This window comes from Staurois parvus, unplaced genomic scaffold (assembly GCF_062004578.1).
Source record: "Staurois parvus isolate SC_StPar_1 unplaced genomic scaffold, SC_StPar_1.0 ptg001238l, whole genome shotgun sequence".
NCBI lineage: Eukaryota > Metazoa > Chordata > Amphibia > Anura > Ranidae > Staurois > Staurois parvus.
Genome location: NW_028319034.1, coordinates 1 through 72,089, shown reverse-complemented (window position 1 = coordinate 72,089; position 72,089 = coordinate 1). Strand labels below are relative to the sequence as shown.

At 47.0% G+C, this 72,089-nt stretch overlaps 1 protein-coding gene across 1 annotated transcript; it reads right to left on the bottom strand.

Annotated features, from left to right (window-relative positions):
* Window positions 1-38,528: 38,528 nt before the first annotated feature.
* LOC149437957 (C-type lectin domain family 10 member A-like) lies at window positions 38,529-71,946 on the bottom strand. The gene is made up of 10 exons (XM_089660399.1): window positions 71,890-71,946; window positions 66,838-66,931; window positions 65,482-65,595; window positions 54,960-55,055; window positions 54,825-54,881; window positions 54,537-54,608; window positions 43,111-43,185; window positions 39,631-39,782; window positions 39,327-39,433; window positions 38,529-39,107 (listed from the first exon to the last, which is right to left on the bottom strand). The coding sequence occupies exons 2-10, from the start codon at window positions 66,914-66,916 to the stop codon at window positions 38,960-38,962; spliced, it is 900 nt and encodes a 299-aa protein (XP_089516525.1). The 5' UTR covers window positions 66,917-66,931; window positions 71,890-71,946; the 3' UTR covers window positions 38,529-38,959.
* Window positions 71,947-72,089: the final 143 nt, after the last annotated feature.

The following is a 72,089-nucleotide window of genomic DNA, read 5'->3' as shown; positions in this document are numbered from 1 at the left end:
AGTGTTTATTATTCCCTTTATGTTATATTAGTGGCAGTGTTTATTATCCCCTTTATCCTGCATTAGTGGCAGTGTTTATTATCCCCTTTATGTTACATTAGTGGCAGTGTTTATTATCCCCTTTATGTTACATTAGTGGCAGTGTTTATTATCCCCCTTATGTTACATTAGTGGCAGTGTTTATTATCCCCTTTATGTTACATTAGTGGCAGTGTTTATTATCCACTTTATCTTTTATTAGTGGCAGTGTTTATTATCCCCTTTATGTTACATTAGTGGCAGTGTTTATTATCCCCTTTATGTTACATTACTGGCAGTGTTTATTATCCCCTTTATCCTGCATTAGTGGCAGTGTTTTTTATCCCCTTTATGTTACATTAGTGGCAGTGTTTATTATCCCCCTTTTGTTACATTAGTAGCAGTGTTTATTATCCCCTTTATGTTGCATTAGTGGCAGTGTTTATTATCCCCTTTATCCTGCATTAGTGGCAGTGTTTATTATCCCCTTTATGCTGCATTAGTGGCAGTGTTTATTATCCCTTTATGTTACATTAGTGGCAGTGTTTATTATCCCCTTTATGTTACATTAGTGGCAGTGTTTATTATCCCCTTTATGTTACATTAGTGGCAGTGTTTATTATCCCCTTTATCCTGCATTAGTGGCAGTGTTTATTATCCCCTTTATGTTACATTAGTGGCAGTGTTTATTACCCCCTTTATGTTACATTAGTGGCAGTGTTAATTATCCCCTTTATGATACATTAGTGGCAGTGTTTATTATCCCCTTTATGTTGCATTAGTGGCAGTGTTTATTATCCCCTTTATGTTACATTAGTGGCAGTGTTTATTACCCCCTTTATGTTACATTAGTGGCAGTGTTAATTATCCCCTTTATGATACATTAGTGGCAGTGTTTATTATCCCCTTTATGTTGCATTAGTGGCAGTGTTTATTATCCCCTTTATGTTACATTAGTGGCATTGTTTATTATCCCCTTTATGCTGCATTGGTGGCAGTGTTTATTATCCTCTTTATGTTACATTAGTGGCAGTGTTTATTATCCTCTTTATGTTACATTAGTGGCATTGTTTATTATCCCCTTTATGTTACATTAGTGGCAGTGTTTATTATCCCCTTTATGTTACATTAGTGGCAGTGTTTATTATCCCCTTTATGTTACATTAGTGGCAGTGTTTATTATCCCCTTTATGTTACATTAGTGGCAGTGTTTATTATCCACTTTATCTTTTATTAGTGGCAGTGTTTATTATCCCCTTTATGTTACATTAGTGGCAGTGTTTATTATCCCCTTTATGTTACATTAGTGGCAGTGTTTATTATCCCCTTTATGTTACATTAGTGGCAGTGTTTATTATCCCCTTTATGTTACATTAGTGGCAGTGTTTATTATCCCCTTTATCCTGCATTAGTGGCAGTGTTTATTATCCCCTTTATGTTACATTAGTGGCAGTGTTTATTATCCCCTTTATGTTACATTAGTGGCAGTGTTCATTATCCCCTTTATGTTACATTAGTGGCAGTGTTTATTATCCCCTTTATGTTGCATTAGTGGCAGTGTTTATTATCCCCTTTATGTTACATTAGTGGCTGTGTTTATTATCCCCTTTATGTTACATTAGTTGCAGTGTTTATTATCCCTTTATGTTACATTAGTGGCAGTGTTTATTATCCCCTTTATGTTACATTAGTGGCAGTGTTTATTATCCCCTTTATGTTACATTAGTGGCAGTGTTTATTATCCCCTTTATGTTACATTAGTGGCAGTGTTTATTATCCCCTTTATGTTACATTAGTGGCAGTGTTTATTATCCCCTTTATGTTATATTAGTGGCAGTGTTTATTATCCCCTTTATGTTACATTAGTGGCAGTGTTTATTATCCCCTTTATGTTACATTAGTGGCAGTGTTTATTATCCCCTTTATGTTACATTAGTGGCAGTGTTTATTATCCGCTTTATGTTACATTAGTGACAGTGTATATTATCCCCTTTATGTTACATTAGTGGCTGTGTTTATTATTCCCTTTATGTTACATTAGTGGCAGTGTTTATTATCCGCTTTATGTTACATTAGTGACAGTGTATATTATCCCCTTTATGTTACATTAGTGGCTGTGTTTATTATTCCCTTTATGTTACATTATTGGCAGTGTTTATTATTCCCTTTATGTTACATTAGTGGCAGTGTTTATTATCCCCTTCATGTTACATTAGTGGCAGTGTTTATTATCCACTTTATCTTTTATTAGTGGCAGTGTTTATTATCCCCTTTATGTAACATTAGTGGCAGTGTTTATTATCCCCTTTATGTAACATTAGTGGCAGTGTTTATTATCCCCTTTATGTTACATTAGTGGCAGTGTTTATTATCCCCTTTATGTTACATTAGTGGCAGTGTTTATTATCCCCTTTATCCTGCATTAGTGGCAGTGTTTATTATCCCCTTTATGTTACATTACTGGCAGTGTTTATTATCCCCTTTATCCTGCATTAGTGGCAGTGTTATTATCCCCTTTATGTTGCATTAGTGGCAGTGTTTATTATCCCCTTTATCCTGCATTAGTGGCAGTGTTTATTATCCCCTTTATGCTGCATTAGTGGCAGTGTTTATTATCCCTTTATGTTACATTAGTGGCAGTGTTTATTATCCCCTTTATCCTACATTAGTGGAAGTGTTTATTATCCCCTTTATGTTACATTAGTGGCAGTGTTTATTATCCCCTTTATCCTGCATTAGTGGCAGTGTTTATTATCCCCTTTATGTTACATTAGTGGCAGTGTTTATTACCCCCTTTATGTTACATTAGTGGCAGTGTTAATTATCCCCTTTATGATACATTAGTGGCAGTGTTTATTATCCCCTTTATGTTGCATTAGTGGAAGTGTTTATTATCCCCTTTATGTTACATTAGTGGCAGTGTTTATTACCCCCTTTATGTTACATTAGTGGCAGTGTTTATTATCTCCTTTATGTTACATTAGTGGCAGTGTTTATTATCCCCTTTATGTTACATTAGTGGCAGTGTTTATTATCCCCTTTATGTTGCATTAGTGGCAGTGTTTATTATCCCCTTTATGTTACATTAGTGGCAGTGTTTATTATCCTCTTTATGTTACATTAGTGGCAGTGATTATTATCCCCTTTATGCTGCATTAGTGGCAGTGTTTATTATCCCCTTTATGTTACATTAGTGGCAGTGTTTATTATCCCCTTTATCCTGCATTAGTGGCAGTGTTTATTATCCCCTTTATGTTACATTAGTGGCAGTGTTTATTATCTCCTTTATCCTGCATTAGTGGCAGTGTTTATTATCCCCTTTATGTTACATTAGTGGCAGTGTTTATTATCCCCTTTATGTTACATTAGTGGCAGTGTTTATTATTCCCTTTATGTTACATTAGTGGCAGTGTTTATTATCCCCTTAATGTTACATTAGTGGCAGTGTTTATTATTCCCTTTATGTTACATTAGTGGCAGTGTTTATTATCCCCTTTATGTTACATTAGTGGCAGTGTTTATTATCCCCTTTATGCTGCATTAGTGGCAGTGTTTATTATCCCCTTTATGTTACATTAGTGGCAGTGTTTATTATCCCCTTTATCCTGCATTAGTGGCAGTGTTTATTATCCCCTTTATGTTACATTAGTGGCAGTGTTTATTATCTCCTTTATCCTGCATTAGTGGCAGTGTTTATTATCCCCTTTATGTTACATTAGTGGCAGTGTTTATTATCCCCTTTATGTTACATTAGTGGCAGTGTTTATTATTCCCTTTATATTACATTAGTGGCAGTGTTTATTATCCCCTTTATGCTGCATTAGTGGCAGTGTTTATTATCTCCTTTATGTTACATTAGTGGCAGTGTTTATTATCCCCTTTATCCTGCATTAGTGGCAGTGTTTATTATCCCCTTTATGTTACATTAGTGGCAGTGTTTATTATTCCCTTTATGTTACATTAGTGGCAGTGTTTATTATCCCCTTTATGCTGCATTAGTGGCAGTGTTTATTATCCCCTTTATGTTACATTAGTGGCAGTGTTTATTATCCCCTTTATCCTGCATTAGTGGCAGTGTTTATTATCCCCTTTATGTTACATTAGTGGCAGTGTTTATTATCTCCTTTATCCTGCATTAGTGGCAGTGTTTATTATCCCCTTTATGTTACATTAGTGGCAGTGTTTATTATCCCCTTTATGTTACATTAGTGGCAGTGTTTATTATTCCCTTTATATTACATTAGTGGCAGTGTTTATTATCCCCTTTATGCTGCATTAGTGGCAGTGTTTATTATCTCCTTTATGTTACATTAGTGGCAGTGTTTATTATCCCCTTTATCCTGCATTAGTGGCAGTGTTTATTATCCCCTTTATGTTACATTAGTGGCAGTGTTTATTATCCCCTTTATCCTGCATTAGTGGCAGTGTTTATTATCCCCTTTATGTTACATTAGTGGCAGTGTTTATTATCTCCTTTATATTACATTAGTGGCAGTGTTTATTATCCCCTTTATCCTGCATTAGTGGCAGTGTTTATTATCCCCTTTATGTTACATTAGTGGCAGTGTTTATTATCCCCTTTATGTTACATTAGTGGCAGTGTTTATTATCCCCTTTATCCTGCATTAATGGCAGTGTTTATTATCCCCTTTATGTTACATTAGTGGCAGTGTTTATTATCCCCTTTATCCTGCATTAGTGGCAGTGTTTATTATCCCCTTTATGTTACATTAGTGGCAGTGTTTATTATCCCCTTTATCCTGCATTAGTGGCAGTGTTTATTATCCCCTTTATGTTACATTAGTGGCAGTGTTTTTTATCCCCTTCATGTTACATTAGTGGCAGTGTTTATTATCCCCTTTATGTTACATTAGTGGCAGTGTTTATTATCCCCCTTATGTTACATTAGTGGCAGTGTTTATTATCCCCTTTATGTTACATTAGTGGCAGTGTTTATTATCCCCTTTATCCTGCATTAGTGGCAGTGTTTATTATCCCCTTTATGTTACATTAGTGGCAGTGTTTTTTTATCTCCTTTATCCTGCATTAGTGGCAGTGTTTATTATCCCCTTTATGTTACATTAGTGGCAGTGTTTATTATCCCCTTTATGTTACATTAGTGGCAGTGTTTATTATCCCCTTTATGTTACATTAGTGGCAGTGTTTATTATCCCCTTTATGTTGCATTAGAGGCAGTGTTTATTATCCCCTTTATGTTACATTAGTGGCAGTGTTTATTATCCCCTTTATCCTGCATTAGTGGCAGTGTTTATTATCCCCTTTATCCTGCATTAGTGGCAGTGTTTATTATCCCCTTTATGTTACATTAGTGGCAGTGTTTATTATCCCCTTTATGTTACATTACTGGCAGTGTTTATTATCCCTTTATGTTACATTAGTGGCAGTGTTTATTATCCCTCTTATGTTACATTAGTGGCAGTGTTTATTATCCCCTTTATCCTGCATTAGTGGCAGTGTTTATTATCCCCTTTATGTTACATTAGTGGCAGTGTTTATTATCCCCTTTATGTTACATTAGTGGCAGTGTTTATTATCCCCTTTATGTTACATTAGTGGCAGTGTTTATTATCCCCTTTATGTTACATTAGTGGCAGTGTTTATTATCCCTCTTATGTTACATTAGTGGCAGTGTTTATTATCCCCTTTATCCTGCATTAGTGGCAGTGTTTATTATCCCCTTTATGTTACATTAGTGGCAGTGTTTATTATCCCCTTTATGTTACATTAGTGGCAGTGTTTATTATCTCCTTTATATTACATTAGTGGCAGTGTTTATTATCCCCTTTATCCTGCATTAGTGGCAGTGTTTATTATCTCCTTTATGTTACATTAGTGGCAGTGTTTATTATCCCCTTTATCCTGCATTAGTGGCAGTGTTTATTATCCCCTTTATGTTACATTACTGGCAGTGTTTATTATCCCCTTTATCCTGCATTAGTGGCAGTGTTTATTATCCCCTTTATGTTACATTAGTGGCAGTGTTTTTTATCCCCTTCATGTTACATTAGTGGCAGTGTTTATTATCCCCTTTATGTTACATTAGTGGCAGTGTTTATTATCCCCTTTATCCTGCATTAGTGACAGTGTTTATTATCCCTTTTATGTTACATTAGTGGCAGTGTTTTTTTATCTCCTTTATCCTGCATTAGTGGCAGTGTTTATTATCCCCTTTATGTTACATTAGTGGCAGTGTTTATTATCCCCTTTATGTTACATTAGTGGCAGTGTTTATTATCCCCTTTATGTTACATTAGTGGCAGTGTTTATTATCCCCTTTATGTTACATTAGTGGCAGTGTTTATTATCCCCTTTATGTTACATTAGTGGCAGTGTTTATTATCCCCTTTATGTTACATTAGTGGCAGTGTTTATTATCTCCTTTATGCTACATGAGACGTGCAGCAGAATATCGAGGCTAGTACTTACCACCTACACCATAAAAACAACCACCCCCTTCAACCTTTACCCACCTGAATAACCACGCGACTCTCTTTTTTGGTGAAAAAACCGGCCATAGCAGCCCATTTTTTGAACATAACTCTTACATAACATAACACTTCTTCTGGTACAATTAAATAATAATAACTGACATTAACAATCCCCAACTGGGTCTCAGGTCTTGGAAGGCACTGTTACTCACATCAATTACTTGGCTGTATCTGACGCCCAACGAAAAGGCTCCCAGCCACTGCCACATCGCCTCGGGGACAATACTACAGTCACGTAGTCCCAGATACAGCCAATGACCTCCCACCTTACCAACAACCTTATAATTGGGAATGGACACCCATACCTACGATGGGCCCAACCCATTATCCACCAACTTGTCACTCCAGCACCGCCTTACACTCGTGTAGCCCGCCACTCCCTCAATGCCCGCTGGATACCATCTTGGAGGCCTAACGACCACATATTAATGCCTACAGCATTTAGATGCACTCCATCCGCCCGAAAATACCACCAGGACTCCTCTTCCAACTCACGATGACGGACTGCTAGGCCACCATTTCGCACAAAAAACGCGCCACCTCCTTGTTGCCCTTAATCCGGGTCTTGTTACATTTCATGACTGAAAGGGCCTGTAGCCAAGCAGTACCCTGTCAGACCAGACCATAACAGTCTGCAGAAAGAAGGACCGAGGGCTCAAAAAAAAAAGAATTTAATGTCCGGAATCATCGCATGCACAGAGCGCAACCCGAGGTCATTGCCGCCCACATGCAACAACTGAACATCTGGAGGGTGGTCTAACATGGAATTACGATGGACCTCAGGTACCACCCGTGACCACAACATCCCAGGCATACCAAGCCAACGAAGCTTGGTCTCACACCTATCAAAACCCAATTGCTAACCCTCCTCCTGGACTGTCGCCCGCTTAGCCCCCAAAAGACGTAAGAATGGCCCAGGATCCACACCAAACAGACAGCAGAACCTGTAAAGAAACAGAACACCAAGAACAGAAAAAGACAGTTACCGTAAAGACAAAAACACAAAACCAACCAACCGAACACCCCCCATCACAAAAGCTGAGGACTCACATATAGCCGGAAGCTAGAAGAATCCCAATGACCAATGCGCCGAATGACGTGATCACCGGGCAGCTTCCGTAGCCGCCCTAATGCAAAAAGAATAGGGACGAGTAGTGCTCTGCACCCAATCCCAACGCCTGCAAACACCGTTTAAACACCGCCCCAAATTGTAAACGAGACAAAGCCATCCCATTCGCATGCAAAAAGCAAAACCCCAGGAATAACGGGTCTCAACCCGAGAAATCCCAGAATGGCCTGAACAGGAGAAATCCAGGACTCTGGAATCCCTGTCAACTCCACCCAAGTGCCCGACCCAAACAATGTTTTTGATCTGCACAGAAAAATACGTAACCCATCACACATGGCAAGACCACATCATCAACAACCAAACTGGCCTCCCCCCGCATGTTCCAACTAACCAGCTCCCCAACTCAAAAAGCCCCAAAAAAGGCTAGCACAAATGCACTGAAACAAAGTAGCCTCGTACAATGAGGCACAAAGACCATCCAACTGGTCCACCACCCCATGGAGAACCTCAAAAGAAACAGGCCATCTAGCATCAGGAATCGAACGGCCCTTTCGATAACCCTGCATAGCCTGCCTAACAAGGAAATCGTTGGTAACATCACAGCGCCCCGCCAAGTTTAAAATGGAAAGCCAACCCCGCCAGCTTCTTGGACATCAAAGATGCAGAAACACCAGCTTCAAAATTCCGACCGATGAAATAAAGGAGGAGGCACCGAGCATCGTCCACCCTGGACCAACACCCAACCTCACTCACCAAATCCAGCCATTCCCACCAAACCTTTCCGTAAAAGGCCCAAGTGGACTCCCAAACTGATTGTCTAATGAAAGCTGCAGAAGAGGCAAGGCGACGCTCCACAAATGATCCCGGCAATAGATTCCACGCTGCTCCGCCTCCGGTGCCAGCCGACGGAATCTGTCCCACTGAAAACGAGACAGAGCATCAGCCACTGAATTATCCACACCCGGAACGTGAACAGCCAAAACAAAACAATTAAGACGTAAGCAGTCCTAAACCAATCGCCGAAGCAAATGAACCACAGGCGTAGAGAAGGCCGAGACATTGTTAATGGCCTGAACCACACTCACAATTCAGATGGACCCTGTGATGCAGGGCAACCACACCAGCCGTGGCAGCCGCCAAGGGCCTCGAAAATACACGCCCCATGGGCATGATGCGGCAAGCAAAATTCAACTTCCCCAATAAGGACTATAAATCGCGAAGTTGAATTTTTTTCCACTTGCACACCGCAGTTACCAACCCCTGGAGCTCCTCCAACTTATCCAGAGGCAAACGACATTCCATGGCCACCATATCGATAGTAATGCCCAAGAAACAAAACTCTGTGTGCGGACCCACCGTCTTATCCGGAGCCAAGGGAACGCTAAAATATTCAAACACATGCTGCCCCGTGCTCAGTAGCGTCGCACAGATGGAGCTCCCCGGGGGGCCAATGCACAGGAAATCGTCCAAATAATGGATGACGGATGCAAACCCAGCAACATCCCTCACCGCCCAAGAAATGGCACGACCCATAGGTAAACAATGATCCATAAAATTGCGTCCGTGCCATTTGCAACCCAACAGGCGGAGAAAACTGGGATGTACCGGCAAGAGGCGAAAAGCCGCTTCAATATAGTTTTTTGCCAACAAGGAACCTCGACCGAAACGCCCCACCCATGTGACCGCCGCATCAAATGAAGTGTACGAAATGAAACACAAATCCGGGTTGATCGCGTCATTGACCAATCCCCCTCTCGGATGTGACAGGTGATGGATGAGTCTAAATTTATTGGGCTCCTTTTTAGGAACAACACCCAACGGAGAGATGACCAGATCAGGCATCGGTGAGCAAACAAACGGGCCCGTCATGAGACCCAAGGACACCTCCTTGTCTAGTTTAGCAAGGACAACGTCCGGATGCAGCCACTCCGATCTTAAATTATCCGCTGCAGGAGGAACAACCGCCAACGTACAAGGGATCATAAAACCATCCGCAAAACCCCGCTGCAACAGGCAAGCCACCGCCCAATCAGGGTACCACTTTATAACCGGCACCATCCTTCCTACTCTCACCGGCGTCATCCCTTTTTCCAGTGTCACCACCCCTCCCCCTTCCTTGTTTAAAACACCGGGACAAGGAATGGAACCCCCCACAGCCCGAGCACTCGTGACGAAATCAGCATCCAGACCCAAACTTGCACGACCCCTCGTTGAATTGCCAGCAGTATCCTTTTTTATGTGTGGCTGGCTGCACACCAGAAGCTGCACCTCCGGCCCCCCCTTGAAAGGGATGAGCTGTGGTCCGCACCGACGTCATCAGCTTCATCCACAAACCTATGTCCTTGTGGTCCCAACGCAGAGATGGCCGAACCGCCTTCCGTTGCCGAAACTGCTCGTCATAACGCAACCACGCAATGCCCCCATAAACCCGCTGTGCTTCGCCGATAGCATCCAAGTAACAAAAAAGAGCAGAACAATGTTCCGGCGTCCGCTCCCCGAGTACAGAAAGAGCCTGAAGCCAGTTAGAGAAAGTGCGGGGGATCAAATGGTAGCGCCATTTTTCCTCCTCCTCCCTCTTACTCTCATCCGACCGCACTTTATCCAAGTTGAATTTCTCCAACGGTAACAAAGAAAAGATCTCCACATATTCACCCCCCAAATGCTCTCCTTCACCTCTTGCTTCAGATGAGCCCGCAAGGCCCCCTCAAAGCACACATAAACCTCGCATTTGGCCGCATCCGCCAAACACACCCCATCAAACCCCGGCACCACTTTGTCCCTGCTGTGAGCCCCTGGACCCTCCACAGCCACAGCCCCCCAAAGCACCTCAGACTCAGGGCCTGAGGAACCACCCACTGCTGGAGCCACCCCCATTCTAAGGACTGAAGCAGCCCCAGCGACTTGGGGAACCGGCACTGGAAATACCCGAGGGGGAACCACCCCAGCAGCTTCTCTACTTCCTACGTTGACAACCCCGCCCCCCGAGGTCGCTTCCTGAACAGCCGACCACGCAGCCAAGGATGGCGCAGAAGCCTGAGCCACCACCCCCGCCTCACAGCGCGTCAGCACGTCCCTAAAACCTGCCAGCAGCATGCCTACAACCCCCCCAGTGCCCAAGGAACCCCCCAGCGATGACGCTTCAACCCCTTTACCCCCGGAACTGCCCACCACCACATACCTGGGAACGCTACCCCCAACGTCCCGAAAACCCCCCAGCAAAGAAGAAGAGGAAGATAGGGAAAAAACAGCCCCAGAAGAAAACTCACCAGGCTGCGTCTGCCCCTGGGGACTCCCAGCTGCCACTCCGGATCCAAGCAGGGATGTAGGGACCGTACCTTCTTCAGAGCCGCTGAGCTCCCCCTCCAATCGGCTCACCTCTTCCTCTTGCTCCAGGACAGAACGGCTATCTGCACGTGGACCGATCCAGGTTCCTGAGCCAGTGTGGCACCCGAAGTTGCCGTCTTCAGCCACCGCAACAGGGCCCAGAGATGCTGCAGCATTCATCCCTCTTTGGGCTCGCTGGGAGGCAGAAGAACTCCCCGCAGCCGAAGACCCCTCCTGTGACTGCTGTTTGCCTGATCCCATGGCCAGAGCTGCTGCTCCATGATTCCTCCCTCGTTGGACTCGCTGGGAGGCAGAGAAACTCCCAGCAGCCGAAGACCCCTTCTGTGAATGCTGAAACCCAGCTCCCAAGCCTGGGCAGCGCATGGGGGTGACCTCATCAGCCACCGCCCCCTCATCCCCGGAACTCAGAGCTGCAGCTCCTCCCTGTACTCGTTGGGCTCGCTCTGCCCCATAGGAGGAGCCAGCAGCTGACTCCCCATGATCCACCAGAGCTTGGCACATGGGAGTGACATCATCCATGGGCGCCTCCTCTTAGCTCAGAGCCGCCGAGCCCCACCCACGTCAAGCTCGCTGGGCGGCCGAAGGCCCAGCAGCTGGCAGTCTGGGTCGCCTTAGCTGCAGGCCCGGATGCCTCATGGCCAGCCACGTGGTCCCGACCTGACGGTGAGTTTTGGGTGGTCACTGAAATGATTCTGCCGGGTGCCCGCCATTGGCGCGGATTCCTCCCAGCTCCCACCCTTGGAGAATCAGGCCAAAGCTTCACTGGTGGGGCTGGAGAGTCCCCGAAGGGGCTCCTAGAGCGGCGCCGAACCCGCAATGTGACATCTGGGCTGAAGCCCACTGGTGGCACGTGGACGCCCAGAAGAGGGGCTTGGGGACACGGGCCTGGGTGTTTTCAGCAGGTCGAATAGCCTCTCCCGCAACCATCCCGAGCCATTTTCTTCCGCCGCTGCCCACAATTGGGAGTGAATTCCATCTAAGTCACTCATGGCCTAATTTTTTATTCGCAGGTTACCAAGAATGACAAAGAAAACCTCACCCGTGCTGGTAGAAATCTCACCTGTGCTGGTAGAAACCTCACCCGTGCTGGTAGAAATCTCACCTGTGCTGGTAGAAACCTCACCCGTGCTGGTACAAGCTCCCACTAACCCCCGACAAATTCCAGCCCCTCTCCTCATCCTAGCAAGACCACCCTCCAGCCCAATTGCTCCATTCCGGTAAGTAACCATCCCCCATCTCCTATACTCCCACCCAGCTCCCGTCTCCGCCTCGTCTGCGAGCCCCATTCATGCTGGCCCTCCCTTAGCTTCACTCCGTCCAGGCCCTGACTTGAATGAGGCAGCCATCATTGTAGGCAGATTAACCGCATAACTGACAAAGAATCAAAGAGAAATAATGGTATAGCAGAAATGGAATCTATCATTAACCCCTTCCCGTCCAGCCCATGTATATAAACAGCCGAATGGGAGCAGTGCAGTGGCCGGCGGACGTTTATAAATGTCCTCCCCGCTTCCCTGGGAATGCGCAGCACTGCAATCCAGTGCCCGCTGTGTCATGTGGTTGCATCCCATTGTTCTATTGTGTGTCTTGCTTGAGAACAAACTAATATGGGATGTATATGTTTGTGTTTTGGCTTGGTGGGGGGTGTCTGCTGTGTGTCTCTTGTCACTAAATGTAGATTGCCCCGCCCTGTGACATCATGTAGGGAGGGGGGATTGTTCCCTTGAATGTATATATCTTGTATCTGTGTTAAAATAAAGGAGTCTATTTCCTGGTTTTCATTCAAGAGTGGTGTCTGTGGATCTGTGTTCGGACAGGGAAGCGTGAGTCTAACAGAAATACCCGAGTGCAGTCGGGGTCCAGTTCTAATACAAGGAGTTTTGGTAAAATGTTCATTTTTGCCTCCGTGACTCTACCCAGAAATGAAATAGGGCACCCAGGCCAAATTTTGAGTAAAGTATAAAGACGAGATACACCTGGTGGGTAATTGGCTGCAAATAGTCCAGAATCCCTGGGTGTAAGATAAACACCCAATTATTGAATCCGGTCCGTGGCCCAGCGAAATGGGAAGGAGCTACAAAGGGATTCCCCAGAGGCTCAGTAACATTGATCGGCATAACTACCGATTTAGAAAATTTACGGAGAGGCCTGATATGGATGCAAAATCATTCAACACCGAACACAAATTAGGCAAAGATACTAATGGGTTAGTAAGAAAGAGCATGACATCATCAGCATACATACATAGTTTAAATTGGGAGACCCAAGAGAGGGTACCCCGAAATATCAGGGTGTGACCTCATGGCAAAGGCTGAAGGTTCTAAAATCAGCGCAGACAGTAGGGGTGAGAGCGAGCAACCCTGTCAGGTGCCTCTTCCTGGGGTAAAAAAGTCAGAATTGCAGCCAGGAAGTCTAATCCTTGTTTGGGGGAGTTGTATAAAGTCCGCACACCAGAGAGAAATTCATCACTAAAACCCAAACGCTGTAATAGCCAAAACAAATAAGGCCAAAGGATGCTATCAAAGGCCTCATTAATGTCCAAACTCATCAACAAAACCTCCTTGGAGCGTAAATTAGCATCTTGGATAACATTTACAGTGAGACGTATATTATCTGTAGTAGGCCTGTTGGGGATAAAGCCTGATTGGTCAGATGAAACCAATGAAGAGATACCGGGGGCCAATCTATCAGCCAAGATACGGCTAAAGATCTTTAAATCATTATTCATGACAGAAACGGGCCTATAGTTTTGTGGTAGAAGGTGATCCTTTAAGGGTTTGTTCAACAGCGACATATTGGCCAAAAGCATCTTGTCAGGAAACTTCCCCCCCACAAAACCCTCATTGAACATAGACACCAAAGATGGGGCTAGAAGAGGAGCAAAGTGTTTATAATAACTGGCCGAGAACCCATCCGGTCCTGGGGCCATGGAACTGTTCAATGTGCTAGTTATTCGAGTAATTTCCTCCAATGAACAAGGGGAATTAAGGGTTGAAATCTGAGAGGGTGTAAGAACGGGAAGAGGTATAGAATCCAGCCAAGAGACAGCAGGGGGAGGGGACTCTAACAGCCAAAAGGGAGCAGCCAAAAGGGAGGAGTAAAACTCTTCAAAAATATTCAAACCTTCACGGGGCAAAGAGGAGACCTTACAGTGCTTATTACGTAATTTACATATATGTGGGGGGTGGATTGAGTGGTAAATTTCCGAGTGAACATGGTTGATGCCGAATTGCTATGTAGCAAAAAGGATTCCTTAGACCAGCGCAAGGCTTTTTCAGTTCTTTGAGGTATTAGGATATTCAGTCCCAAGCGCTTCTGTGATATCATTACTTATTCATTAGGGCCGGGTTACCTATATGAGTTCTAGAAAGTGTTTCCAATTCCCTGGTGAGTGTCTGAATCCGTTTCCAGTGGTCCCAATTCCTGGCGGCTGCCATAGAAATAAGTCGGCCACGAAGAACCGCCTTGTGAGCCACCCACAGCATAGCCGGGGAGGTATCAGACGTGTTGTTCCACTGAAAATCCTCTTGGATTGCTATAGACACTTCTGTCTGGAGGTGGGGTCTGTGAGCATAGAGTCATTCAACCACCAGGAATAAGGAGGACACGCTAGTCCTATAAAGGTGATAGACAACGGCCACAATAATATGATCCGACCAAGTACATGTATGTATTCCAGCCTTCGTAGAGTTGGCCAAAATGATCGGAGAGCAATATATGTAATCCAACCTGGTGTAGGAGTCATGTGGGTGGGAATAAAAGGTATAGTCCCTGGCCCCCACATTGTGAGCTCTCCAGGAATCAATCCATTGGAACAAATCCAGGAGTTTTGTAAGGGACTTTGGGAAGGCCAGAGAAGAGGGCAAAGAGGAGCTTCTATCTATCAAAGGCTTGGCCACCAAGTTAAAGTCTCCTAGCAGTAGGTGGGGGGACAGAAATATTTCAAGAGTGTCAAAAAATTTGATAAAAAGGTTGCTTGAGCTGAGTTTGGTGCATAAACATTAGCTATCGTAAGTTCATGACCTCAGAGGGTGCCCTTGATGATAATGAACCTTCTCTCTGGGTCACGATAGACCTGGTGCACTTCTAAAGGGACTGAGTTATGGAGGAATATCGCCACCCCCCCTACATTTGGAAGAGTGTAACGTATAGAAAGCTTGTTTATATGATTTGTGGAAGTATGTAGGGTGTTTATCTGCTGCAAAATGGGCTTCTTGTAATAAAAGGATCTTCACCCCTCGCCGTCTATACTGAAGGAAGGCTGTTTTACGTTTATGCGGGGAATGAAAATCCCGGACATCATGAGGCAATGGATCACCATTTCTGAACAAATAGCAAAGAGCACATAACAACATCTTACCAGGAAGCTCTGTATCAAAAGAGATTGGGCTGCATGGAGAATCACCCGGCTCTACAACCAGGAGGATGAAATCTGACCTGATTATTTCATGCGATACCCCCATATCTCCATATGTAGCAAATATTCAACAGAGAAGATGGAACTTTCAGGGTGCATGAACAGGAATACCAAACATATTAAAAGGTTATATCATTTTAATTTCATATTTTGTAAAAACAAAAAAAAGGAAAAAAATACAGAAACATAAAAACAATAGAAGACAGGATCAAACAGCCTTTTTACACAATGCGGAGGATTAACCCCTTAGGTTCCACAGTGAGTATAACCAGCATGCTTTCCTGCATCTACAGACTGATTGTACTGATGTGGGTTCAGGAACACTTTAATGTATCCCCAGCACAGGGCGCCATGCTGCGGAATGTTAATATACAGACTGCAGATGGGAAACTATTTATAACCAGTTAGCATTAATGAAAGACATTTACAATGTACAAAACCCAATAATACCTGACAAGGGTAAAATATACGCCTTCCAACCTAACCAAGCCTGCTAAGCCACACCCTCCACCATCCCACACCCTCCACCGTCCCACACCCTCCGCCGTCCCACACCCTCCACATTCCCACACCCTCCGCCGTCCCACACCCTCCGCCGTCCCACACCCTCCGCCGTCCCACACCCTCCACATTCCCACACCCTCCACCGTCCCATACCCTCCACCGTCCCACACCCTCCACCGTCCCACAACCTCCACCATCCCATACCCTCCACCATCCCACACCCTCCACCATCCCATACCCTCCACCGTCCCACACCCTCCACCGTCCCATAACCTCCACCATCCCACACCCTCCACCATCCCATACCCTCCACCATCCCATACCCTCCACCATCCCACACCCTCCACCGTCCCATACCCTCCACCATCCCACACCCTCCACCGTCCCATAACCTCCACCATCCCATACCCTCCACCATCCCACACCCTCCACCATCCCATACCCTCCACCATCCCACACCCTCCACCATCCCACACCCTCCACCATCTCACACCCTCCACCGTCCCACACCCTCCACCATCCCATACCCTCCACCATCCCACACCCTCCACCATCCCATACCCTCCACCATCCCACACCCTCCACCGTCCCACACCCTCCACCATCCCACACCCTCAACCATCCCACACCCTCCACCACCCCATAATCTCCACCATCCCACCCCCTCTACCATCCCATACCCTCCACCATCCCACACCCTCCGCCGTCCCACACCCTCCGCCGTCCCACACCCTCCACATTCCCACACCCTCCACCGTCCCATACCCTCCACCGTCCCACACCCTCCACCGTCCCACAACCTCCACCATCCCACACCCTCCACCATCCCATACCCTCCACCATCCCACACCCTCCACCGTCCCACACCCTCCACCATCCCATACCCTCCACCATCCCACACCCTCCACCATCCCATACCCTCCACCATCCCACACCCTCCACCGTCCCACACCCTCCACCATCCCACACCCTCCACCGCCCCATAATCTCCACCGTCCCACCTCCTCTACCATCCCACCCCCTCCACCATCCCACACCCTCCACCATCCCAGCTATACAAAATACACAAACCAAGTTTCTGGAGTTAAAATGTCCTTTTATTAACCAATAAATTATTGTAACATAGATAGAATTCCAGATTATAAACAGAGGAAAACATGGCGGTCTTTTGAGGACCATAAACCCAACTTCACTTCTGTGGAAAACATTCCTCCAACTTAGGCTCCCAGCTGCAACCCACCGGCTTGGGGACAATCCTACTTATCCCCAGCCACAACCCACCGACTCAGGGACAATCCTACTTATCCCCAGCCACAACCCACCATCTCGGGGACAATTCTACTTATCCCCAGCCACAACCCACCATCTCGGGGACAATCCTACTTATCCCCAGCCACAACCCACCATCTCAGGGACAATTCTACTTATCCCCAGCCACAACCCACCATCTCGGGGACAATCCTACTTATCCCCAGCCACAACCCACCATCTCGGGGACAATCCTACGTATCCCCAGCCACAACCCACCGACTCATGGACAATCCTACTTATCCCCAGCCACAACCCACCGACTCATGGACAATCCTACTTATCCCCAGCCACAACCCACCGACTCATGGACAATCCTACTTATCCCCAGCCACAACCCACCGACTCATGGACAATCCTACTTATCCCCAGCCACAACCCACCATCTCGGGGACAATCCTACTTATCCCCAGCCGCAACCCACTCGGGGACAATCCTACTTATCCCCAGCCACAACCCACTCGGGGACAATCCTACTTATCCCCAGCCACAACCCACCGGCTCGGGGACAATCCTACTTATCCCCAGCTTCAACACACCGGCTTGGGGATTACCCTACTTATCCGCAGTGACCACCATTTTACCTATTCCTATTAACCCCTTGTTAACTGGAATGTACCGAGGTCTCCATACCACTGATGGGTCCCGAATCTGTCTCCATACAGAATTCTTTCCTCCTCCAAAGACCAACCGCCGCCAAGGCCGCCGTGACAATCCAAACCAAAGCAGAAAGGGGAGGGAGGGTGGGAAGCATCTTCTTCTTCTTCCAAACTTCCCACACTGGACTTCCTGAGGGTAGATCCTCCTCTTCCTTCCTGGGAGACCCTCCCCAACATCCCCCATCCAATAAGGTAAGCCATAATCCCCAAAACTTCCTTCCCATAATATAACCCTCTGTTGTCCCTCCATTCCCCCCAATCATGTCGACCCTGCACTTATTTTTTTATTATTTTTTTTTCTCCTAGCCTACCCATATATTATATTGAGTATATCAGTCCTCAGATGTGGTGGCTGCATTTGTTTTCTTTTTTTCAGGATTTGAATATTATTTTTCTGGTACAGAAAATATCAGTGGATCCTGATAAAAATACAATGTCTCGGTAACGTCTTGTGAGCTGAACTACATCAGTGTTATAGACTTTCTCTATTATCTTCTGGAAACTATCCCTCCCCCGCTCCCAGTTGTATAATCTATAAGTGACACACTTCCTTGGCTAGAATGACAATGTTGCTTCTCCACAGATGCAGTAAAATTAGTGTTGTCACCCTAGGACAGGGAGTGTGTTACCGGCAGGATTTCCAGGTGAAACAAACAAAAGGTAAAAAGAGTGAGTAAAGCAAACACTGCAGCCACCACATGGAAGGACTGGTGATCCGCCATAGATGACATTTTCTTCTTGGGTTCAGATACACTTATTATCAGGGACGGACTGACCATTTGGAAACTCAGGCACTGCCCGAGGGCCCGGGGTCAGTAGGGGGCCCCATGAGATGCCCCTGGTACCTTTTTCAAAGGCTTTTTTGAGTTTGGGCAAGGATACAGGGGCCCCATGATCCCCTATTGAGAGCAGGGGTCAGTAGGGAGCCCCATGAGATGCCCCTGGTACCTTTTTCATAGGCTTTTTTGAGTTTGGGCAAGGACAGAGGGGCCCCACGATCCCCTATTGAGGGCCGGGGTCAGTAGGGGGCCCCATGAGATGCTCCTGGTACCTTTTTCATAGGCTTTTTTGAGTTTGGGCAAGGACACAGGGGCCCCATGATCCCCTATTGCCCGGGGGCCCCATGAGTTGTCAGTCCGCCCCTGCCTATTATACAGAATGTTAGAGAACTGTCGGTTACTTTTGTGGATCGATTGTTTCATAACTGTAAAAATGATCTGATGGACTGACAGGTCCCCTTTAAGAGGCCATTGATGTTTTATGACATCTCAGGACAAGGCCGGTTCCATCATTGGATTCTCTTTCAGTCAGTAAAGCTTTTAATGAAATCATTTCTCAGGTTTACCAATCGGCAATACATTTTGGGTATTATTTGATGGATATGGCGGGTCACACTCCGTGTTTGTGTCTCCTGGTTCCATGGCACCTCTCTATCCCATCATCTGATATATAATACATCTCAGCTTCAGGTTTCCTTCATTATATAAAGCTTTGCCCTTTTCCTTCTCCTCTGCTGCCCCTCCCCCTCCTGTTTTGCACCTCCAGTGGTTGGACCAGTTTTCTATTTTTCACAATCACATTACATTCCTTTTCAAAGTATGAAAAACATCCTCAAATCTCAGATTTTCTAGTCTATAGTTCAAGAATAATTTGTATCCATTTTACATTTGTTATTTCGGTATTCTAGTTCTCTGACACAATTGCCTTTTACATGACAAGAACTTTATTTTGTTAGAATACAACACCTTCAGGGAATAATATAAAGGTGTTTATATACAGAAGGTCAGATGTGTAAGAATTGTCCATCAGGAATGGGGCTCAGGTCCACAACTCTGCCTGGTCACAGTTGGCGGTTCAGATGAACTATTTTCTCCATTTGCCTGCCTGAACCTCTTGCTGGAAGCAGCAGGAAGTCATTGATTTATTGGTGGTATTACATCCCCCAATCATAGACAACTTCCCGTTGTGCAGGCCACTAATGTCTGGTTACTAGGATGCCAGCAGCTGCACGGTGTCATTGATTGCTTAGCAACCGCTATCCTGCTGCCTGCTGACTTGTAGGCAAGCTGATCGGCATCCTGGGTGTTGTCATTGATCGGCCGGCATCCTGGGTGTTGTCATTGATCGGCCGGCATCCTGGGTGTTGTCATTGATCGGCCGGCATCCTGGGTGTTGTCATTGATCGGCCGGCATCCTGGGTGTTGTCATTGATCGGCCGGCATCCTGGGTGTTGTCATTGATCGGCCGGCATCCTGGGTGTTGTCATTGATCGGCCGGCATCCTGGGTGTTGTCATTGATCGGCCGGCATCCTGGGTGTTGTCATTGATCGGCAGCACCCAGAGCCTTTTGTTTCATAAAGGATTTCTGTCACGGTGTGGTGGGTTCATTTGCTATTTATTTTGTATGTTTTTGGAATAAGCAATCAGGGGGGGATCTTATTTTAAGGGGAGCGTCAAGATTTTAATATGGCTCCTCCCACAGACCCCCAGATCCACCAGGCCAGGGATGTGGGAAGGAGGCCTTTGTCCCCACCTGGGAAAAGAGTATAGTATAGATTTGGAAGGAGACCCCATACAATAAAAGTGTGCACCCCCCACCCAAATTAATAACATGTAGTACTACCCATGTAAGGGGCGCTGGATTTAATAGGGTCCCCCTATGATCTGCATGGCCAGGCCACACCTATTTCCCACACCTTGCACACTGGAGTCAGTAAACAGTCCTTGTACTTGGTTTTGTGATTTTATTGAGGGGTTAAACTTGGATGGGGTCTAGGGGTATATGGGATGCCCGAGGAACTGTAGAACTTGAGAACAACTCCTTAGCAACTATGTACAGAGATTTGTATTAGCAACAGTCTCTTCTTGAAGAGCACTAAAGGCTTTCTAGTGTTCCTCCTCTTACCCTGGATGATTCCTTTTCTTCACCCAGCTGCCTGAGGGTGTCCCTGAGCAAGAGAGCCCAAGAGCTGCCGAATGAACAGTCCCAGATGAGAAGGTAGTTGGGTCTTGCACCTGACCACCCTCTCCCCTTATCTGGCCCAGGGGGTGTAGGAGGACTCACACTGTCCTCACCTGTTAGCTTGGTGGGTTGGTGGCTGCCTTCAGGCCTTATGCTGGGCTGGCTCCTTCCCTGCTACAAAGGCTGTCCTCCCCAGGAGACGCTGAGGCAGTGAAGATACTCTTCTCCAGCAACCTGCCTGTAGGTAGGCTCCCCTCCCTGGGGCCCCCTCCCAGGTTCCTCACTCCAGCCTTCTTCTATCTCTCTTTTACCTGACACTGAACCCCCCCCCCCCCCCAGGCTTAGCACCATTTGAGGGTTGCACTGGTTACTATTCTCTGCCTCCTGCCAAGGGATCGGCCAGGGAAAAGTCCCTAAAACATGCAAATCTGGGCTTCCTCCCCTTCTCCTCCCCTGTTCTAGAATGTTCCCGTGTTTCTGAAAAAGGTGGGAGGGTTCCAGAATCCCTGACCTGTAAGAGCCTCCCACATTGTCCTGAGGTAACCTCACTACTTCACTCGCCGGGCTGACTCATCCCCAGGCTGCTACTCAGCCTCAATAAAAAAAACTGCCTAACAGACCTGGAGGACGCTACAATCAGATCTGGATAAGGGTTTAGCATGAATTTTAAGAGGGAAACCCATGAAAAAAAACATCAAAATAAACATGTGAGATCCCTCCAAAATCATACCAGATCATTATCAAACCATGCAGCCTGGCCGGCTAGGAAATCTGAGAACCACATCCCACATGCCCTCAACATACAGAGGATACCTTGCCAGGGAGGCCCACCAACAAAACACCTTGTCCCTATGATGATGAAAACAAGGACCCCTTCCCCACATCCCTGATCTAGTGGATGTGGGGGTCTGAGGGGTGAATTATCTGAATTTTGAAGCCCTCTTGAAAATAAATGGCCCCCGGACATTCACTCCTCTATTTGAATGGGTAAAGGGTACATAGAAAAATGTATACAGTAAATAAACATACCACAGATTTCAAAAAGTCAGTTGTTAAAAAGAAAAAGTAAAATGATAAAAGGTCCCATGGTCCAAAGGTCTCATTGAGATTGATGATGATAATCAATGAAAGTAACCATAGGGCTGAGGCATCCCGGGTGACATCAACATGGTCAGTACAGCATTATGTGAATGACCATATACCGATAAATGAATTGTCCCCTCTATTGGAAGTACAAATGTTCGACTACAAACTGAACAGGGGGTGTTCAGCCCATCACTACCGGTCACATGAGAGTAGCTGTCATGCACCGCCTGGCGGAGTCTCTAGCAACCCACAGCACGGGGTTCCTCAGGGCACGGGGTCTAAGTCCCAATCTGCTTATTCACCAGGGCCCCTGATGGTGGGGATGGACTTGGAGCAGACTGAGACAAGGTCGCGACCCCCGAGTACGTCCAGCAGTGGTAGAGAGCACCGTCAGGGGTGTGTGGGAAATAGAGCCTGACGTGAAGAGGCTGGCAGGCCTGGTAACAGGGACAGATCTGGATGGATGGATGGATCGTCAGGGTAATGTAAGGCGTAGTCAGGCAGGCCAGGTCAGCAACGTGCGGGCAATGAGGTATCAGAGGAGCAGGCAGAGAATGGTCAGGGTCACGAGCCGGGTTCAGTAACTAACGGGCAGCGAGGTACAGAGGATCAGGCAGAAGAATGGTCGGGTCAAGCAGGAGACAATCAGCAGGGTCAGGATCAAATGCAGAGGTCGGCAACAGGAAGCTTCACAGGATCAGAATACAGGAACAGGACAATAAGACCAAACGGCAACTTGTGTCTGTGCATGGCTTGTTTAAATAGCCCGCCCGGCGCTGACAGGTGCGCCTGGGTCCTAGTGCCCGCCTGCCTGCATGTCTTGTCGGACACCTACACCTATGTGCAGACTCGTGCGTCGTGGTGATCCCTGACAGTAGCCTTTTACCAGGTCACAACAAGCTCTAGGTCACATGAGTGTGACCTTGTACAAGGTCCTAACAAGCTCCAGGTCACATGAGAGTGGCCTTGTACCAGGTCCAAAGCAGCTCCAGGTCATATGAGAGTGGCCTTATACTATATCCCAACAAGCTCCAGGTCACATGACAGTGCCCTTGTACAAGGCCCCAACAAGCTCCAGGTCACATAAGAGTGGCCTTGTACTATTTCCCAACAAGCTCCAGGTCATATGAGAGTGGCCTTGTACCAGGTCCTGACAAGCTCCAGGTCACATGAGAGTGGCTTTGTACCAGGTCCTGACAAGCTCCAGGTCACATGAGAGTGGCCTTGTACCAGGTCCTGACAAGCTCCAGGTCACATGAGAGTGGCTTTGTACCAGGTCCTGACAAGCTCCAGGTCACATGAGAGTGGCCTTGTACCAGGTTCTAAGAAGTTCAGGTCACATGAGAGTGGCCTTGTACCAGGTCCTGAAAAGCTCCAGGTCACATGAGAGTGGCTTTGTACCAGGTCCTGACAAGCTCCAGGTCACATGAGAGTGGCCTTGTACCAGGTCCTGACAAGCTCCAGGTCACATGAGAGTGGCTTTGTACCAGGTCCTGACAAGCTCCAGGTCACATGAGAGTGGCCTTGTACCAGGTCCTGAAAAGCTCCAGGTCACATGAGAGTGGCTTTGTACCAGGTCCTGACAAGCTCCAGGTCACATGAGAGTGGCCTTGTACCAGGTCCTGACAAGCTCCAGGTCACATGAGAGTGGCTTTGTACCAGGTCCTGACAAGCTCCAGGTCACATGAGAGTGGCCTTGTACCAGGTCCTGACAAGCTCCAGGTCACATGAGAGTAGCCTTGTACTAGGTTCTATGAAGCTCCAGGTCACTACTGTTGGGCTTGATCTTCAAGTCAACTATAAGTTTGACTTGACCAATGGCTGTTCGTGTGTTCGTCAAACACACACATTGTAAGGGTGTTCTGCAGGCTATCCACCTGCTGCACCCCACAATGTACTGTGCCCTGACAGTGAATTGTGATTGGCCAAAGCATAGCACCAGATCACAGGTCAGGTACAATGCTAAGCCAGTCACAGTGCATGATGACGTCACCCCCGCCCCCTTGTGATGTCATCACAATATTTAACAACTGTCATTCTGGAGCAGCTGTCAGGTGGTTGTAGTCAGCGTAGAGAGCAGAGCAGTATTTTTTTTCTTTTTTCGGGTCAGTGGAAGCAGCGGACATCATGATTGACGTTAGATCTACTTCGGGGGAATTGTTTTTGTTTTTAATAAAGGACTTATCATAGACTGTCTACTGCCATTTTTACATAACACTTTGATTTTTGTGTATGAGTAGAGATACCATGTACCCCATACTCATTCACACCCATACCCCATACCCTTGTTAAAGGGGGCTTCCAGATTCCGATAAGCCCCCTGCCGGCAGACCCCCTCAACCACCAGTTGTGGGGAAGAGGCCCTTGTCCACATAAACTTGGGGGGTGGCCCTGCACAAAAGTACACCCCCATGTTGATGGCATGTGGGGGCGCTTGCTCGTCTCCTCCTTTCTTTACCAGCCAGTCTGCATGCTTGCATAAGGGTCTGGTATGGATTTTGGGGGGGTGTGGTATTGGGGATCCCCTCAAAATCCACACTAGACCTGAAGGGCTGTATGTATGGATGGGGGGACCCCACATTTTTATTTTTTTTAATTTTTAATTGCTGGGCAATGTCAGCAATTATTTTTACATTCAGCTGTCAATGCGGAACCCCACTGAAAGAATGTTTTCACTACTAAAATACCACATGACTTAATACCATAACTCATGCAGTATTTTAGTAGCTGTGTGTTCGGACCACATACTCAGATGCGTTAACATACCGATAAATCAATTGTCCCCTCTGTTCGAAGTACATGGTCGAACTTTTGTTAGGTTCAAATGTTCGACCACAAACTGAACAGGGGGTGTTCAGCCCATCACTACCGGTCACATGAGAGTAGCCTTTTACCAGGTCACAACAAGCTCTAGATCACATGAGAGTGGCCTTGTACCAGGTCCCTACAAGCTCCAGGTCACATGAGTGTGGCCTTGTACCAGGTCCCTACAAGCTCCAGGTTACATACGAGTGGCCTTATACTAGGTTCTCACAAGCTCCAGGTCACACAAGAGTGGCCTTATACCAGGTCCTATCATCTCCAGGTCACATGAGAGTGTCCTTGTACAAGGTCCTAACAAGCTCCAGGTCAGATGAGAGTGGCCTTGTACCAGGTCCCTACAAGCTCCAGGTCACATGAGTGTGGTCTTGTACCAGGTCCTAACAAGCTCCAGGTCACATGAGTGTGGCCTTATACCAGGTCCTATCATCTCCAGGTCACATGAGAGTGGCCTTGTACCAGGTCCCTATAAGCTCCAGGTCACATGAGTGTGGCCTTATACCAGGTCCTATCATCTCCAGGTCACATGAGAGTGGCCTTGTACCAGGTCCCTACAAGCTCCAGGTCACATGAGTGTGGCCTTATACCAGGTCCTATCATCTCCAGGTCACATGAGAGTGGCCTTGTACCAGGTCCCTACAAGCTCCAGGACACATGAGTGTGGCCTTATACCAGGTCCTATCATCTCCAGGTCACATGAGAGTGGCCTTGTACCAGGTCCCTACAAGCTCCAGGTTACATAAGAGTGACCTTATACTAGGTTCTCACAAGCTCCAGGTCACACAAGAGTGGCCTTATACCAGGTCCTATCAAGCTCCAGGTCACATGAGTGTGGCCTTGTACCAGGTCCTAACAAGCTCCAGTTCACATGAGTGTGGCCTTATACCAGGTCCTATCATCTCCAGGTCACATGAGAGTGGCCTTGTACCATATCCCAACAAGCTCAAAGTCACATGAGAATGGCCTCTTACAAGGCCCTAACAAGCTCCAGATCACATCAGAGCGGCCTTGTACCAGGTTCTCAGAAGCTCCAGGTCACATGAAAGTTGCCTTGTACCAGATCTGAACAAGCTTCAGGTCACATGAAAGTGACTCTTCCAGTATGTAGTGTGTGGCCAGAGGATGATGTGGATACAAAGGGTGATGTGCTAACAATCCCAATTCATACCCATTAGGATCTTTTGAGAGATGCATGTTAGTCCTATCCTATCTGGATGGAAATATCAGGTGTTCTCTAGGGTTCATCAGTGCAGGCCAGGACATTGTAGTGCAGGAGGCGGAGTGATGAGTGGTTGGAGATATTAGGTGTTCTCTAGGGTTCATCAGTGCAGCCCAGGACATTGTAGTGCAGGAGGCGGAGTGATGAGTGGGTGGAGATATCAGGTGTTCTCTAGGGTTCATCAGTGCAGGCCAGGACATTGTAGTGCAGGAGGCAGAGTGATGAGTGGGTGGAGATATCAGGTGTTCTCTAGGGTTCATCAGTGCAGGTCTGGACATTGCAGTGCAGGAGGAGGAGTGATGAGTGGGTGGAGATATCAGGTGTTCTCTAGGGTTCATCAGTGCAGGTGAGAACATTGCAGTGCAGGAGGTGGAGTGATGAGTGGGTGGAGATATCAGGTGTTCTCTAGGGTTCATTAATGCAGGTGAGGACATTTCAGTGCAGGAGGCGGAGTGATGAGTGGGTGGAGATATCAGGTGTTCTCTAGGGTTCATTAATGCAGGTGAGGACATTTCAGTGCAGGAGGCGGAGTGATGAGTGGGTGGAGATATCAGGTGTTCTCTAGGGTTCATTAATGCAGGTGAGGACATTTCAGTGCAGGAGGCGGAGTGATGAGTGGGTGGAGATATTAGGTGTTCATTAGGGTTCATCAGTGCAGGTCAGGACATTGTAGTGCAGGAGGCGGAGTGATGAGTGGGTGGAGATATCAGGTGTTCTCTAGGGTTCATCAGTGCAGGTCAGGACATTGTAGTGCAGGAGGCGGAGTGATGAGTGGGTGGAGATATCAGGTGTTCTCTAGGGTTCATCAGTGCAGGTCAGGACATTGTAGTGCAGGAGGCGGAGTGATGAGTGGGTGGAGATATTAGGTGTTCATTAGGGTTCATCAGTGCAGGTGAGGACATTGTAGTGCAGGAGGCGGAGTGATGAGTGGGTGGAGATATCAGGTGTTCTCTAGGGTTCATTAGTGCAGGTGAGGACATTGTAGTGCAGGAGGTGGAGTGATGAGTGGGTGGAGATATCAGGTGTTCTCTAGGGTTCATCAGTGCAGGTCAGGACATTGTAGTGCAGGAGGTGGAGTGACGAGTGGATGGAGATATTAGGTGTTCTCTAGGGATCATCAGTGCAGGTGAAGACATTGTAGTGCAGGAGGTGGAGTGATGAGTGGGTGGAGATATCAGGTGTTCTCTAGGGTTCATTAGTGCAGGTCAGGACATTGTAGTGCAGGAGGTGGAGTGATGAGTGAATGTACATATCAGGGGTTCTCTAGGGTTCATCAGTGCAGGTCAGGACATTGTAGTGCAGGAGGTGGAGTGATGAGTGAATGTACATATCAGGGGTTCTCTAGGGTTCATCAGTGAAGGTGAACACATTGTGGTGCAAGAGGCGGAGTGATGAGTGGGTGGAGATATCAGGTGTTCTCTAGGGTTCATCAGTGCAGGTCAGAACATTGTAGTGCAGGAGGCAGAATGACGAGTGGATGGAGATATTAAGTGTTCTCCATGGTTCATCAGTGCTGGTCAGGACACTGTAGTACAGGAGGTGGAGTGATGAGTGGATGGAGATATCAGGTGGTTCCTTGGCTTCATCAGTGCAGGTCAGGACATATTCTTCTCACAGATGTATGGGAAGTAGTTGGAACAATGGGATTTTCTAAGTTCAATTCCATCCACCAGCTGCCCGCACTCCTCCCAGGTTTGATGTCTATCAAACATCCATGTGCTCTCCCAATATTCCATCTCAGTCTGCAGCCGGAACCTGCAGGAAAGAAAAGACATTATAGATCAGGCTAACTGTCACTGGCCAGAAGCAAAGATGGAGGAGATCCACCTCTGGAGGAGCCCTTACTTCTATCCATCCAGGATGCTGGCCTGACTTTTTGGGGGGTTACTACAAAGGTCATCATTGGAGTTTGTTATAGGCCTCCCAGTGTTAATGAGGAGGTGGAGACTCAGCTCCTCCCACAGATGGAAAGGGATGCAAGGGCTGGGACAGTGATAATAATGGGGGATGGTAAGTACCCGGACTGACTGGAGTAATGGTACTGCAGGAACAGTTAAAGGGCAAAAAATTTTAAACCTACTACAGGACAATTTTATGGTACAGTTCATAGAGGTCCCAACTAGGAATGATGCTCTGCTGGACCTGGTCATAAAGGCCCCAACTAGGAATGATGCTCTGCTGGACCTGTGTCATAGAGGCCCCAACTAGGAATGATGCTCTGCTGGACCTGGTCATAGAGGCCCCAACTAGGAATGATGCTCTGCTGGACCTGGTCATAGAGGCCCCAACTAGGAATGATGCTCTGCTGGACCTGGTCATAAAGGCCCCAACTAGGAATGATGCTCTGCTGGACCTGTGTCATAGAGGCCCCAACTAGGAATGATGCTCTGCTGGACCTGTGTCATAGAGGCCCCAACTAGGAATGATGCTCTGCTGGACCTGGTCATAGAGGCCCCAACTAGGAATGATGCTCTTCTGGACCTGGTCATAGAGGCCCCAACTAGGAATGATGCTCTGCTGGACCTGGTCATCTCCAACCATGCAGAGCTTGTTACGAATGTCCATATAAAGAACATCTGGGTAGAATCAGTGTTATTAGTGGGGTACCCCAAAGTTCAGTGTCAGTGGGGTACCCCAAGGTTCAGTGTTGTCAGTGGGGAACCCCAAGGTTCAGTGTTAGTGGGGTACCCCAAGGTTCATTGTTGTTAATGGGGTACCCCAAGTTTGAGTATTATTAGTGGGGGTCCCAAGGTTTAGAGATATTAGTGGGTTACCCCAAGGTTCAGTGTTGTTAGTTGTGTACCCCAAGGTTCAGTGTTGGGACCCTTACTTTGTAATCTATATATTAACAATATCGGGTCTGTGCCGGGGAGTAACGTCCTTACAGGATGTCTCCAACTTACAAGCCGACCTCAATGCTCTGTGTAATTGGGGGACTATGGGGCCAATGAGGGCTAATGGTGATAAATGTAAGGTTCTGCACTGGGGGGGGCTAAGAATATGCACCATACATACTGGGGGGGTACAACTGGGGGGAGCAATGGTGGAGAAGGATCTGGGAGGGTCAATGGTGGAGAAGGATCTGGGAGGGTCAATGGTGGAAAAGGATCTGGGGGATCAATGGTGGAGGAGGATCTGGGGGTTCTGGTAGATCACAAGCCTAATAATGGCGAGCAGAATCCTCTCTTGTATTAGGAGAGGTATAGACTCCAGAGAGAGATATATCACCCCCCCCTCCCCCGGGTACAAATCATTAGTAAGACCTCATCTGGAATATGCAGTTCAGTTTTGGGCTCCAATTCACAAAAAGAACATTGGGGAACTGGAGGAAGTACAGAGAAGGGCAACCAAACTGATACGAGGCATGGAGGAGATCAGCTATGAGGAAAGATTAGAGGAACTGAATGTATTCTCTACTGAGAAGAGGAGATTAAGGGGGGATATGATCTCCATGTATAATACATAAGGGGGGGTATGATCTCCATGTATAATACATAAGGGGGATATGATATCCATGTATAATACATAAGGGGGGATATGATCTCCATGTATAATACATAAGGGGGGATATGATCTCCATGTATAATACATAAGGGGGATATGATCTCCATGTATAATACATAAGGGGGGATATGATCTCCATGTATAATACATAGGGGGGATATGATCTCCATGTATAATACATAAGGGGGGATATGATCTCCATGTATAATACATAAGGGGGGATATGATCTCCATGTATAATACATAAGGGGGATATGATCTCCATGTATAATACATAAGGGGGGGATATGATCTCCATGTATAATACATAAGGGGGGATATGATCTCCATGTATAATACATAAGGGGGGGATATGATCTCCATGTATAATACATAAGGGGGATATGATCTCCATGTATAATACATAAGGGGGGATATGATCTCCATGTATAATACATAAGGGGGATATGATCTCCATGTATAATACATAAGGGGGATATGATATCCATGTATAATACATAAGGGGGGATATGATCTCCATGTATAATACATAAGGGGGGGATATGATCTCCATGTATAATACATAAGGGGGATATGATCTCCATGTATAATACATAAGGGGGATATGATCTCCATGTATAATACATAAGGGGGGGATATGATCTCCATGTATAATACATAAGGGGGGATATGATCTCCATGTATAATACATAAGGGGGATATGATCTCCATGTATAATACATAAGGGGGATATGATCTCCATGTATAATACATAAGGGGGGGATATGATCTCCATGTATAATACATAAGGGGGGGATATGATCTCCATGTATAATACATAAGGGGGGGATATGATCCCCATGTATAATACATAAGGGGGATATGATCTCCATGTATAATACATAAGGGGGATATGATCTCCATGTATAATACATAAGGGGGATATGATCTCCATGTATAATACATAAGGGGGGATATGATCTCCATGTATAATACATAGGGGGGGATATGATCTCCATGTATAATACATAAGGGGGGATATGATCTCCATGTATAATACATAAGGGGGGATATGATCTCCATGTATAATACATAAGTGGGGGTATGATCTCCATGTATAATACATAAGGGGGGATATGATCTCCATGTATAATACATAAGGGGGATATGATCTCCATGTATAATACATAAGGGGGGATATGATCTCCATGTATAATACATAGGGGGGGATATGATCTCCATGTATAATACATAAGGGGGGATATGATCTCCATGTATAATACATAAGGGGGGATATGATCCCCATGTATAATACATAAGGGGGGATATGATCCCCATGTATAAACATAAGGGGGGATATGATCTCCATGTATAATACATAAGGGGGGATATGATCTCCATGTATAATACATAAGGGGGGATATGATCTCCATGTATAATACATAAGGGGGGATATGATCCCCATGTATAATACATAAGGGGGGATATGATCTCCATGTATAATACATAAGGGGGGATATGATCTCCATGTATAATACATAAGGGGGGATGTGATCTCCATCTATAATACATAAGGGGGATATGATCTCCATGTATAATACATAAGGGTGGATATGATCTCCATGTATAATACATAAGGGGGATATGATCTCCATGTATAATACATAAGGGTGGATATGATCTCCATGTATAATACATAAGGGGGATATGATCTCCATGTATAATACATAAGGGTGGATATGATCTCCATGTATAATACATAAGGGGGATATGATCTCCATGTATAATACATAAGGGGGGATATGATCTCCATGTATAATACATAAGGGGGATATGATCTCCATGTATAATACATAAGGGGGGATATGATATCCATGTATAATACATAAGGGGGGATATGATCTCCATGTATAATACATAAGGGGGATATGATCTCCATGTATAATACATAAGGGGGATATGATCTCCATGTATAATACATAAGGGGGGATATGATCTCCATGTATAATACATAAGGGTGGATATGATCTCCATGTATAATACATAAGGGTGGATATGATCTCCATGTATAATACATAAGGGGGGGGGGATATGATCTCCATGTATAATACATAAGGGGGGATATGATCTCCATGTATAATATATAAGGGGGGATATGATCTCCATGTATAATACATAAGGGGGGATATGATCTCCATGTATAATACATAAGGGGGGTATGATCTCCATGTATAATACATAAGGGGGGGGATATGATCTCCATGAATAATACATAAGGGGGGATATGATCTCCATGTATAATACATAAGGGGGGATATGATCTCCATGTATAATACATAAGGGGGGTATGATCTCCATGTATAATACATAAGGGGGATATGATCTCCATGCATAATACATAAGGGGGGGATATGATCACCATGTATAATGCATAAGGGGGGATATGATCTCCATGTATAATACATAACGGGGGGATATGCTCTCCGTGTATAATACATAAGGGGAGGATATGCTCTCCGTGTATAATACATAAGGGGGGATATGATCTCCATGTATAATACATAAGGGGATATGATCTCCATGTATAATACATAAGGGGGGATATGATCTCCATGTATAATACATAAGGGGGGATATGATCTCCATGTATAATACATAAGGGGGATATGATCTCCATGTATAATACATAAGGGGGGATATGATCACCATGTATAATACATAAGGGGGGATATGATCTCCATGTATAATACATAAGGGGGGATATGATCCCCATGTATAATACATAAGGGGGGATATGATCTCCATGTATAATACATAAGGGGGGATATGATCTCCATGTTTAATACATAAGGGGGGGGGATATGATCTCCATGTTTAATACATAAGGGGGGGGGGGTATGATCTCCATGTATAATACATAAGGGGGGGGGTATGATCTCCATGTATAATACATAAGGGGGGATATGATCTCCATGTATAATACATAAGGGGGGATATGATCTCCATGTATAATACATAAGGGGGATACGATCTCCATGTATAATACATAAGGGGGATATGATCTCCATGTATAATACATAGGGGGGGATATGATCTCCATGTATATTACATAAGGGGGGGATATGATCTCCATGTATAATACATAAGGGGGGATATGATCTCCATGTATAATACATAAGGGGGGATATGATCTCCATGTATAATACATAAGGGGGATATGATCTCCATGTATAATACATAAGGGGGGGATATGATCTCCATGTATAATACATAAGGGGGGATATGATCCCCATGTATAATACATAAGGGGGGGATATGATCTCCATGTATAATACATAAGGGGGGATATGATCTCCATGTAAATACATAAGGGGGATATGATCTCCATGTATAATACATAAGGGGGGGATATGATCTCCATGTATAATACATAAGGGGGGGATATGATCTCCATGCATAATACATAAGGGGGGATATGATCCCCATGTATAATACATAAGGGGGATATGATCTCCATGTATAATACATAAGGGGGGAAATGATCTCCATGTATAATACATAAGGGGGATATGATCTCCATGTATAATACATAAGGGGGATATGATCTCCATGTATAATACATAAGGGGGATATGATCACCATGTATAATACATAAGGGGGGATATGATCTCCATGTATAATACATAAGGGGGGATATGATCTCCATGTATAATACATAAGGGGGGGATATGATCTCCATGTATAATACATAAGGGGGGGATATGAACTCCATGTATAATACATAAGGGGGGATATGATCTCCATGTATAATACATAAGGGGGATATGATCTCCATGTATAATACATAAGGGGGGGATATGATCTCCATGTATAATACATAAGGGGGATATGATCTCCATGTATAATACATAAGGAGGGATATGATCTCCATGTATAATACATAAGGGGGATATGATCTCCATGTATAATACATAAGGGGGGGATATGATCACCATGTATAATACATAAGGGGGGGATATGATCTCCATGTATAATACATAAGGGGGGATATGATCTCCATGTATAATACATAACGGGGGGATATGCTCTCCGTGTATAATACATAAGGGGGGATATGATCTCCATGTATAATACATAAGGGGGATATGATCTCCATGTATAATACATAAGGGGGGATATGATCCCCATGTATAATACATAAGGGGGGGATATGATCTCCATGTATAATACATAAGGGGGGATATGATCTCCATGTATAATACATAAGGGGGATATGATCTCCATGTATAATACATAAGGGGGGGATATGATCTCCATGCATAATACATAAGGGGGGATATGATCTCCATGTATAATACATAAGGGGGGGGATATGATCTCCATGCATAATACATAAGGGGGGATATGATCCCCATGTATAATACATAAGGGGGGATATGATCTCCATGTATAATACATAAGGGGGGGATATGATCTCCATGTATAATACATAAGGGGGGGATATGATCTCCATGTATAATACATAAGGGGGGGATATGAACTCCATGTATAATACATAAGGGGGGATATGATCTCCATGTATAATACATAAGGGGGATATGATCTCCATGTATAATACATAAGGGGGGGATATGATCTCCATGTATAATACATAAGGGGGATATGATCTCCATGTATAATACATAAGGGGGATATGATCTCCATGTATAATACATAAGGGGGGATATGATCTCCATGTATAATACATAAGGGGGATATGATCACCATGTATATTACATAAGGGGGATATGATCTCCATGTATAATACATAAGGGGGATATGATCTCCATGTATAATACATAAGGGGGGGATATGATCTCCATGTATAATACATAAGGGGGGATATGATCTCCATGTATAATACATAACGGGGGGATATGCTCTCCGTGTATAATACATAAGGGGGGATATGATCTCCATGTATAATACATAAGGGGAGATATAATCTCCATGTATAATACATAAGGGGGGATATGATCGCCATGTATAATACATAAGGGGGGGATATGATCTCCATGTATAATACATAAGGGGGGATATGATCTCCATGTATAATACATAAGGGGGGATATGATCTCCATGTATAATACATAAGGGGGATATGATCTCCATGTATAATACATAAGGGGGGATATGATCTCCATGTATAATACATAAGGGGGGATATGATCTCCATGTATATTACGTAAGGGGGGATATGATCTCCATGTATATTACATAAGGGGGATATGATCTCCATGTATAATACATAAGGGGGGATATGATCTCCATGTATAATACATAAGGGGGGATATGATCTCCATGTATAATACATAAGGGGGGATATGATCTCCATGTATAATACATAAGGGGGGATATGATCTCCATGTATAATACATAAGGGGGATATGATCTCCATGTATAATACATAAGGGGGGATATGATCTCCATGTATAATACATAAGGGGGGATATGATCCCCATGTATAATACATAAGGGGGGATATGATCTCCATGTATAATATATAAGGGGGGATATGATCTCCATGTATAATACATAAGGGGGATATGATCTCCATGTATAATACATAAGGGGGATATGATCTCCATGTATAATATATAAGGGGGGATATGATCTCCATGTATAATACATAAGGGGGGATATGATCTCCATGTATAATACATAAGGGGGGATATGATCTCCATGTATAATACATAAGGGGGATATGATCTCCATGTATAATACATAAGGGGGATATGATCTCCATGTATAATACATAAGGGGGATATGATCTCCATGTATAATACATAAGGGGGGATATGATCTCCATGTATAATACATAAGGGGGATATGATCTCCATGTATAATACATAAGGGGGATATGATCTCCATGTATAATACATAAGGGGGGATATGATCTCCATGTATAATACATAAGGGGGATATGATCTCCATGTATAATACATAAGGGGGGGATATGATCTCCATGTATAATACATAAGGGGGGATATGATCTCCATGTATAATACATAAGGGGGGATATGATCTCCATGTATAATACATAAGGGGGGGATATGATCTCCATGTATAATACATAAGGGGGGGATATGATCTCCATGTATAATACATAAGGGGGATATGATCTCCATGTATAATACATAAGGGGGGATATGATCTCCATGTATAATACATAAGGAGGGATATGATCTCCATGTATAATACATAAGGGGGATATGATCTCCATGTATAATACATAAGGGGGGGGATATGATCTCCATGTATAATACATAAGGGGGGATATGATCTCCATGTATAATACATAAGGGGGGATATGATCTCCATGTATAATACATAAGTGGGGGATATGATCTCCATGTATAATACATAAGGGGGGGTTATGATCTCCATGTATAATACATAAGGGGGGATATGATCTCCATGTATAATACATAAGGGGGGATATGATCTCCATGTATAATACATAAGGGGGGATATGATCTCCATGTATAATACATAAGGGGGGTATATGTTCACCATGTATAATACATAAGGGGGGATATGATCTCCATGTATAATACATAAGGGGGGATATGATCTCCATGTATAATACATGAGGGGGGATATGATCTCCATGTATATTACATAAGGGGGATATGATCTCCATGTATAATACATAAGGGGGGATATGATCTCCATGTATAATACATAAGGGGGGATATGATCTCCATGTATAATACATAAGGGGGATATGATCTCCATGTATAATACATAAGGGGGGATATGATCTCCATGTATAATACATAAGGGGGGATATGATCTCCATGTATAATACATAAGGGGGATATGATCTCCATGTATAATACATAAGGGGGATATGATCTCCATGTATAATACATAAGGGGGGATATGATCTCCATGTATAATACATAAGGGGGGATATGATCTCCATGTATAATACATAAGGGGGGGGGTCAGCTGTTGGTGTAGTATTATATATTTTTTTCTTTATGGTTGAACTGGATGGACTTTTGTCTTTTTTCAGCCAGACTATGTAAGAATATGAGCTCATCAAGAACACGGGATGGAGAAAGAGAAAGAATCAGTGAAGAGACAGGAGGCTGGCTGAGTATTTATCAAAATGTATTCCGAGAATTTGGAGAGCGGGAAACTGAATTATAGATCAATGAGGTCCGATCAGTAAACCTTAATTCCAGTGGAGGTCCAAATCGCATGTTTGTGTGATGACTCAGATCCGTCCCATCACAGCCCCCCTCCTTACAGCAGTTCCCTCAGACCCCCTGCATCTCACATTCCCCGTCACATCTGTTTCCCCTTCACTGTAGGGCTCTGTACCCCCTTCACAATGGAATCCTCTGCCCCCTTCACATCTTAAACCCATATTTATTTATTTCAGGAATTTATATAGCGCCATCAATTTACGCAGCGCTTTACATACTTTATATATATAGAGAGAGAGGGAGAACATGCACATCAGTCCCTAACCCACAAGGGGCGTACAATCTGAGGTCCCTAACATCCATACATTCACATACTAGGGACGATTTTTGACAGGAACCAGTTAACCTCCCAGCATGTCTGCAGCCTACAGCTCTGCCCCCCTTCACCTTCACATCTCAACACAGGCTGCTCTGCTCCCCTTCACATCTCAGGCCCCTGCACCTCTTCATGTCACAGCCCCCTGGAGCTTTTAACCCCTTTACAAAAAAAACCCTGTACCTCTGGCCTCCTTCACATCACAGCCCCCTGCAGCTCTTGTCTCCTTTCACATCACAGCCCCCCTAAGCTTTGTTCCCCTTCCCATCACAGCCCCCCTAAGCTTTGTTCCCCTTCACATCACAGCTCCCTGCAGCTCTGGCCCCCCTTCACATCACAGCCCACTGCAGCTCTGGCCCCCCTTCACATCACAGCTCCCTGCAGCTCTGGCCCCCTTTCACATCACAGCCCCCTGCAGCTCTGGTCCCCCCTTCACATCACAGCCCCCTGCAGCTCTTGTCCCCCTTCCCATCACAGCCCCCCTAATCTTTGTTCCCCTTCACATCACAGCCCCCTGCAGCTCTGGCCCCCCTTCACATCACAGCCCCCTGCAGCTATAGCTCCCCTTCACATCACAGCCCCCTGCAGCTCTGGGACCCCTTCACATCACAGCCCCTGCAGCTCTGGCCCCCCTTCACATCACAGCCCCTGCAGCTATAGCCCCCCTTCATATCACAGCCCCCTGCAGCTATAGCCCCCCTTCACATCACACCCCCCTGCAGCTATAGCCCCCCTTCATATCACATCCCCCTGCAGCTATAGCCCCCCTTCACATCACAGCCCCCTGGAAGTCCACCTCTTGCTATAAAAGGAGGGTACAGGTCAACCACGGCGTCAGTCAATTGGAAGCTGCTGTAGGAGAAGAATAGACAACATGACAGACGGACCTCCTCACTGCTTTCTTTCTCCTTTTCCCCTTGTCCCAACTTTTTCCTCCACCTTCTCTCAATTCTCTCCTCCCAGCAATCTTCTCTTTCTTCCAACTATCTCCTCCCCCTCCTCCGGGGTCTCTACTTCCCAACTCCCATCCTCCCCTATTCTCCCCCTCCTTCCAGATATCCCCTCCCCCTCCTCCTAGCTTTCTTCTCCCCCTTCTCACAGCAATCTCATCCCCCTCCTCTTAGCCCTCTCATCTGCCTTCCCCTCCTGCTAGTCTTTCTACTCCCTCTTCTCACCTCTTTCCTCACCCTTCTCCCAGTTCTCCCCTCCCCCTCCTTCCAGCTTTCTTCTCCCCCCCCCCTCCTCCCAGCTCTCTTCTCCCTTTCTTGCCAGCTCTCTCCTCCTTCTACCCCCTCCTTCCAGATCTTTCCTCACCTGTTCCCAGTGCTATCCTCACCTCCTCCTCCCTGATCTTTCCTCCCCCTCCTCCCATCTCTCTCCACTCCCTCCTCTCGCCTCTTTCCTCCCCCTCCTACCATCTTGCTTCTCCTCCCAAGTCACCCTTTCCTAGCTCCAGAATCTGGCTTTGATAGGTATTCACCGGAACATTAACATAATCCCAGAATGTGTAGCTCTTCATGGACTTTACCATAAAAATAACTATTTGTACACAGAAAGTCACTGTCTGCATGAATTTATTAACATTGATTGTCCACTCATAAAGTGCTATGTAAACTGTTGCTTTATATAAACTCCATATAATAATAATAATAATATTAGCTCCGCTGAGACATCTGAAAACTAATAATAGAGGAAAGGGAAGCTAGGAAAAATCCCCGCCCCCGAGGAGTTCAGCTCAAAATATTCTCTGATATCTTGAAGGTGCGACTGATGAGCTGTTGCTGAACATCATACATGAAAAGAACCCCTCTCCTCATTACTGTATTGTGATTGGACACCTGGAGATACTGTTGCTCTTCAGGAACAACAAGTCCCAGCGTGTCCTGCAGGATCATTTGAGTATTACATTAGTAAATTTGTTATTGAATTGTAGCAGAGGAGAAGAAGTGATTAGCAGTGAAGATGTCACGCGGTTTCCTGTTTGCAGGTCAAGATGCTTTCTTCTCACAGATGTAGGGAAAGCTCCTGGAACAATGATCATCATTCCAACCATTTGAGTTTTTCATCTGTGCACAATCTTCTCCTCCTCCAAGACCATGGCCGAACCATTCATCAGGCTGATCAGAGAGCCAGAACCTGCAGAAGGAATCAAGGGAAATAATGACCGGTTCAGCTTGTCACTCATTAGAACCAATGGCAGCAGAAAAGAAGTCCTAAAGGGCTTATTAACCTAAAGAGAACCACCAAGAACAATCCCAGAAAGGTAGACAAGACACAACTGACAAACCACAAGACCATTGCGTTTATAGAGCAAAGTCTGAGGGAATTTAATAACTGGTGGGGGGTGGATCTTACTTTGGACCAGTGTTATAAGAAGTCCCGTCCACCCATTTCCAGGATCCATCCACATCTGTGAGACCAATCCACGAGGTCCGAGATTGTGTAAGATCAGCTATAAAAGCCTTTGGAAAGACAAAATACACACAATGACACAGCGTTTGTGCCTGCTTACACAGTATAGCTATAACACACACATATACACACAGAGAGCATCGAAATCCAATCCTTCCTGGAGATACCGTACCACCCATGGAACACCCAAGGGTCAGTTTTAGGAAGGAAATATTGGCAGGTTATTTGGGGCTACCAAAATTCTTACATTTTCTTCCTCGCCATTAATGACCACCAAATTAGCATTCTTCTTCTCGCATTCTTTTTTTGCATTCTCCCATGACCTCCCGCTTTGGAAAAAATAGTAGCAGTTGAGGCCATAGTGTTTCCAGCCTACTTCGCACAATGGATCAGTAGAGCCTGAGGGAAGGAACAGACAAGTGTGTCATTATACAGCAATGACAATGAAAGCCACATAAACCTCGACCTAGAATGAATTATTCACAACGACTCTGGAAGCAGAGAATGCATACAGAGCCTTGTGTACCATTGGGAGACAGTTTTACTTATACCAAATGTTCCCAGCACCTCGTCCACCCAACCATCCCAACAACCCATCAACACTCTATCCATCCAATACTTCCAACAGTTTCTCAGCAGCTCATCCACCCAACCATCCCAACAACCCATCAACACTCTATCCATCCAATACTTCCAACAGTTTCTCAGCAGCTCATCCACCCAACCATCCCAACAACCCATCAACACTCTATCCATCCAATACTTCCAACAGTTTCTCAGCAGCTCGTCCACCCAACCATCCCAACAACCCATCAACACTCTATCCATCCAATACTTCCAACAGTTTCTCAGCAGCTCGTCCACCCAATACTTCCAACAACCCATCAGCATTCCATCCACTCAACACAACTCACCCATGAGTATCCCATCTGTCCACCATTCCTAAAAAGCAATCAGCAACTTGTCCATCCAACACTCCCAGCAGCCCATCGGCACCCCATCCACCCAGCACTCCAAACAACCCACCAGTATCTCATCCATCCAAAACAGCAAAACATCAAACAACCCATCAGCACCCCATCCATCCAACAATCCCAAAACTCTTCAGAACCCCAGCCCTTGAACACTCTGAACAACCCATTAGCATCCCATCCATCCAACACTTTCAACAATTCATCAGCACCCCATCCACCCAACACTTCCAAAAATCCATCAGCACCCTATCTATTCAACACATTAACCACTTCAAGTCTGGACACTTTCCCCCCCTTCCCCCCAGGCCAATTTTCAGCTGTCAGCACTATCACACTTTGAATGACAACTGTGCAGTCATGCAACAATGTACCCATATGAATGTGTTTGCATTTTTTTGAGACAGATAAAACTTTATTTTTGTGGTATTTATTCACCACTGGGATTTTTATTTTTTTTTGCTATTTAAATGAAAAAGTAAAAACATTTTGAAAAAGTGTTTTTCTTATAAATTTTTGCAAATAAATAATCTTTCTTCATAAATCTTGGCCAAAATGTATTCGGTTATCTTTTTAGTAAAAAACAAAATAAACCAAATTAGTTTATAATCAAAAATTGTCATTGTTCTAAATCTTTTTTACATTTTTATTTTATTTCTTTATATTATTATTTATGTTTTTGTTTTTTTTTGCATACTGTCACCCTAGCATGGTGACACTGTACTACTTGTGGGGGGTGATGAAAATAGTTTTTTTTTTTTTACACTCCCATAAAGGCTGTAAAAGCAATCATTTCTCTTTCTCTCTGCCTGCATTTTTGCAGCCATTGAGAAATACTGTGTGAACTGTGATTGGTCACAGCTTGTCACATGGTACAAGGCCGTTGTGAATAGCCCTGTGACCTCTGTGATCATTCATAGATTTCACACGCAGTAAGCAATGATGTCAGAAGTGACATATTGGCCAATCAATGATCACATGATCGGGACCTCACACAGAGGTCCCGTACAATGATCGGTGCTCCCAGGGAGCGCGCACAGCCTGAAAATGCGGACGCTGTTTATGAACAGCAACCTGCTCCTGCACTGCTCCTGTCTAGCCGTTTATGTACATGGGCCAGACAGGAAGTGGTTAAACAACCCATCCACATTAATTCCACCAAACATTCCGAAAAATCCTTTTAGTAACCTTTCACCCAACATTCCCATCATACCATCAACTCCCTATCCAGTCAACCATCCTAAGAACTCATCAACACTCCATCTGTCCAATACTTCCAACAACTTCTCAGTACCTCCTCTATACAATACTCCCAACAACCCATCAGCATTCCATCCACCCACCACTTCAAACAACTCATCAGCACCCCATTGATTCACCAATCCTAAAAAACCAACAAGCACCTTAGCCATCCAACACTCCTGGCAATCCAACAGCACCCCATCCACCCAGCACTCCAAACACCCCACTAGTATCCCATCTACCCAAAACTGCAAACAACCCATCGGCACCCCATCCATCCAACAATCCCCAAAACCCTTCAGATCCATGCATCGGCATTCCATCCACCCAGCAATTCCAGCAACCCATCAGCACCCGATCTATTCAACACTTAAAAAAAAAACCACATCCACATCCCCTCCACCTAACATTCCCATCATACCGTCATCACTCTAGTCACTCAACACTCTCAACAACACATCAACACCCCATCCACCCAACACCCCAACACTTCCAACAATGCACTAGCACCCCATCTATGCAACACATCAAACACCCCATCCACATTCCTTCCACCAAACATTCCCAAAAACCCTTTAGGACCCTTCCACCCACTATTCCTATCTTACCAACACCCTCAACAACCCATCAACACCCCATCCACTTAACACCCCAGCACTTCCAACAAACTATCAGCACCCTATCCATTCAACACATCAAACACCCCATCCACATTCCTTCCACCAAATATTCCCAAAAGCCCTTTACCACCCTTCCACCTAACATTCTCATCATACCATGGACTCCCTATTTACCCAACAGTCTCAACAACCCATCAATACCCCATCCACCCAACACCCTAACACTTCCAATAAACCGCAAGCACCCTATCAATTCAAAACATCAAACAACCTATCCATACTCTTTCCATCATTCCCAAAAGCCCTTTAGTACCCTTCCACCTAACATTCCCATCAACTCCCTATTTACCCAACACCCTCAGCAACTCATCAGCACCCCATCCACCCAACACCCTAACACTTCCAACAAACCATCAGCTCTCCTTCTATTCAACTCTTCCTATGACCCATCCATGCTCCTTCCATCAAACATTACCAAAAGCCCTTTAGGACCCTTCCACCCAACATTGCTCTCATACCATCAACACCCTATTCACCCAACAACCAATCAGCACTCTATACTGTATATCCAACACTTGCAGCAATTAACCTGACAAACTATCACAGAAAGGAAATAATAAACCAGTCCAAAGGGAAATACTGTATGTCAGTAAATAGAGGAATTAAATAAACTCTCAGAAAATCACCCATTACTTCATAGAGTCACTACAGACTGGCCCTGGGGCTGGAAATATTACCAAACTCCAAAGACACATCGAACGCCAGACTATGTGCTCACACTGGGGGCCACAGAGGATAAAGCTAATTATAGAACTGCCAATCAGAGCTCAGGGTGTCTGGTAAAGGACAGTTTGGTGAGTAAATGTTCTGATTCCCAGAACTAAATAAACTTACTGTTCCCTTTACGGATCTCCTCTATTAGTTTTGCCACGGCTCCCAGAATCCTCTGGATGTCACTGGCAAGAGAACCTGCAATACAAAGAATGTAATCTGCCTCTGCTGTGTACACGTCCCTCAGACCTCTCTATAGTATGGAACACATACTGTACACAGAGACTTCACTTTCTGCAGAAAAACATTTACCTGGACGTTTTGGGTGCAGGAGTTTCACCACCACAAAAATGTGCATCCAAAAAAACTCATTTTGTCATAACCGAAAAGTTCCAACCTTACCCTTAACCTCTGGATTCCAATGTTAACCCAACAACAAGCTTTAATCTGAATATATTCCATTATTTTACTGCAGCAAAAATATTATTTATTGAACCATCTCACTAACAAACCCAAAAATTTGCACCAAAACAATTGATCACCCAGTTAATAATACAGAACATCTAAGACGATGTTAAACATTGCTGGTTCCCTTTAGTTTGGAGGTGGGACTGTACAGAGGATTCCAGATTGCGTTTTCATAGATGATATAGACCATCATTTCACTGGACAACTGGCCAAGCCATTCCCTACAGAAGAAGATGGACACCGATAAAGACCCAAACCTTGTACTGCAATTCTCTCTTCTGCCCAAATCTCCACCAATCACTGGCCCTGACCATAAAGAGTCTTACAACCTGGAAAATAAAGTATGGATGAGCTGAATTTTAGTTTTTCACATCATTGTACACTATAATGCCAAAAGTGTTGGGCCGCCGGCCTTTACAGGCACATGACCTTTAATGGCCCCCCAGTCTTAGTCCGTAGGGTTCAATATTGAGTTGGCTCCGCCCTTTCCACGCACATGACCTTTAATGGCCTCCCAGTCTTAGTCCGTAGGGTTCAATATTGAGTTGGCCCCGCCCTTTCCACGCACATGACCTTTAATGGCCCCCCAGTCTTAGTCCGTAGGGTTCAATATTGAGTTGGCCCCGCCCTTTCCACGCACATGACCTTTAATGGCCTCCCAGTCTTAGTCCGTAGGGTTCAATATTGAGTTGGCCCCGCCCTTTCCACGCACATGACCTTTAATGGCCTCCCAGTCTTAGTCCATAGGGTTCAATATTGAGTTGGCCCCGCCCTTTCCACGCACATGACCTTTAATGGCCTCCCAGTCTTAGTCCGTAGGGTTCAATATTGAGTTGGCCCCGCCCTTTCCACGCACATGACCTTTAATGGCCTCCCAGTCTTAGTCCGTAGGGTTCAATATTGAGTTGGCCCCGCCCTTTCCACGCACATGACCTTTAATGGCCTCCCAGTCTTAGTCCATAGGGTTCAATATTGAGTTGGCCCCGCCCTTTCCACGCACATGACCTTTAATGGCCTCCCAGTCTTAGTCCATAGGGTTCAATATTGAGTTGGCCCCGCCCTTTCCACACACATGACCTTTAATGCCCCCCCAGTCTTAGTCCGTAGGGTTCAATATTGAGTTGGCTCCGCCCTTTCCACCCACATGACCTTTAATGGCCTCCCAGTCTTAGTCCGTAGGGTTCAATATTGAATTGGCCCCGCCCTTTCCACACACATGACCTTTAATGGCCTCCCAGTCTTAGTCCGTAGGGTTCAATATTGAGTTGGCCCCTCCCCTTTCCCCTCACATGACCTTTAATGGCCTCCCAGTCTTAGTCCGTAGCGTTCAATATTGAGTTGGCCCCGCCCTTTGCAGCTATAACAGCTTCAACTCTTCTGGGAAGGCCGTCCACAAGGTTTAGGAGGGTGTCTATGGGAAGGTTGGACCATTCTTCCAGAAGCACATTGGTCAGGTCAGGCACTGATGTCGGGGGAGGAGGCCTGGCTCGCAGTCTCCGCTCTAATTCATCCCAAAGGTGTTCTATGGGGTTGAGGTCAGGACTCTGTGCAGGACAGTCAAGTTCCTCCACCCCAAACTGGCTCCTCCATGTCTTTATGGACCTTTCTTTGTTAGGAAAGGCCTGCCCATAGTGCAGGCGATGATCCACAGCACTCAAATGTGCGCATGCTCAGAACTATGATGAAACGGGCAGATGTGCGGGTGCTTGGGCATAGGCACATGCTCATATGCATTCATGCATCCAGGCGCACACTTGTCACTAATGCTGGCACCAAAGGGGATATATAAACTGGCTGCAGTAAATGTCTCATTGCCGTTTGGTCTTATCCCTGTTCATGTTCCCTGATTCATGTGATTGACTCCCAATACTGAACCAGCCTGTTCCTGACCTCTGCTTGACTGCTACCTGCCCTGACCTCCGGCTTGCCTTGGATTACCATTCTGTCTCCTCTCCTGTCTGATTGATCTTCTGCTGCTGACCTGGCCTGTGACCTGACTACTCTTCCTCCTACCGTCTATGCCTGATCTGCCCGACTGCTACTGAACCTGACTCGTCTGACTCTGCATCCTCAAACGCACCCCTCAGTGAGCCATCCATCCAGCGTGGCTGAATCCGGATCCTGCTCCCTGCCTTCAGCCTGCCCTGAATCTCACCTGCCTACCAGGGGGGTTATACCTGCTTTAAATGTAATTTCCAGCTTTTTTTCCTCTGTACTTTATAGCACCGAGAAGGAGCTGTCATTCAGCCCTGCCACTGAAGTAAACAAAGGGGCGGGGTCACCGGGGACTATTGGTCCCCTATGTGATAGCAACAAAATAATAAGTTACAAAAAAATAAAAACGTAAAAAGACATAAGTCAGAAAAAAAATGAGCCTCCCCACCCCCACATAAGCAGGTGCCTATGTAAAAAAAATGGCAGTTGTGCTACATATGTTACACGTCACCACACACGCCAATGTGAGATGGACAATTTGCCACCAAATTTCATGGATAAAGCTAAGCTGATGAGCTGTAGGGGCTTTAAAGTATAACCTATGACAGATAGAGGGCACTGAGGTTTGTTTTTTGTAATGCTCGGCATGCTGGGTATCTATTTACTGGGTGCAACTTCATCTTTTAGAAATGACAAAAAAAAAAATTGGGTAAGCAATTGTTTTTGTGTGCCCTAAAATCAACTTCAGTGTCAATTTTTTTTTGCTGAAATGTTGCATTATATAAAGCGTTGAAAAATTGTCTCTGGGACGCAAGTGGTTAAGTTGATGTAGGCAAAAATGGGTGAAAAACTGACGTAAACGGATCCATTTATTTTTTCCTTGTGACTGAACTGAACCGTGTGAAAGGACCCCAAGGATTCCTCATGATCACACGGGTTACATGGGTTACACGAGACACTGCTGGGTGTCTTACGCTTAAGGGGGACCTGCACTGTGGAAGAAGAGGAGAGGGCAAATCTCCAGTGGAGGCATCACTAGAATCCTCAGGACCCTGGTGCAAGAAGCCATGAAGAGCTCCCCCTGACCCCCATCCCTTTCCATGGGTCCCGGGGACCTTTCCTCTGCTCCTGCAGCCTGGGGTCCTTCCCTCCAGGCCCAAGGCCATTCCCTCCAATCCCAGGAACCTTTACTCCCATCTCAGGGCCCTTTATTACGGTCATGCAGCGGGGCCTTTTCACATAGTTGCCGCCTTTTTTTCCTCTGTGTCCAGAAAGCCGATGAATGTGGAGCATGGACTTAGGGGAGTTCGTTCAATATGGGCGTGGTTCTACAATCAATTAACATATTCATTTACTTGTTGCATGATTTTAGCATGATTAACCCATGATTGGCTCCCTGGTGGCTAGCAGATCCTTGCTGGCTGTACATAATTAACCTCATTGCAGGCAAGTCCCAGTTGGAAGTGCAAGATTAACCCTTTCAGATCTGCCTTGGAAGTGCAAGATTAACCATTTCATTGCTAGCAGATCCCTAGTGGAAATGCATGTGATTTCCACCAGGGATCTGCTAGCAATGCAATAGTTAATCATACCCTTCCTACGCAGACCTGAAAGGGTTAATCACGCACTTCCAACTGAGATCTCATCTGCCAGCAATGAAAGGGTTAATCGTGTCCAGTCGCCATCTTGTGGCAACAACAGGGTTAATCATCTCCAGTTGCCATCTTGTAGCAATGAAAGGGTTAATCATCTCCAGTTGCCATCTTGTAGCAACAAAAGGGTTAATCCTGTCCAGTCGCCATCTTGTAGCAATGAAAGGGTTATTCATGTCCAGTCGCCATCTTGTAGCAACGAAACCCCCCCATGTACATAAATATTCCCAGCCCCCCCACATGTACATAAGTATTCCCAGCCCTCCCCCATGTACATAAGTATTCCCTGCCCCCCATGTACATAGGTATTCCCACCCCCCCATGTACATAAGTATTCCCTGCCCCCCATGTACATAGGTATTCCCACCCCCCCCATGTACATAAGTATTCCCAGCCCTCCCCCATGTACATAGGTATTCCCACCCCCCCCATGTACATAAGTATTCCCAGCCCCCCATGTACATAAGTATTCCCAGCCCCCCATGTACATAAGTATTCCCTGCCCCCCATGTACATAGTTATTCCCACCCCCCCATGTACATAAGTATTCCCAGCCCCCCATGTACATAAGTATTCCCAGCCCTCCCCCATGTACATAAGTATTCCCACCCCCCCCCCATGTACATAAATATTCCCAGCCCCCCCCCATGTACATAAGTATTCCCAGCCCCCTCTCCATGTACATAAGTATTCCCAGCCCCCTCTCCATGTACATAAGTATTCCAACCCCCCCATGTACATAAGTATTCCAACCCCCCCATGTACATAAGTATTCCAGCCCCCCCATGTACATAAGTATTCCAGCCCCCCCATGTACATAAGTATTCCCAGCCCCCCCATGTACATAAGTATTCCCAGCCCCCCCCCCATGTACATAAGTATTCCAGCCCCCCCATGTACATAAGTATTCCCAGCCCCCCCCCCCCATGTACATAAGTATTCCCATCCTTTGCTGAAGCCCCTTTAGCCCCCATTCCGGCCTCCAGTCGTTCTGAATATGATTACTATCAGTGAGAATGCGCTGCACTACATATAGCAATGTACAGACCCTGTATATATATATATTTATGTGTAGAATGGGGAGAGCAAAAATACTAAATTATGTGACACAAATATTCATTAAAAGTAATAATCCAAAAAAAATATATATAATCCAAGTCCAGATGTTATGTGTTCTCCCGTGACCCCTCCCTGGGATAACGACCACCAAGTGGATCTGTCGCAGGATTCCAGTACAAATCCTCCTCCACCATCAATCTGCTCCCCTCCAGCAGTGTGACCTCCAGCAGTGTGACCTCACAGTGTGACCTCCAGCAGTGTGACCTCCAGCAGTGTGACCTCACAGTGTGACCTCCAGCAGTGTGACCTCACAGTGTGACCTCACAGTGTGACCTCCAGCAGTGTGACCTCCAGCAGTGTGACCTCACAGTGTGACCTCCAGCAGTGTGACCTCCAGCAGTGTGACCTCACTGTGTGACCTCCAGCAGTGTGACCTCACAGTGTGACCTCCAGCAGTGTGACCTCACAGTGTGACCTCCAGCAGTGTGACCTCCAGCAGTGTGACCTCACTGTGTGACCTCCAGCAGTGTGACCTCACAGTGTGACCTCCAGCAGTGTACAATGTTACCGTCTGACTGACCTTCTGGTCCCAAATGTATGGACTCTGAAGATCAAATGGCTGAATAATCGCTCCAAAAGATGTTCCCTCCAGATACCCGCCTCAGGCTCAGCCGTGTTCCTCAGAAACAAAAGCTCAGCTTAGTGCTTTACCCTTATGAAGCTTTTATTGCTCATTAAACATCGGAAATGCTCTGACGATCCGGAGGTCCATATCTGCACCATGTATGGTGAACATCCTGTAATGTGCTAATCAGCCACAAGATGGCGGTATCATCCCCGGCAGTATAGAACCAGTCCGGGCTACAAAACGTCACTACACACAGTATATGGCGAGGCAATGAAGGGGCCCTATATATATATATCTGCAGGCAATGCAGGGGCCCTATATATATATATATATCTGCAGGCAATGCACGGGCCCTATATATATATATCTGCAGGCAATGCAGGGGCCCTATATATATATATATATCTGCAGGCAATGCACGGGCCCTATATATATATATCTGCAGGCAATGCAGGGGCCCTATATATATATATATATCTGCAGGCAATGCACGGGCCCTATATATATATATCTGCAGGCAATGCAGGGGCCCTATATATATATATATCTGCAGGCAATGCAGGGGCCCTATATATATATATATATTTATATAACTGCAGGCAATGCACGGGCCCTATATATATATATATCTCTGCAGGCAATGCAGGGGCCCTATATATATATATATCTCTGCAGGCAATGCAGGGGCCCTATATGTATATATATCTCTGCAGGCAATGCAGGGGCCCTATATGTATATATATCTCTGCAGGCAATGCAGGGGCCCTATATGTATATATATATATATCTGCAGGCACTGCAGGGGCCCTATATATATATATCTGCAGGCAATGCAGGGGCCCTATATATATATATCTGCAGGCAATGCACAGGCCCTATATATATATATCTGCAGGCAATGCAGGGGCCCTATATATATATATCTGCAGGCAATGCAGGGGCCCTATATGTATATATCTGCAGGGAATGCACGGGCCCTATATATGTATATATCTGCAGGCAATGCACTGGCCCTATATATATATATATATCTACAGGCAATGCACGGGCCCTATATATATATATATATCTGCAGGCAATGCACGGGCCCTATATATATATATATATATATATCTGCAGGCAATGCACGGGCCCTATATATATATATATATTATATACAATTACCTGCAGATATGCGGATGACGTCATGACGTTACCATTCATCGGAATAACGGTAGTAGTAATCCACACATCGCTCCAGGATTGTTATATCTGTAGGCAATTGCAGATATATATATATATAGGGCCCGTGCATTGCCTGCAGATATATATATATAGGGCCCGTGCATTGCCTGCAGATATATATATATATAGGGCCCGTGCATTGCCTGCAGATATATATATATAGGGCCCGTGCATTGCCTGCAGATATATATATATATAGGGCCCGTACATTGCCTGCAGATATATATATATATAGGGCCCGTGCATTGCCTGCAGTTATATATATATATATGGCCCGTGCATTGCCTGCAGATATATATATATAGGGCCCCTGCATTGCCTGCAGATATATATATATATATATATATATATAGGGCCCGTGCATTGCCTGCAGATATATATATATATATAGGGCCCCTGCATTGCCTGCAGATATATATATATAGGGCCCGTGCATTGCCTGCAGATATATATATATAGGGCCCGTGCATTGCCTGCAGATATATATATATAGGGCCAGTTCATTGCCTCGCCATATACTGTGTGTAGTGACGTTTTGTAGCCCGGACTGGTTCTATACTGCCGGGGATGATACCGCCATCTTGTGGCTGATTAGCACATTACATGATGTTCACCATACATGGTGCAGATATGGACCTCCGGAACATCAGAGCATTTCCGATGTTTAATGAGCAATAAAAGCTTCATAAGGGTAAAGCACTAAGCTGAGCTTTTGTTTCTGAGGAACACGGCTGAGCCTGAGGTGGGTATCTGGAGGGAACATCTTTTGGAGCGATTATTCAGCCATTTGATCTTCAGAGTCCATACATTTGGGACCAGAAGGTCAGTCAGACGGTAACATTGTACACTGTGAGGTCACACTGTGAGGTCACATTGCTGGAGGTCACACTGCTGGAGGTCACACTGCTGGAGGGGAGCAGATTGATGGTGGAGGAGGATTTGTACTGGAATCCTGCGACAGATTCACTCGGTGGTTGTTATCCCAAGGAGGGGTCACGGGAGAACACATAACAACTTCATGTCTCTTTTCCCCCCCTTCGAGTCCAGACACTTTCCCCCCCCCTTCCAGCTCGGACACTTTCCCCCCCCCCTTCCAGTCCGGACACTTCCTCCCCCCCCCCCTGCCAGTCCGGACACTTCCCCCCCTTCCAGTCCAGTCACTTTCACCCCCTTTCCAGTCCGGACACTTTCACCCCCTTTCCAGTCCGGACACTTTCCCCCCCTTCCAGTCCAGACACTTTCCCCCCCCCCTTCCAGTCAGGACACTTTCCCCCCCCCCTTCCAGTCCGGACACTTTCCCCCCCCTTCCAGTCCGGACACTTTCCCCCCCCTTCCAGTCCGGACACTTTCCCCCCCTTCCAGTCCGGACACTTTCCCCCCCCTTCCAGTCCGGACACTTTCCCCCCCTTCCATTCCAGGCCAGTTTTCAGCTTTCAGCTCTCTCACACTGTGAATGACAATTGCGCGATCATGCAACACTGTACCCATATGCATGTTTTAGAATTTTTTTGAGACAGATAAAACTTTATTTTAGTGGTATTTATTCACTGCTGGGATTTTTATTTTTTTTTACTATAGAAATGAAATTTCCAAACATTTTGAAAAAAAAGTGTTTTTCTTATAAAGTTTTGCAAATAAATAATTTTTCTTCATAAATCTTGGCCAAAATGTATTCACTATCTTTTTAGTAAAAAAAAAAACAAAACAAATTAGTTTATAACCAAAAATTATAATTTTCGAAACTTTTTTTACATTTTTTTTTTATATTATTATTTATGTTTGTTTGTTTTTTTACATACCATCATCCTAGCAGTATAGTGTTACCATAGTGACACTGTACTACTTTTGGGGGTTGATGGAGATTTTTTCGTCCTTTTTTACACTGATTGCTGTTACACCCATAAAGGCTGTAAAATCAATAATTTCTCCTTCTCCCTGGCTGCATTCTTGCAGCCATTGAGAAATACTGTGTGAGCTGTGATTGGTCACAGCTTGTCACATGGTACAAGGGTGTTGTGAATGGCCCTGTACCATGTGATGGTATTGGCCAGGTGGTTAGTGGTGCCTGGTTTCCTCCAGACATGACGCTTGACATCCAGGCCAAAGAGTTCAATCTTTGTTTTATCAGACCAGAGAGGTTAATTTCTCATATTCTGAGAGTCCCTCAGGTGCCATTTGAATAACTCCAGGTGGCTTCCATTTGCCTTTTACTGAGGAGTGGCTTCCATCTGGCCACTCTACCATACCGGCCTGATTGGTGGAGTGCTGCAGAGATGGTTGTTTTTCTGGAAGGTTCTCCTCTCTCCACAGAGAAATGCTGGAGCTCTTTCAGAGTGACCATCGGGTGCTTGGTTACCTCCCTGGCTAAGGTCCTTCTCCCTCGATCGCTCTAGGAAGATTCCTGGTGGTTCCAAACTTCTTCCGTTTACAGATGATGGAGGTCACTGTGCTCATTGGGACCTTCAGTGCTGCAGAAATGTTTCTGTACCCTTCCCCCGATCTGTGCCTTGTACAATCCTGTCTCAGAGGTCTACAGACAATTCCTTGGACTTCATAGCTTGGTTTGTGCTCTGACCTGCACTTTTACCTGTGGGACCTTCTATATGCAGGTTTATGCCTTTCCTAATCATGTCCAATCATCTGAATGTCCCACAGGTGGACTCCCATCAACTGAATGTCCCACAGGTGGACTCCAATCAACTGAATGTCTCACAGGTGAACTCCAATCAAATGAATGTCCCACAGGTGGACTACAATCAACTGAATGTCCCACAGGTGGACTCCCATCAACTGAATGTCCCACAGGTGGACTCCAGTCAACTGAATTTCCCACAGGTGGACTCCAATCCACTGAATTTCCCACAGTTGGACTCCAATCCACTGAACGTCCCACAGGTGGACTCCCATCAACTGAATGTCCCACAGGTGGACTCCAATCCACTGAATGACCCACAGGTGGACTCCAATCCACTGAATGTCCCACAGGTGGACTCCAATCCACTGAATGTCCCACAGGTGGACTCCAATCCACTGAATGTCCCACAGGTGGACTCCAATCAACTGAATGTCCCACAGGTGGACTCCAATCAACTGAATGTCCCACAGGTGGACTCCAATCAAGTTGTGGAAACATCTCAAGGATGAACAGTGGGATCAGGATGCACCAGAGCTCAATTTTGAGTGTTATGGCAAAGGCTGGAAATACGTATGTACATGGGGGGGTTGGATTTAATTTTTAATAAATTGCAAAGATTTCAAAATGAACTTCTTTCACGTTGTCATTATGGGGGATTGTTTGTAGAATGTGGAGGAAAAAATTAATTTAATCCATTTTGGAAAAAGGCCGTAACATAACAAAATGTAGCAAAAGTTAAGCACTGGGAAGACTTTCTGGATGCACTGGGATGATCAGTACACTGGGGAGCCTCCTGATCACTGCTGGGAGAGGAGGTACTGATCTATCCCTGGCATGTTCTGCAGTGGGCCCTTCCATGGTAACACCTTTGCAACCCTGGTAGTTCTGCCACTGGTCTCCAGTAAAGCCAGCGGTCTACCTGCAGCTTATCTTGGTAGAGGAAGAACTTTGCTTCCTCATGTCACAGCTGCCCTCCTGATGACTGGTGGGGTAATGATAGAGGTAGACTGCAAGTCCTCAGGTACAGCTTCCTCTCCAGCAAGGAGAACAGTGAGCAGCACAGTAGTGACTTCATCAAATGTCACTACATTTAGTAACAAGAGACACACAGGTATTCAAACTTCACACCAGCAGACAGTCCCATCAGGAGGGAGGGCTGCTGGATACACCCCCCACTAAGCCAATACACATAAACACATACATCCCATAATAGTTTGATCCCAAACCAAACAAACAATAGAACAATGGGATGCAACCACATTACATTAAACAATCACTAACCCCCCACCCCCAATATTAGGAAAGATCACCCTGTACCCCTAACAAGCACAGGGTGACTTACACGTAATAGGGATAAGGGGAGCTGAGACAGGGGTCTCCCCACCTCTCTGAAGTGAGCTGGGTTGCGTAGTCCCCCCACCCACAGTGACTCCCGTCACAGACCTTTTGGGAAAAATGCTGAGTGTTCAACTCCCAAGCCCTTGGTCGGGAACCCAGGTGATGAATCCCAGCAGGGACTCGTCCTATGCCTCATATGTCACATGAGTCTAAGATGGGGAAAAAGACAGGGGAACTCCATGAAAGTTCAAACCCTGACAACTTTACCATCACAAAGTCCTAGGGACTCCTTCTTGATACGTATCACCTGCAAAGCTGGGCCTGATCATAGGGACAACTGCTGCCTTTCCTTTTACAAATGAATACATTCTTGACCCTCTAACTATGTTCTCCAACATTCTGCTGTCTCCAGTAAGAAAAGGTTAACCCTCTGTACTGAGAAATCCAAGCACAGCCCAAAAGTGTCCAAACACACCCATATTTCAGATAACCACTCCCATTCCAAGGGAGAGTCCAAGGTTGGGTCAAAGGTTTGGAGAATTTCCTAACAAAGATCTACTGCTCCCCCCAAAATACATTTTTCATAACTGATCTTAGAAGGTGCAATTACCTGTTACATCATCAGATAAAATTCGTTTCACAGAGGCCTCCATCCCATTTATTTTAGTAATTACTCCGGCAGCTGTGAAGAGAAGAACACCATTATAAACGTATCCTGTACATCCCTTCATGACTATATAGACCTCCGTGCTATACTGTACGTCCCTGTCATTCTGATCACCCGGAGGGATCACATTCTATGGTTTCTCAGTGAGTCCCGGTATGAATTATGTTTTTAATATGTTTGTTCACCTTTTGTAATTTGCACCCTCCGCTCTTCAATTCTGCCCCACCTCACCTCTCATGTCCTTTACGAACGTTTCCATGTTTGTCATTTTCTCCGTCATCCTGGAAACTGGAGGAGGAGAACATCCATAAGGTGAGGAGACCAGACCCCCATCACATAGTGTCACCCTTCAGAGGTACATCTTACCATGTTGGGACAGTTTCTCCACTCTGGAGTCCACTCCTAGACTCAGGTTCCTCAGCTTCACCTCCATGTTCTGTTCTGTCTGATCCACCCCCTGACCTGCCAGAGACAAAGAACCAGAATTTATCCCAACAGATGAGTGATCAGGAGGACCCTGAAACTGCCTCGACCCCGGATTCCCCAATTATCACCCATCTACCCAGATGTCCCTCCACTGGTAGATATAATCCACTGTATATGTCATATCATGGGAAGGTGTTAAATATTTGAATGTGCATTATGACATATATGGTAACTGTTAGGGCCCAATCGGAGGATGTCTTATCTGTAGATATATTATTAGTATTTATTATTAGTACATATTACATTACGATGGAACTGATCATAGCAGTGATGTCATGTCCACCTTCTCTGCTGTCCCCCGGAAGGCTTTGGTTCCAAGCTTGGGTCATTCCATAGGAACCTCTGATGTCACCACCTGTGGTGGGAAGTCTGTACACCTGATGGCCTTCACAGCGGAACATTGATGAGCCTTTTATCACTTTTATCTTGTGAGTTGCTTATTTGGTGCAATACATTTTATTTATTTACTGCTACACTGAGATGGAACTTTCTTCCTTTTTTTCTTCACAGTATAGAGTTTGTTTCTGCCTAAAGACAAGCAGCCTGAAGTGTGTCTGCCCCCTCCATGGCCTCTACGGCATTCAGAAATCTCTGGACTTGATTACTTCTGTCCTGAGACAGTTTTTTTCCTCTTTGCTCTCCTTACTATCATGTGACTGGCTCAAAATAGTCTACCACCGGTCCTGATTGGGGGGAGATCTTCCAGAAATTGTAGTGTGGACAGTGGGGGGGAGATCTTCAAGAAATTGTAGTGTGGACAGTGGGGGGAGATCTTCCAGAGAATGTAGTGTGGACAGGGGGGAGATCTTCCAGAGAATGTAGTGTGGACAGTGGGGGTAGATCTTCCGGAGAATGTAGTGTGGACAGTGGTGGGAGATCTTCCAGAGAATGTAGTGTGGACAGTGGGGGGAGATCTTCCAGAGAATGTAGTGTGGACAGTGGGGGGAGATCTTCCAGAGAATGTAGTGTGGACAGTGGGGGTAGATCTTCCGGAGAATGTAGTGTGGACAGTGGTGGGAGATCTTCCACAGAATGTAGTCTAGACAGGGGTGAGGAGATCTTCCAGAGAATGTAGTGTGGACAGTGGGGGGAGATCTTCCAGAGAATGTAGTGTGGACAGTGGGGGGAGATCTTCCAGAGAATGTAGTATGGACAGTGGTGGAAGATCTTCCAGAGAATGTAGTGTGGACAGTGGTGGGAGATCTTCCACAGAATGTAGTCTAGACAGGGGTGAGGAGATCTTCCAGAGAATGTAGTGTGGACAGTGGGGGGAGATCTTCCAGAGAATGTAGTGTGGACAGTGGGGGGAGATCTTCCAGAGAATGTAGTGTGGACTGTGGGGGAAGATCTTTCAGAGTATATAGTGTGGACAGTGGGGGGAGATCTCCAGAGAATGTAGGGTGGACAGTGAGGGGAGATATTCCAGAGAATAAAGGGTGAAAAATGGGGAGGAAATCTTCCAGAGAATGAAGTGTGCACAGTGGTGAGAGATCTTCCAGAAAATGTAGTCTAGACGGGTGAGAAGATCTTCCAGAGAATGTAGTGTGGACAGTGGGGGGAGATCTTCCAGAGAATGTAGCGTGGACAGTGGGGGGAGATCTTCCAGAGAATGAGGTGTGGACAGTGGGTGGGAGGTCTTCCAGAAAGTGTAGTGTGGACAGTGGGGGGAGGGATCTTCCAGAGAATGTAGTTTGGACAGTGGAGGGGAGATCTTTCCAAGAATGTAGTGTGGACAGTGGGGGGGAGATCTTCAAGAGAATGTAGTGTGGACAGTGGGGGTAGATCTTCCAGAGAATGTAGTCTGGACAGTGGGCGGAGGTCTTCCAGAGAATGTAGTGTGGACAGTGGGGGGAGATCTTCCAGAGAATGTAGTGTGGAAAGTGGGGGGAGATCTTCCAGACAATGTAGTGTGGACAGTGGGGAGATCTTCCAGAGAATGTAGTGTGGACAGTGGGGGGAGATCTTCCAGAGAATGTAGTGTGGACAGTGGGGGGAGATCTTCCAGAGAATGTAGTGTGGACAGTGGTGGGAGGTCTTCCAGAGAATGTAGTGTGCACAGTGTGGGGAGATCTCCAGAGAATGTAGTCTGGACAGTGGTGGGAGGTCTTCCAGAGAATGTAGTCTGGACAGTGGAGAGGTCTTTCAGAGAATGTAGTGTGGACAGTGGGGGGAGATCTTCCAGAGAATGTAGTGTGGACAGTGGGGGGAGATCTTTCAGAGAATGTAGTGTGGACAGTGGGGGGAGATCTTCCAGAGAATCTAGTGTGGACAGTGGTGGGAGGTCTTCCAGAGAATGTAGTGTGGACAGTGGGGGGAGGTCTTCCAGAGAATGCAGTGTGGACAGTGGGGGGAGGTCTTCCAGAAAATGTAGTGTGGACAGTGGGGGGAGGTCTTCCAGAGAATCTAGTGTGGACAGTGGTGGGAGATCTTCCAGAGAATGTAGTGTGGACAGTGGGGGGAGATCTTCCAGAGAATGTAGTGTGGACAGTGGGGGGAGATCTTCCAGAGAATGTAGTGTGAACAGTGGGGGGAGATCTTCCAGAGAATGTAGTGTGGACAGTGGGGGGAGGGATCTTCCAGAGAATGTAGTATGGACAGTGGTGGAAGATCTTCCAGAGAATGTAGTGTGGACAGTGGGGGGAGGTCTTCCACAGAATGTAGTCTAGACAGGGGTGAGGAGATCTTCCAGAGAATGTAGTGTGGACAGTGGGGGGAGATCTTCCAGAGAATGTAGTGTGGACAGTGGGGGGAGATCTTCCAGAGAATGTAGTGTGGACAGTGGGGGTAGATCTTCCGGAGAATGTAGTGTGGACAGTGTGGGGAGATCTCCAGAGAATGTAGTCTGGACAGTGGTGGGAGGTCTTCCAGAGAATGTAGTGTGGACAGTGGGGGGAGGTCTTCCACAGAATGTAGTCTAGACAGGGGTGAGGAGATCTTCCAGAGAATGTAGTGTGGACAGTGGGGGGAGGTCTTCCAGAGAATGTAGTGTGGACAGTGGGGGGAGGTCTTCCAGAAAATGTAGTGTGGACAGTGGGGGGAGGTCTTCCAGAGAATGTAGTGTGGACAGTGGGGGGAGGTCTTCCAGAGAATGTAGTGTGGACAGTGGGGGGTGGTCTTCCAGAGAATGTAGTGTGGACAGTGGGGGGAGGTCTTCCAGAGAATGTAGTGTGGACAGTGGGGGGAGGTCTTTCAGAGAATGTAGTGTGGATGGTGGGGGGAGGTCTTCTTGAGAATGTAGTGTGGACAGTGGGGGGAGGTCTTCCAGAGAATGTAGTGTGGACAGAGGGGGGTGGTCTTCCAGAGAATGTAGTGTGGACAGTGGGGGGAGATCTTCTTGAGAATGTAGTGTGGACAGTGGGGGGAGATCTTCCAGAGAATGTAGTGTGGATGGTGGGGGGAGGTCTTCCAGAGAATGTAGTGTGGACAGTGGGGGGAGGTCTTCCAGAGAATGTAGTGTGGACAGTGGGGGGAGATCTTCCAGAGAATGTAGTGTGGACAGTGGGGGGAGGTCTTCCAGAGAATGTAGTGTGGACAGTGGGGGGAGGTCTGTCAGAGAATGTAGTGTGGACAGTGGGGGGGAGATCTTCCAGAGTATATAGTGTGGACAGTGGGGGGAGATCTTCCAGAGAATGTAGGGTGGACAGTGGGGGGAGATCTTCCAGAGAATGTAGGGTGGACAGTGGGGGGAGATCTTCCAGAGAATGTAGTGTGGACAGTGGGGAAGTCTTCCAGAGAATGTAGTGTGGACAGTGGGGGGAGATATTCCAGAAAATGTAGTGTGGATGGTGGGGGGAGGTCTTCCAGAGAATGTAGTGTGGACAGTGGGGGGGAGATCTTCCAGAGTATATAGTGTGGACAGTGGGGGGAGATCTTCCAGAGAATGTAGGGTGGACAGTGAGGGGAGATCTTCCAGAGAATGTAGTGTGGACAGTGGGGGTAGATCTTCCGGAGAATGTAGTGTGGACAGTGGTGGGAGATCTTCCACAGAATGTAGTCTAGACAGGGGTGAGGAGATCTTCCAGAGAATGTAGTCTAGACAGGGGTGAGGAGATCTTCCAGAGAATGTAGTGTGGACAGTGGGGGGAGATCTTCCAGAGAATGTAGTGTGGACAGTGGGAGGAGATCTTCCAGAGAATGTAGTGTGGACTGTGGGGGAAGATCTTTCAGAGTATATAGTGTGGACAGTGGGGGGAGATCTCCAGAGAATGTAGGGTGGACAGTGAGCGGAGATATTCCAGAGAATAAAGGGTGAAAAATGGGGAGGAAATCTTCCAGAGAATGAAGTGTGCACAGTGGTGAGAGATCTTCCAGAAAATGTAGTCTAGACGGGTGAGAAGATCTTCCAGAGAATGTAGTGTGGACAGTGGGGGGAGATCTTCCAGAGAATGTAGCATGGACAGTGGGGGGAGATCTTCCAGAGAATGTAGCGTGGACAGTGGGGGGAGATCTTCCAGAGAATGAGGTGTGGACAGTGGGTGGGAGGTCTTCCAGAAAGTGTAGTGTGGACAGTGGGGGGAGGGATCTTCCAGAGAATGTAGTTTGGACAGTGGAGGGGAGATCTTTCCAAGAATGTAGTGGGGAGAGTGGGGGGGAGATCTTCCAGAGAATGTAGGGTGGACAGTGGGGGGAGATCTTCCAGAGAATGTAGTCTGGACAGTGGGAGAGGTCTTCCAGAGAATGTAGTGTGGACAGTGGGGGGAGATCTTCCAGAGAATGTAAAGTGGACAGTGGGGGGAGATCTTCCAGAGAATGTAGTCTAGACAGGGGTGAGAAGATCTTCCAGAGAATGTAGTGTGGACAGTGGGGGGAGATCTTCCAGAGAATGTAGCGTGGACAGTGGGGGGAGATCTTCCAGAGAATGAGGTGTGGACAGTGGGTGGGAGGTCTTCCAGAAAGTGTAGTGTGGACAGTGGGGGGAGGGATCTTCCAGAGAATGTAGTTTGGACAGTGGAGGGGAGATCTTTCCAAGAATGTAGTGTGGACAGTGGGGGGGAGATCTTCAAGAGAATGTAGTGTGGACAGTGGGGGTAGATCTTCCAGAGAATGTAGTCTGGACAGTGGGAGAGGTCTTCCAGAGAATGTAGTGTGGACAGTGGGGGGAGATCTTCCAGAGAATGTAGTGTGGAAAGTGGGGGGAGATCTTCCAGACAATGTAGTGTGGACAGTGGGGAGATCTTCCAGAGAATGTAGTGTGGACAGTGGGGGGAGATCTTCCAGAGAATGTAGTGTGGACAGTGGGGGGAGATCTTCCAGAGAATGTAGTGTGGACAGTGGTGGGAGGTCTTCCAGAGAATGTAGTGTGCACAGTGTGGGGAGATCTCCAGAGAATGTAGTCTGGACAGTGGTGGGAGGTCTTCCAGAGAATGTAGTCTGGACAGTGGGAGAGGTCTTTCAGAGAATGTAGTGTGGACAGTGGGGGGAGATCTTCCAGAGAATGTAGTGTGGACAGTGGGGGGAGATCTTCCAGAGAATGTAGTATGGACAGTGGTGGAAGATCTTCCAGAGAATGTAGTGTGGACAGTGGTGGGAGATCTTCCACAGAATGTAGTCTAGACAGGGGTGAGGAGATCTTCCAGAGAATGTAGTGTGGACAGTGGGGGGAGATCTTCCAGAGAATGTAGTGTGGACAGTGGGGGAAGATCTTCCAGAGAATGTAGTGTGGACTGTGGGGGAAGATCTTTCAGAGTATATAGTGTGGACAGTGGGGGGAGATCTCCAGAGAATGTAGGGTGGACAGTGAGGGGAGATATTCCAGAGAATAAAGGGTGAAAAATGGGGAGGAAATCTTCCAGAGAATGAAGTGTGCACAGTGGTGAGAGATCTTCCAGAAAATGTAGTCTAGACGGGTGAGAAGATCTTCCAGAGAATGTAGCATGGACAGTGGGGGGAGATCTTCCAGAGAATGTAGCGTGGACAGTGGGCGGAGATCTTCCAGAGAATGAGGTGTGGACAGTGGGTGGGAGGTCTTCCAGAAAGTGTAGTGTGGACAGTGGGGGGAGGGATCTTCCAGAGAATGTAGTGTGGACAGTGGTGGGAGATCTTCCAGAGAATGTAGTGTGGACAGTGGGGGGAGATCTTCCAGAGAATGTAGTCTGGACAGTGGGAGAGGTCTTCCAGAGAATGTAGTGTGGACAGTGGGGGGAGATCTTCCAGAGAATGTAAAGTGGACAGTGGGGGGAGATCTTCCAGAGAATGTAGTCTAGACAGGGGTGAGAAGATCTTCCAGAGAATGTAGTGTGGACAGTGGGGGGAGATCTTCCAGAGAATGTAGCGTGGACAGTGGGGGGAGATCTTCCAGAGAATGAGGTGTGGACAGTGGGTGGGAGGTCTTCCAGAAAGTGTAGTGTGGACAGTGGGGGGAGGGATCTTCCAGAGAATGTAGTTTGGACAGTGGAGGGGAGATCTTTCCAAGAATGTAGTGTGGACAGTGGGGGGGAGATCTTCAAGAGAATGTAGTGTGGACAGTGGGGGTAGATCTTCCAGAGAATGTAGTCTGGACAGTGGGCGGAGGTCTTCCAGAGAATGTAGTGTGGAAAGTGGGGGGAGATCTTCCAGACAATGTAGTGTGGACAGTGGGGAGATCTTCCAGAGAATGTAGTGTGGACAGTGGGGGGAGATCTTCCAGAGAATGTAGTGTGGACAGTGGGGGGAGATCTTCCAGAGAATGTAGTGTGGACAGTGGTGGGAGGTCTTCCAGAGAATGTAGTGTGCACAGTGGGGGGAGATCTTCCAGAGAATGTAGTGTGGACAGTGGGGGGAGGTCTTCCAGAAAATGTAGTGTGGACAGTGGGGGGAGGTCTTCCAGAGAATGTAGTGTGGACAGTGGGGGGTGGTCTTCCAGAGAATGTAGTGTGGACAGTGGGGGGAGGTCTTCCAGAGAATGTAGTCTGGACAGTGGTGGGAGGTCTTCCAGAGAATGTAGTCTGGACAGTGGGAGAGGTCTTTCAGAGAATGTAGGGTGGACAGTGGGGGGAGATCTTCCAGAGAATGTAGGGTGGACAGTGGGGGGAGATCTTCCAGAGAATGTAGGGTGGACAGTGGGGGGAGATCTTCCAGAGAATGTAGTGTGGACAGTGGGGGGAGGTCTTCCAGAGAATGTAGTGTGGACAGTGGGGGGAGATCTTCCAGAGAATGTAGTGTGGACAGTGGGGGGAGATCTTCCAGAGAATCTAGTGTGGACAGTGGTGGGAGGTCTTCCAGAGAATGTAGTGTGGACAGTGGGGGGAGGTCTTCCAGAGAATGCAGTGTGGACAGTGGGGGGAGGTCTTCCAGAAAATGTAGTGTGGACAGTGGGGGGAGGTCTTCCAGAGAATCTAGTGTGGACAGTGGTGGGAGATCTTCCAGAGAATGTAGTGTGGACAGTGGGGGGAGATCTTCCAGAGAATGTAGTGTGGACAGTGGGGGGAGATCTTCCAGAGAATGTAGTGTGAACAGTGGGGGGAGATCTTCCAGAGAATGTAGTGTGGACAGTGGGGGGAGGGATCTTCCAGAGAATGTAGTATGGACAGTGGTGGAAGATCTTCCAGAGAATGTAGTGTGGACAGTGGGGGGAGGTCTTCCACAGAATGTAGTCTAGACAGGGGTGAGGAGATCTTCCAGAGAATGTAGTGTGGACAGTGGGGGGAGATCTTCCAGAGAATGTAGTGTGGACAGTGGGGGGAGATCTTCCAGAGAATGTAGTGTGGACAGTGGGGGTAGATCTTCCGGAGAATGTAGTGTGGACAGTGTGGGGAGATCTCCAGAGAATGTAGTCTGGACAGTGGTGGGAGGTCTTCCAGAGAATGTAGTGTGGACAGTGGGGGGAGGTCTTCCACAGAATGTAGTCTAGACAGGGGTGAGGAGATCTTCCAGAGAATGTAGTGTGGACAGTGGGGGGAGGTCTTCCATAGAATGTAGTGTGGACAATGGGGGGAGGTCTTCCAGAGAATGTAGTGTGGACAATGGGGGGAGGTCTTCCAGAGAATGTAGTGTGGACAGTGTGGGGAGATCTCCAGAGAATGTAGTCTGGACATTGGTGGGAGATCTTCCAGAGAATGTAGTGTGGACAGTGGGGGGAGGTCTTCCAGAGAATGTAGTGTGCACAGTGGGGGGAGATCTTCCAGAGAATGTAGTGTGGACAGTGGGGGGAGGTCTTCCAGAAAATGTAGTGTGGACAGTGGGGGGAGGTCTTCCAGAGAATGTAGTGTGGACAGTGGGGGGTGGTCTTCCAGAGAATGTAGTGTGGACAGTGGGGGGAGGTCTTCCAGAGAATGTAGTGTGGACAGTGGGGGGAGGTCTTTCAGAGAATGTAGTGTGGATGGTGGGGGGAGGTCTTCTTGAGAATGTAGTGTGGACAGTGGGGGGAGGTCTTCCAGAGAATGTAGTGTGGACAGTGGGGGGTGGTCTTCCAGAGAATGTAGTGTGGACAGTGGGGGGAGATCTTCTTGAGAATGTAGTGTGGACAGTGGGGGGAGATCTTCCAGAGAATGTAGTGTGGATGGTGGGGGGAGGTCTTCCAGAGAATGTAGTGTGGACAGTGGGGGGAGGTCTTCCAGAGAATGTAGTGTGGACAGTGGGGGGAGATCTTCCAGAGAATGTAGTGTGGACAGTGGGGGGAGGTCTTCCAGAGAATGTAGTGTGGACAGTGGGGGGAGGTCTGTCAGAGAATGTAGTGTGGACAGTGGGGGGGAGATCTTCCAGAGTATATAGTGTGGACAGTGGGGGGAGATCTTCCAGAGAATGTAGGGTGGACAGTGGGGGGAGATCTTCCAGAGAATGTAGGGTGGACAGTGGGGGGAGATCTTCCAGAGAATGTAGTGTGGACAGTGGGGAAGTCTTCCAGAGAATGTAGTGTGGACAGTGGGGGGAGATATTCCAGAAAATGTAGTGTGGATGGTGGGGGGAGGTCTTCCAGAGAATGTAGTGTGGACAGTGGGGGGGAGATCTTCCAGAGTATATAGTGTGGACAGTGGGGGGAGATCTTCCAGAGAATGTAGGGTGGACAGTGAGGGGAGATCTTCCAGAGAATGTAGTGTGGACAGTGGGGGTAGATCTTCCGGAGAATGTAGTGTGGACAGTGGTGGGAGATCTTCCACAGAATGTAGTCTAGACAGGGGTGAGGAGATCTTCCAGAGAATGTAGTGTGGACAGTGGGGGGAGATCTTCCAGAGAATGTAGTGTGGACAGTGGGAGGAGATCTTCCAGAGAATGTAGTGTGGACAGTGGGGGGAGATCTTCCAGAGTATATAGTGTGGACAGTGGGGGGAGATCTTCCAGAGAATGTAGGGTGGACAGTGAGGGGAGATATTCCAGAGAATGTAGTGTGGATGGTGGGGGGGAGGTCTTCCAGAGAATGTAGTGTAGACAGTGGGGGGAGATCTTCCAGAGAATGTAGTGTGGATGGTGGTGGGAGGTCTTCCAGAGAATGTAGTGTAGACAGTGGGGGGAGATCTTCCAGAGAATGTAGTGTGGACAGTGGGGGGAGGTCTTCCAGAGAATGTAGTGTGAACAGTGGGGGGAGATCTTCCAGAGAATGTAGTGTAGACAATGGGGGGGGATCTTCCAGAGAATGTAGTGTGGACAGTGGGGGGAGATCTTCCAGAGACTGTATTGTGGACAGTGGGGGGAGGTCTTCCAGAGAATCTAGTGTGGACAGTGGGGGGAGATCTTCCAGAGACTGTATTGTGGACAGTGGGGGGAGGTCTTCCAGAGAATCTAGTGTGGACAGTGGGGGGAGGTCTTCCAGAGAATGCAGTGTGGACAGTGGGGGGAGGTCTTCCAGAGAATGTAGTGTGGACAGTGGGGGGAGGTCTTCCAGAGAATGTAGTGTGGACAGTGGGGGGAGATCTTCCAGAGAATATAGTGTGGACAGTGGGGGGAGATCTTCCAGAGAATGTAGTGTGGACAGTGGGGGGAGATTTCCCAGAGAATTTAGTGTGGACAGTGGGGGGAGGTCTTCCAGAGAATGTAGTGTGGACGGTGGTGGGAGGTCTTCCAGAGAATGTAGTGTGGATGGTGGGGGGAGGTCTTCCAGAGAATGTAGTGTGGACAGTGGGCGGAGGTCTTCCAGAGAATGTAGTGTGGACAGTGTGGGGAGATCTTCCAGAGAATGTAGTGTGGACGGTGGGGGGAGATCTTCCAGAGAATGTAGTGTGGACAGTGGGGGGAGGTCTTCCAGAGAATGTAGTGTGGACAGTGGGGGGAGATCTTCCAGAGAATGTAGTGTGGACAGTGGTGGGAGGTCTTCCAGAGAATGTAGTGTGGACGGTGGGGGGAGGTCTTCCAGAGAATGTAGTGTGGACGGTGGGGGGAGGTCTTCCAGAGAATGTAGTGTGGACATTAGTGTAGTGCTGAGTCACAGTACTTATAATAAATGGATGAAATATGAGGTTTATGTGCTGAGGGACAGCGAAAGTGAACTTACGTGTGATGGTGACAATGAGGATGATAATGATGAAGAGGAGGAGAGTACAAATTGCCGACAGAAAGCAAATCAGGCCGGAGGATGGTTGGGGGATCCATTTGTTCATAATGACTCCTGAAAGAGAGAGTTGCATTGAATTCCTTTCGCTGGGTTATGTTTGTAACATACATTATGATAACATAAGTATCTAAAACAGAGGTCTCCAAACTGCAGGCCTGGGGCTGGATCTGGCCCTTGAGGCATTATTCCAGCCACTGACACCAGCAATGGGGCATAATTCCTCCCACTGGCACCAAATATTTCTCCTACTAATACCAAATATTGGGCATAATTTACCCCCCACTGGCACTGCCGGCCACCCTAGAGTCTGAAGGACAGTAAAACTGGCCCTTTCTTTAGAAAGTTTGGAGACCCCTGATTTATAAGATGGGATCTTTAGGCCATTTCAATAATTGAGTTCCCCTCTAAGTGTCTCTACACATGATATACGTCTGGATGAATGATGGGGATATGGGCACCACTAGGAGTGTTCTTCCAAAGCTGCACTTTATTGAATACAAAAGGAATTTTTCCTGAGAACATTGAGAGCACAGCACACCTTCTTCCTAAAAACAGGACAACTCTGTCCAATTCTAGACACACACCCTACAACCCTCTATCAACCCGAACTACCTACAAGGGAAGCTGCAAAGCTGTGTGTCGCCAATGGTACTAGTCAGCGGAGGAGTGTCAGAACCAAATGCCCATGTGACCAGTACACCATGCAACATTAAGCATTGAAGTAGAGGCCTTCACACACGAAGGTTCCGAAACCCCCTCCAATCTTTTCTCATTTTCTAAGATGAGAGGGAATATGTTTCATCCGTAAGATACAAAATATTAATAGCAGAGATATGACGCTGTTCCCTTCTTATAGTACGCACTATGACACGCATGTGTATGTAAAACGATATGTCCCGGCCTTATAGAACACCCCAAAAGTGGACTAAAAGGGTCTGTACACCATGCTAATGGCAGCCATGTTGTGTTTCCATTTGCTGAGTTTGGGATGATCCGTGGTAGGGATGAGCTGAACGTACAATACTTGGACTTGGTTTGAGGCGAGTTCACCAAACATAATAGAAGTTCGGGTTCTGAATCCAAACCCCATTAAAGACAATAAGACCAGAATGTTAAAAACCAGAAACTACCATTTTCTAGGCTAAGGATCAAGGGATTGTCAAAAAAATGGCATGGGGGGGGGGGATGTCTGGGAACAGCACTGGAGGACATACTAGAGGAGAAAAAAAAATTAAGAAATATTAAAAATGCTAAATTCCTTCAAATACGCCATTTGTCTGTAGGGGGATCTTGTACCTCGGTAAGTTGAATAGTTTCTCATGCTGGGTGTTGAGTCTTCTTGAATAAGCTGCACATCCTTATACCGCACTGACATGTCCTGTAGAAGACTCTGTAATGGGAAGACAGACAGGTCCACAGATCACAGGACACATAGACACCCCCTTTCCCTTTCCTTTCCCCTTCATCAGGGCTCAACACAGGAGAAAACATGGGTGGACTCCCAAGAAAACAGAGATCTCACAGATGGAGATTAGAACCTAATGAACTCTTCTCATGGAGGAACAACTTGACCGCAGAGTCCATCCAAGTCTTATCCTGTGGTGAGCTCTGGTGAAAGGGGGAGGAGTGTTGCCCCCCAAATGAGTTGCTGTGGTTATGTCACCTTTTTTTTATACCAACAATTTAAATAAATTTGGACTTTTTCATCTGCTTTTGGTCTGGCACACCTTTCTGGACTCCTTAGGTTGGACCTACTTTTGGATGCCCATTAAAGGGGAAGTTAGTAATAGATTGTAAGCTCCAAGGAGCAGGGCCCTCGAACCCCTCGTGTATTGAATCGTATTGTTACTGTACTGTCTCGTGTATTGTCTCCCATTATAATGTACAGCGCTGAGCAAACTATTGGCGCTATATAAATACTGTATTATAATAATAGTAGACAGTCGGCATCACGGGGAGTTCCGATGTTCCAAACGTCGTACACTTTATTGATACATAAGGCTCTGCAGGAGAAGATACTTGTGAATTTTTTACACTGGACGTCTCCAGGACGTGGACTACCTCTTACCAATATCCCATTGAAAGTGAGCTGGAAGAAGCTGGAGTTGGGTTCTGGAGCCCCGCAGTCTGATTGGGATATAGGGATTGAGGGATTCACTTGGATATTACACCATGGAGGGAAGTCTTGTAGTGCCGGAGCCGCCTCTCCAGAACTATTCAGTCTTTTTGAAGTTTTCCTTCACCTGACTACACGACAGTCTAAAGGCTCCCGGCACCTCTCAGAGCCTAGTTCTGGACCCCACCCCTCCTATTGCTCTCTTCATTGTCTTCCCCTCTTCCACCTTGTCTTTTTCTCTTCCTCTTCTCTGCTCCTTCATCCTCCATTCATTCCCCCACCCTTTTAAATTCCCCCCTCTTACTCCTTACTTCTCACCCCTCCTCTCCCCTTCTGTTCCCATCCTGTCTCTCTCTCTCTCACCCCCCCCCCCATTGCCCTTTCTCCCCTTCCCCACCCTTTCTTTCTCACTCCCTATTTTCTCCTTCACTTTATTCCCATCCCTCTCTCCCACTCTTGTTCCCCCCTCACCCCTCCTCCTCTCTCTCACCTTCCTTCTCCCCCCTGCCCCCGGTCACTTCCCTCCTCCTTCCTTCTCCTCATCCCCATTCACTCTCTGCCCTTTTTTCTCCCTCTCTCTTTCCCTCATTCTATGCCCCTCTCTTGTCCTCTTTTTCACACCTTCTTTCTCCCCTTCTTACCCCACCTCCCCCTTCCCCCTTTCCAACCATCCTCTACTCCTCCTCTGCCCCCCCTCCCCTTCTCTCTATCCTCCTGTTCCCCCCCCCCCCCGTGCTCCCTTCTTCTCTCCCACCTTCCTTACCTACTCCTCACTCTTCTTTCTCTCCCTCCTCTCCTCCCTTTCCAACCCCCTCTCTTCCTTTTTTCTCTCCCCCTCACTCCCCTTTTTTCATATCCTCATCTCCCTTCACTCCCTCCTTCTCTCTCCCCCTTTTTCTCATATCTCCCTTCTCTTATCTCCCATTCTCTCTTCTTTCACTCTTTCTTCATCTCTATCCCCCTCCCATTTTTCTCATGCCCCCCTCCCCCTTTTTCTCATCCCCTACTTTCCCCCTTTTTCTAATCTCTCCTCCTCTCTTCTTTCCCCCCTCTTTTCTTTATCCCCCCCCCCCCAACCTCATCTCTCTCCTTTTCTCTTCCACTTTCTCCAAATTTTTCTAACTTATTTATTTCTCTGCTCTCCTTCCCCCACCTTTCCCACTCCAATTTACCTCCTTATCTCCCTCTCTCTTCTTATTTCTCCCACTCTCCTTCCCTTTTCTTCCATTCTCATACTCCCCTCCCCCTTTCTTCTCTCTCTCTCCCCCCTCCCTCACTCATACATCCTCCTCCTTCTCTATCCCCCCTCTTTCCTTCATACCCCCTCCTTATTCTCACCCCCCCTCTCCCTCATACCCCTCCTCCTTCTTTCTCCCCCCTCTCTCCCTCATACACACCCTCCTCCTTCTCTATCCCCCTCTCTCCTTCATACCCCCTCCTTATTCTCACCCCCCCTCCCGCATACCCCCTCCTCCTTCTCCCTCCCTCTTCTCTCCCTCATACCCCCTCCTCCTCTCTCTCCCTCATACCCCCTCCTCCTTCTCTCTCCCTCTTCTCTCCCTCATACCCCCTCCTCCTTCTCTCTCCCTCTTCTCTCCCTCATACCCCCTCCTCCTTCTCTCTCCTCATACCCCCTCCTCCTTCTCTCTCCCTCTTCTCTCCCTCATACCCCCTCCTCCTTCTCTCTCCCTCTTCTCTCCCTCATACCCCCTCCTCCTTCTCTCTCCCTCCTCTCTCCCTCATACTCCTCCTTCTCCTTTCCCCCCTCTCTCCATCATAAACCCCCCTCCTTCTCTCTCCCCCTTCTCTCTCACCCCCTCTCTCCCTCATATCCCCTCCTCCTTCTCTCTCCCCCCTCTCTCCCTCATACACACTTCTCCTCCCCCCCATACACCCTCCTCCTTCTCTCTCTCTTTTCTCTCCCTCATACCCCCTCCTCCTTCTCTCTCCCCCTCTCTCCCTCATACCCCCTCCTCCTTCTCCCTCCCCCTCTCTCCCTCATACCCCCTCCTCCTTCTCACTCCCCCTCTATCCCTCATACCCCCTCCTCCTTCTCTCTCCCCCCTCTCTCCCTCATACCCCCTCCTCCTTCTCTCTCCCCCCTCTCTCCCTCATACCCCTCCTCCTTCTCTCTCCCCCCTCTCTCCCTCATACCCTCTTCTCCTTCTGTTTCTCCCTTCTCTCCCTCATACCCCCTCCTCCTTCTCTCCCCCCTCTCTCCCTCATACCCCCTCCTCCTTCTCCCTCCCCCCTCTCTCCCTCATACCCCCTCCTCCTTCTCTCTCCCCCCTCTCTCCCTCATACCCCCTCCTCCTTCTCTCTCCCCCTCTCTCCCTCATACCCCCTCCTCTTTCATTCTCTCTTTTCTCTCCCTCATACCCCCTCTTCCTTCTCCCCCCCCCCCTCTCTACCTCATGTCCCCTCCTCCATCTCTCTCCATTCTCTCCCTCACACCCCCTCCTCCTTCTCTTTCTCCCCTCTCTCCCTCATACCCCCTCCTCCTTCTCTCTCCCTCCTCTCTCCCTCAAACCCCTACTCCTTCTCTCTCTCCCCTCTCTCCCTCATACCCCCTCCTCCTTCTCTCTCCCCCTCTCCCTCATACCCCCTCCTCATTCTCTCTCTCCCTTCTCTCCCTCATACCCCCTCCTCCACCTCTCTCTCCCTCATACCCCCTCCTCCTTCTCTCTCCCCCTCTCCCTCATACCCCCTCCTCCTTCTCTCTCCCCCTCTACCTCATACCCCTCCTCCTTCTCTCTCTCCCTTCTCTCCCTCATACCCCCTCCTCCTTCTCTCTCTCCCCTCTCTCCGTCATACCCCGTTCTCCTTCTCTCTCTCCCTTCTCTCCCTCGTACCACCTCTTCCTCTCTCCCCTCCTTCTTTTCTCTGCCCTCTCTCTTTCCCCTCATACCCCTCCTACACTCCCCCCCCCCTCTCTCCCTCATACCCCCTCCTGCTCTCTCCCCCTCTTCCATCTCTCTCTCCTTTCTCTCCCCCAGATCCCCTCCTACTTCTTTCTCTCTCTCCCCCCTCTCTCCCTCATACCCCCTCCTCCTTCTCTCTCCCCCTCTCTCCCTCATACCCCCTCCTCCCATTCCCCCCCCTCTCCCTCATACCCCCTCCTCCTATTTCCCCCCCCCCCTCCCTCATACCCCCTTCTCCTTCTCTCTCTCTCTTCTCTCCCTCATATCCCCTCTTTCTTCTCTCTTCCCCCTTTTTCCCTCTCATACCCCCTCCTCCTTCTCTTCCCCCCCTTCCCCATGCCCCCTCCTTCTTCTCTCTCCCCCTCTCTCCCTCATTCTCCCTCCTTCTTCTCTCTCCCCCCTCTCTCCCTCATACCCCCTCCTCCTACTCCCCACCTCCCTCCTACCCCCTCCTCCTTCTCTCTCTCTCTCTCCCTCATATCCCCTCTTTCTTCTCTCTTCCCCCTATCTCCCTCTCATACCCCCTCCTCCTTCTCTTCCCCACCTCCCTCATGCCCCCTCCTTCTCCCCCCCCCCCTCTGCCTCATACCCCCTCCTCCTTCTCTCTCCCCTTCTCTCCCTCATTCTCCCTCCTTCTTCTCTCTCTCCCCCTCTCTCCCTCATACCCCCTCCTTCTTCTCTCTCCCCCCTCTCTGCCTCATACCCCCTCCTCCTCTCTCCCCCCTCTCTCCCTTATACCCCCTCCTCCTCTCTCTCCCCTCTCTCCCTTATACCCCCTCCTCCTTCTCTCTCTCCCCTCATTTGTATCATCTCTCTCCCTATCTTTGCCATCCTTCTCTCACCCTTCTCACTACATTTTACCTTCCATCTTCCCTCTTTCCACACCCCCTCATCTCTCTCCCCCTATTCTTCACCCCCCCACACCTTTCTTTCTTTCCACCTCCCTCCAACCCCTCCTTTCTCTCATGCCCCATCTTGCACCCCCTTCTTTCTGCACCCCCTCCCCACTTCTCTCTCCTTCTTCTTCACCCCTCTCTCTCTCTTCCCCCTTTTCCCTCTCACCTTCTATCTCACTCCCTTTTTTTCTCTTTTTCTCCCACCCCGTCTCCATCCTGTCTTCCATCCTCCCCCCTTCTTCCTCTGTCTCCATGTCCCTACTGTCTGCCCCCCCTCCCTTCTTCACTCTCTCTCTTTCTCACCCCCCCTTTCTCTCTATCATTCTCTCTACCCCCTTCTTTCCTCCTACCTCTGGCACCCCCTTCTCAACCATGGCCCCCCTATTCCACCCCCCATGACCCCCCTCCATCATACCTTGTATTCCCGGTGTTGTCCTCTTGGTGTCTCGCAGTGGTATGAAGCTCCTTCTGGTTGGGATGATATAAATGTTGTGTCATTGTGATCCTCTTATCTATATCAGATTCTTCTTCCATAGTGACCCGTCACCCCCCCCCCCCCTGACCTCACTACGTCTCAGCCAGCAAAATATTTCCTTACCCCGGTGGAAACCTGAC

Excerpts from the sequence above, each read along its gene's own strand:
- LOC149437957 (XM_089660399.1), bottom strand. The coding sequence starts at position 66,916 with ATGTCAGTGCGGTATAAGGATGTGCAGCTTATTCAAGAAGACTCAACA. Across the intron at positions 39,434-39,630 it reads TTAATGGCGAGGAAGAAAAT|GCTTTTATAGCTGATCTTAC; the intron begins GTAAGAATTTTG and ends GTCTTTCCAAAG. Across the intron at positions 39,108-39,326 it reads TCTTATAACACTGGTCCAAA|GTTCTGGCTCTCTGATCAGC; the intron begins GTAAGATCCACC and ends TTCCTTCTGCAG.